This window comes from Sorghum bicolor, chromosome 2 (genome assembly GCF_000003195.3).
Source record: "Sorghum bicolor cultivar BTx623 chromosome 2, Sorghum_bicolor_NCBIv3, whole genome shotgun sequence".
Taxonomy (NCBI): Eukaryota; Viridiplantae; Streptophyta; class Magnoliopsida; order Poales; family Poaceae; genus Sorghum; species Sorghum bicolor.
The window spans coordinates 6348085-6418730 of record NC_012871.2 but is presented as its reverse complement, the minus strand read 5'-3'; the positions used below and the strand labels follow the sequence as shown (position 1 = coordinate 6418730).

The 70646-nt window shown below is 44.4% G+C and overlaps 3 protein-coding genes and 1 long non-coding RNA gene across 6 annotated transcripts; 3 read left to right on the top strand and 1 right to left on the bottom strand.

The window, feature by feature from the left end:
* Window positions 12483–20504, top strand: LOC8075064. Of its 2 annotated transcripts, XM_021452082.1 has the most exons (8): window positions 12485–12759; window positions 13772–13844; window positions 14979–16787; window positions 16869–16926; window positions 17070–17218; window positions 17759–17845; window positions 18333–18461; window positions 19447–20504. In XM_021452082.1, exons 3-8 carry the CDS (start codon window positions 15111–15113, stop codon window positions 19567–19569), a joined length of 2223 nt encoding a protein of 740 aa, XP_021307757.1. In that variant the 5' UTR covers window positions 12485–12759; window positions 13772–13844; window positions 14979–15110; the 3' UTR covers window positions 19570–20504. The 2 variants fall into 2 exon arrangements, with proteins under 2 accessions (XP_021307756.1, XP_021307757.1); XM_021452081.1 differs by lacking the exon at window positions 13772–13844 and having other exon boundaries at window positions 12483–12759.
* Window positions 22159–24182, top strand: LOC8063655 (protein NRT1/ PTR FAMILY 2.11). The gene is made up of 2 exons (XM_002461567.2): window positions 22159–22410; window positions 22478–24182. The coding sequence occupies exons 1-2, from the start codon at window positions 22177–22179 to the stop codon at window positions 24044–24046; spliced, it is 1803 nt and encodes a 600-aa protein (XP_002461612.2). The 5' UTR covers window positions 22159–22176; the 3' UTR covers window positions 24047–24182.
* Window positions 27166–29583, top strand: LOC110432287. Of its 2 annotated transcripts, none has more exons than XR_002449700.1 (4): window positions 27166–27594; window positions 27692–27810; window positions 28510–28617; window positions 28721–29583. It is a non-coding gene; the product is annotated as an uncharacterized LOC110432287 (long non-coding RNA). The 2 variants fall into 2 exon arrangements; XR_002449699.1 differs by having other exon boundaries at window positions 27692–27815.
* LOC8063654 (probable 1-deoxy-D-xylulose-5-phosphate synthase 2, chloroplastic) lies at window positions 38405–40505 on the bottom strand. Its single transcript, XM_002459443.2, has 2 exons — window positions 39084–40505; window positions 38405–38890 (listed from the first exon to the last, which is right to left on the bottom strand). The coding sequence occupies exons 1-2, from the start codon at window positions 40488–40490 to the stop codon at window positions 38744–38746; spliced, it is 1554 nt and encodes a 517-aa protein (XP_002459488.1). The 5' UTR covers window positions 40491–40505; the 3' UTR covers window positions 38405–38743.

Genomic DNA, 70646 nt, shown 5'->3' with positions numbered 1-70646 from the left:
CACCTTTCCCTCTTGCATCAGTACACATCCTAAACCTTGCTTGGAAGCATCACAATAGATAGAAAAACTTTTAGTTACATCAGGCAAAGTCAGAATTGGTGCAGTAGTCAACCTCTTCTTCAACTCCTCAAAACTAGCCTGACACTGTTCATTCCACTTGAATGGCTTACCCTTCTCTAACAAAGCAGTCATGGGCTTGGCAATACTGGAAAATCCATCAATGAATCTCCGATAGTAACCGGCCATTCCAAGAAAACTTCTGATCTCCCCAACAGTCTGAGGTGGACTCCACTTAAGAACATCTGCCACATTCTTCGGACTAACAGCAACTCCACCATTTGAAATGACATGACCAAGAAAAGACACTTCCTTCAACCAGAAGTCACATTTACTCAACTTGGCATAGAGCTGATGTTCCCTCAATTTCTGCAACACAAGTCTTAGGTGTTCCTCATGTTCTTCCTCATTCTTGGAGTAGATCAAGATATCATCAATAAAGACTACCACAAACTTATCCAAATACTCCATAAAAACTTTATTCATCAGATACATAAAATAAGCTGGGGCATTAGTCAACCCAAAAGACATAACTGTATACTCATAAAGTCCATATCTAGTGGTGAAAGCAGTCTTTGGAATATCACTGGGTTTAATCCTCAACTGGTGATAACCTGACCTCAGATCTATCTTGGAAAACACACAAGCTCCTTTCAGCTGGTCAAACAAGTCCTCTATTCTAGGCAAAGGGTATTTATTCTTAATTGTGACCTCATTCAAAGATCTATAGTCTACACACATCCTCTGTGTCCCATCCTTCTTCTCTACAAAGATAACTGGAGCTCCCCAAGGTGAGAAACTAGGACGGATATACCCCTTAGACTGTAACTCCCTTAGTTGTTTCTTAAGTTCTTCTAACTCATTAACAGCCATTCTATAAGGTCTCTTAGATATGGGTGCAGTCCCAGGTAATAAATCAATAACAAATTCAATCTCACGTTCAGGTGGCATACCTGGCAAATCCTCTGGGAACACATCAGGGAACTCTTTCACAACTCGAATGTCTTCTACTGACCCACTGCTCACATGGTAAACTGTTCCTTCACTGCTAGGTGACATAGAAACTCTGACCTCAATTCTGTTCCCACTAGGTGCTGTTAGAGCCACTGTCTTCTCAGCACACTGAATAGTACCCTTAAACTTGGACAACCATCTCATTCCCAATATCATATCTAAACCTTCTGAACCCAACACAATGGGATTGACAGGAAAATCTACCCCCCTTATTTTAATGCTCATTCCCGGACACAAGGTATTAGTATGCATCTTTCCCCCAGGTGATTTAACTAGCATGGTGTTTTGCATGGTACAGGTGGCTATACTATGTTTCTCAACAAACTGTGCACTTATAAAAGTATGTGATGCTCCAGTATCAAACAAAACAGTAGCTGGGCAAGAGTTGACAAGAAACATACCAACTACCACATCTGGAGCCTCCTCAGCAGTTTCCAGTTTCACATGATTCACCCTTCCATTGTTGTTGTTATTCTTCTGCCTTTGGGGGCACGCATTTGCGTAGTGTCCAAGCTGACCACACTTGAAGCAGGTATTTCCAGTGGGGGTGGGGTTGGGCTTCATTGGGACAGTGTTGGAGTTCTGGCGAGAGCCTGATGGTGCTGGGGCATTCTGGCGAGGTGCCTGACTAGCGGGGCGCTGCACTTGGTTGTTGTTGTAGCGCTGGCTCGTCTGCTGACTCTGGTTGCTGTACCTGACATTCTGTTGCTGTCCTTGGTTACCAGACTGATATGCAGGGCGAGACTGAGGGCCCTGCTGATTGTTGTAACGGGGACGACTGGCACCAGCCTGCTGCTGAGAGGAGTTATACTTCCTCTTCTTGTCCTCCATCTTACGGCGCTTGCTCTCAAGCACCAATGCCCTGTCCACCATCTCCTGGAAACTGGCATACTTGACATTCGACATCATGTAGGACAGACCATCATTCAAACCTTCCAGAAAGTGGTCTTGCTTGTCTTCATCATTCTCCACTTCATTGGGGCAATACCGCGACAACTGAGTGAACTTGTCACGGTACTCACAAACTGTCATGGAGCCCTGCTTCAGAGACAGAAACTCCTTCTTCTTCAGCTTCACCAATCCAGCAGGCACATGATGAGTCTTGAAGGCGACCTTGAACTCATCCCAAGTGATAGTATCCGGGTCCTGATGTGCAAAGCAATATGAATCCCACCAGTCCTGTGCGGCTCCCTGAAGCTGCCCAGAGCCATACAGAACCTTCTCCCTGTCATTGCACTGAGCAATGACCAGCTGCTTCTCCACTGCCTTAAGCCAATCCTCAGCTTGCATAGGATCAGCTGAGTGGGAGAAGAACGGTGGACGTCCCTTCATGAACTCTCCACGCTTGTCCCTAGGTGGGGCAAACGCGTTGTTACCTCCTTGATGTTGGTTCTGATTCTGGTTTTGGTTCTGCTGCATGTGGTTCATAATATGAGCCATCCCTTGCATCAGTTGAGTCTGCATAGTCATCAACTGCTCTATGGTCATGGGCTGATTCCCAGGAGGAGGAGGGTTGGCATTAGTCCCGCTCTGATCATTGTTGTTGTTGTTGGACTGCCCATTGTTTCCTCCATTGGTGTTGCTCCTGGTGTGGACAGGCATCTGATGTATAGAAATAATATAGTAAAATCAGATGCAGTTCATAGGTGTAAACCTGAGCTGTAATGTAAACTGCAATGTGAAAATCTTTCCTCACAGTATGAACCAGCTGATAGTCACTTTCCTTTCTCAGTTGATAAACATAGTACTCACAACAGATGTAATATATAGATACTGAACTGATCATGATAAAGTAAGACTGATAAGATAAAGCGATTATGAAATATGATAAAGCACAAATAAAGGAGACCGATGATAACCCAAACTAACTATCCCAAATCAACTTAATACTTAATTTTGTTCTTGATGCGTTGTGGACATAACCCACAACTCATCGCACTCATTACAAAGAACCAAATCACACCATTAACACAATAATAAATCAAGTTCTCACACAGACCAAGCAAAGCACACTAAGCAAACCACTAAGCAATAGACTCGCATAACTAAGATCGTGCTAACGTTCTAAGCGTGGCACTATTTATTACTAAGCTGGGAATAGCTCCTATTCTATAGTAGTACGAGCGCTGGCATCCCCATAGGCTGGATCTTCACGAGGCGGAGAGAAAGCAGGCCACTTAGGTGAAGGCGGTGGCACTCCAGTGATCTGAGCCTCCAGCTGCGCTATCCTCTTCCTGGCGTCGTTCAGCTCCTTCCTGACTTGCTTCAGCTCCACTAATGAACTGTTGAGCTCGGTGTTAGTGACCGCCACCAGCTTGACAGTCCTGTGCACGCGGGGGTCTTGCTCATCAGTGGTGGAAGCAATAGTCATCGCCAACTCTCCACGGCGACGGCGAGGGTAGTAGCGACGCTCATCCTGGCTGATCTCCTCGAAGAAGTGATCACGGTATGCGTAGAAAGCCTGGCGAGCAGCATCATTAATGCCCGCCATCTGGGTAGACCTCTCAGCCACAGCTTCATGTATGGACATGATCCTCAGTGCCCTCAACGTCGGGTTAGGCCTGCCGACGTGTGCCCAGACCTTCCAATACGCCGGGTAGTCTGGGTGACTCCAGTGCTCACTGCGGTACTCCACTGAGAACATGCCATGTCCCAGCTGCTGGTCAAGGAGACGCTTCAGCTCGCTGTGGAAGAAACACTCTCCACCATCCCTTGTGCAGACTGTCACAATCCACCCATCATCAGCAGCAAAAAGTCCATCTTGACCTCCAGGTCCTCCAAATCCACCGGGTGCTCCGGGTCCTCCAGGTCCTCCAGGTGCATCCTCATCATCATCCATGTCATCATCACCGAAGGGATCATCTCCTCCAGGTGCCCAGCAAGGCGCCCTTCCATGCACCACCAGAGCTTGAGGTGGTTGCTGTCCTTCATAGGGTTCCGCGTCTTGGAGGTTAGCACCGTCATCAAGATGCTGGTTAGGCTGGAACACGATGTTATCCACGCGACCAGTCAACGAGAACTCCACAGCTTGAACGGGGCGGAAACGAATAACGCTCTTGCGGCAGGTCAGATGGCGAGTCATCTACTTATGCATAAGATCATAGACATGCAGGAAACGGTTAATAGATCATGACAATGATAGGTAAATGAATAACATAAATGAAGGTAAAAGTGTATGTGTAATGAAGATGAACCAAGATTATACAATGGATGGGCAATATGAACTTTGGTGGTATTTATGGTAAGATATAAAAGCAAGTAATGAAGGTATAAAGTAAAAACAAGGTATTGAAATTTATTGTCAAGGCAGAAATAAAACATAACTCAAGTAATCAATGAAAAACAAGGAACTAGAAGGTAATATGAGTAGAATGATAATAAATGACAAGGTATAAAAGAAAGGTTCAAATAACAAGTAGTGAAAGTTGAAACAAGAATATAAATGCAATATGAGAAATAGAAAGCAATAAATGATAACAAGGTAATAAATGCAGGAAGTAAGTGAATAAACTGAACTGTTAGTAAAAGTAAGTAGATAAGGCTAATAGATAAAGTCTAATGAGACAAGTTAGTAAGGTAGTTAATAGATCCAATGGTGTATTCCACCCAAAAGGGACAATCTAAACGGCTGTTTCTAGCTAGGCTGCGTGATCCTACGGTCAACACGGCTTTGGTACCACTTCTGTCACACCCGGATGTAAGAGAGCATTCGGGTGCCAAATCACATGTGCGCCAGGATCTCAAATTCACACACATGGACCGACATCATCAATGGTACAAAACACAGAGTTCAAACGAATTACATAAATGAGAGTAAAAGTACCATTATTACAAGCCAAATGTTTATCAAAGTGCGGAGGGGAAACATTAACTAAACTGTTCCATAAATAAAGGGAAAACTAAACGCCGACGTAGCAGGACCACCTTGCCACAGGAAGGTCGACGGTAGAACCACACGAGCCTAACAACCGGGAGACTCAGGGTAATCCTCAGGGAAATCGCAATTGTACTCCTGATCGTCCGAGCAACCTTTAATGATTATAGCAAGGGTGAGCTCATGTCGAACTCAGCAAGCACAGACGGAAAGTAATGACATGCAAGGCTTAAAACAAGGTAAAGCTGATTTGGTTTGACTGCGGTAGCATTTTAGTTGAACACTTTTAGTTATGACTATTATTAGAACAACCTATTATACTAAATATGAGTAGCATAAACCCAACCCTTAATTAGTGTAGGTAGCAATTAGCATGTTTTAAAAGACTATCCTAATTATTATAGTAATCCAGGGATTAACCCCAATTATTAACACAGGACAGCAATCCTGCCAACACGGAATAGCCATTCCGCCAAAACACGAGGTAGCAACCTCGCCAAGTTCCATCTCCAAGTAACCAGTGAATCCAATTTGCTCATCAAGTGAGGGTCTGGGCCGCTCGTGACCGTGAGCACGGCTGATATATCAGTTTTACACTCTGCAGAGGTGTGCACTTTCACTCCAAGTCGTGATTCCCATTTGCCCGGGGTCGCGACTCCCCAAAACACTTCCAAGGTGAGCAGGCAGGGTCTCACTACGAGACCTTTCACAGGGTCCAACTAATAGGATGCCACTCGCAAGTTTTTGCCGGGGCGCTCGGCAGTCGATACCCATAGCCATGGCGTACCGATCAACCGATAACTTAATATTCATTACCCAAGTTACTTCCTCACGCCTACCCGGAAAGTAACACCCTACTAGTGGAGGTCCTGCTAATTAGTCAAGCCAGAGCCATATAGCTTGGAGCTGCACTGTAAGTCCCAGGGGGCCGCTCCCTGACTAAGTCCTTACGGAGAGCAGAGACGGGTACGCCCGGCAAACCGGACCACCAACGGTACCCGCTCCCCCTGTCACCACCATCATCACGATGCTCATAAGCACCCAACATCGCCATCACCGCAGTGACCAAAGATTCAGCACAATTTAAGCATCAAGTTGAGTAGAGACTAATACTTGTTTAGGCATGTGTATAAGATGAGTAGAGCAGCTAAGCAAACCTAGTATAGTCTAGTCTACCCAAATACATAACCCCAGGTGAGCAAGGAATAATAAGTAAAGCTAGTCATGTCCTTAGGGTTTGCATTCATTGGACACATGCATATAAAGTAAATGACATTAATGAGTAGGTTCAAAATGATCAAACGGTGTCTGCACTTGCCTTGATCGAAGTCGGGTTGCTCGAACTCAGCGGGATCCTGAACCTCTTCCTTCACGAACGTCTCGTTGGCTATACGCGACAATCATCAATCATAGGAACAATACATGCAAGCAAACAAACTTAATCAGAAACAGTACACCAAAGCATGCGAAAACAGAAAGCAACTGCACTACTATATTCTACTCGACGAAACGAAACCATAGCGACTAGAATCACCTAAATCGGAGTTACGATGCAAAAGTTATGGCTAAAACAAGTTGAATGGCATTTCTACAGATAATCTGAACTATTTTTCGTAATTAAAACTAATTAAAACTGAATTAAAACGCATTTTAGATTAAATATATAAATACCAACGGGTGCAGGGGTTAAACTGTAAAAGCAGGGGCATATTTTAAATAAAACTATAACTGAGTTGGATCGCGGGTTAATTTTTAAGAAACGCGAGGGCCTTTTCGCAAAAAGGCCAGGGGCGCGCGGGCTGGCCAGCTTGGCTGGCCACGTGGCGGCCGGTGAGTGGCCGGTCCACAGCACTATGCTGTAGACCGGGGCGCGGGGCAGGGGGAGGCCGCGGTCCATGGTGGACCGCGCCTGCGGAGCGGCAGTGGCGGCCTCCTGGACCCGGTCCAGTGGACCGGCCGCACGGGGGCGCAGGGCCGCGGTCCACGGTGGACCGCGCGCCGGTGCAGGGGCGGGTGCGTGCGCAGGGGCGCCGGCGGGCGGCGGTGGCGCCATGGGCGCCGCCCGGAGCTTCGGCGGCGGTGCTGCAGGGCACGGGGGAGCGTGCCGAGGGCACGGGCGGGGTCGGCGCGACACGACGAGCGCGATGGCGAGCTCACCTCCGCGAAACGACGAAGTCAAAGAGAAACTCGACGGCGGCGGTTTCGACGGCGGCGGCGCGAGCTTGGCGAGAACGGCGGCGGCGCGGATTTCGAAGCTAGGGTTCTAGGGGGGTTCGCGAGCGGCGGCTGGGGGGGCTATTTAAAGGCACGACGATCCTTGGGGCGCGTGCGGCTCGGATTGGGGGCGCCGCGCGCGGAAACCGGGGCGTCGGTTGCGCCCCGAGTCCGTCCCGGCCGGAGGTGGAAGAAGGCGGTGGGTCCCACTCGTGGGGCCCACGCGTCAGCGACTGCGGGCGGGGGTAGCGGGGGTGAGTGCGGGGCCGGCTGCTGCCGTGCGGCTTGGGCCGCGGGTGGGCCGCGCGGGGAGAGGGGCGCGGGGAGCGGCTGGGCCGCTGCCGGCCCAGGTGAGGGCTCTCCCTTGTATTTATTTTTTTTTTTTTTTAACTTTCTTGCTCCAAGACTAAACAAAACAAGCACCAGCAAAAATAAATAAAATCAAGCAAAAATTATGCTGCAGCATGAATGCAAACTCAAACATGTTTCTACCTTATATTTAATTTTATTTAATTTTGTAAATTATTCAATAATTCCCAAAAATTCAAACTGAGCCAAAATTAAATCAAATTTAAACTAAATTTGAAATTCAAAAATTTGGAGTGTTATAAAACGCAGACAGCACAAGCTAGTAGGCCGGGCCTAGTAGCACATGAATCACTCCACTAAAGATTACCCAGAAAATAAAAAACAAAAACAAAAAAAAAATGGGCTTTCAGAAAGAGAGAACATGAAAAAGAAGGAAAAGAAGCAGTTCACTTTCATTCAATCAATCAAAAGAATAAAGGCAGGAGATATTTATATATATGTACGGCGCCCAACATGCTAAGAAATGGTACTGGAAATAGGCTTTTGATTTGATATCTCTCTCTGCCTGAAAAGCTGTGGTGGTGTCCATGCCAAACTCCAAAGACAAAAGGAAGCAGATGAGATATGGCCAGACCAGATCAGACCAGACAGGCAAAGTTTGGTGGGAAATCTCGCGTGCACCGGCCTTTCATTTGTACGGAGAATCTTATCTGCTCCACCATCGTCTCTGCTGGCCGTGCTTGGCTGATCGTTTATACGGCTGACACTGATTTATTTCGAGAGAAAAAAAAATAATGTTCTATAACCGGTAAGTTCAAGTAAATATAGCTTTGTTTTCATGTGACATTAGCCTTTGATTAATAAATTAAAAGTTTGGCCGTGTTTGGCTTTGTTTTACTCTCACAAAAAAAAATGTAACTGTGAATGTTCATTAGCGTCGCCAGCAGGTGTGCATGTGGTGACGTGCGACCCTACCCTGCTGTTTATTACCGTTACTAGTTTCGTTTCGCTTTGGACGGGCCAAGTTTTGCGTGGGCCTAAGAAGAGGCTTGTGGCAGTTGGGGGCCGGTTCACGGGCTTCCAACTTTTCTCCGGCCCGGGAAAAAGAACCGGCTGCTCTTTTTTTTCTTTTAAGTTTCCCTCACATCTCTTCTCTTCGTCAATAATAATGCGACAGGCAGCAGCAACTCAGGCCGCCTGGTTTAGTTCAAAATTTTTTTTTGCAATTTTCTTTTAGATTTTTCATCACTTCGAATCTTGTGGCACATGTATGGAGCATTAAATATAGATAAAAAATAACTAATTGCACAATTTATCTGTACTTTGCAAGATAAATGTTTTGAGCTTAGTTTATGATTAGATAATATTTGTCAATTACAAACGAAAGTACTACAGTTTTCATTTTACAAAAGTTTTTGAAACTAAACAAGGCCTCAGCAGCACCGTATCCTTTTCTACCTCTGCGCGCTGCCTCTGTTGTTGGATCGACTTGGTGGTGCCTTGCTTCGCTAGTTTGTTTAGTTTAGGAAACGTTGCCTTTCATGTTGCACGTTTTTTTTTTCTTTCAATATGCAAAACCGGAAAGTACCATACATTCTTTCTTATAGCACATTTTTGTTGTTGTTGTTGTTGTTGTTGTTGTTGTTGTTGTTGTTGTTGTATCTTTCAATTTCAAAAAACAAAAATAAAAACAAATTAAAGCAAAACATGGGCCACGAAAAGAACAACGGAAGATAGCCAGGCCCACGAACATGTACCTAGGCTAGTCAGTCAGCCTGGCCTAGTTTCCGTTTTCACACCTGGTAGGCTTGGGCCTAGATGGGCTGGACCAGATTTGCTCGTGTTTACTCATCCCCCTATCAACACAGTAATAAACTAGTGATTATCGCTTTTGCTAAAAAAAACTAGTAATTATCGCAAAGAACCATATGTTCAAGCCATGGTCCGTTTCTCATCTAAGTGTTACTGGAATGGGCTTCCAGAACGCTTGGAAATTGTCTTTGCTGAGTGTAAAAAAAACATTTAGCAAAGAGGGTTCTTTGCCGAGTGTAAAAAAAAAACACTCGGCAAAAACCTTCTTTGTCGAGTGTTTTTTTTACACTCGACAAAGAATTTTCTTTGTCGAGTGTTTTTTTGCCGATTATTTCTTTTTGCTCTCAGCAAAGAGATTTTTCATCGAGTGTTGAAAAAACACACTCGGCAAAAAGCTAGATTCCTATAGTGCAAGCCGAAACTTTGTTAAACAACAAACGTGACCACATATCATTCTGTTTCACCCTCATGCGACTCTGCTCATCCTCTATCTCCCAATGCACTCTCTAAATTCTAATCGATTTCTCACTAGCAGGTACTCTCTCCTTTCTTAAATATAAGATATTGAATGTTCAAAATTTGTCCTCAATTATAAGGATATTTTGATTTGCTCAACCCTGTCCACGTGTGCATGCCTTTTAAACCCAATGCATGTGTGCCCTTTAAACATCTTGTCAGAAATGACTCCTATAATTGGTAGCTGAAATCAATGATATGCATTTTTTAAATTGTGTTACTAGAAAATTAAGCATGTTGATAACCAAACTCACTAATTAATGAGGAACGAGTTAGGATTTTGCCAAACTCCTTATTTGGTCTTAAAATTGCTTGGATTCATGATGAAGGGAGTAATGATTAGTCGTCTAAGGCCTTGTTTAGTTCTCTGAGTGAAAAGTTTTTGGGTACTGTAGCACTTTTCGTTTGTATTTGACAATTATTGTCCAACAATAGATTAACTAGGCTCAAAAGATTCGTCTCGTAAATTATAGACAAATTATGCAATTATTTATTTTTTATCTATATTAAATGCTTCATGCATATGCCACAAGATTCAATGTGATGGGGAATCTTGAAAAGTTTTTAGATTTTAGGAGGAACTAAACAAGGTCTAATAGTTCATAATTAATATTTGGTAGCTACGTACCTATTAGCTTTGTCATGTTTGGATCCACTAGCTAAAGGATGAATGCATTGATAGTGTTGTCTACAATGTTTTTTCTATGTGCTATTAGTATGATACGTGCAGAAGTAGCCGGGAGGGAAAAATTGCAATTTTGCATTCTATTAGTGAATGTTAGCTGGTTTGAGGTTGCTTATAAGATAATTATTAGCTATTAGTTGATTTATTAGTTGTGGCCTTAACCTAACTCTAGCTGATAGCAACTACTCCCTCCGTCACCCATTTATGTGTCATTCTAGCCATGTTTCTAGTAGTCTAGATTCTCTAAGCATCTTCTATGCATCTAAATGTCATGTATGTCTAAATTAAGAGAATCTTTCATGTATCTGGTAGAAGGCCAAAACGATAGAAAAGTGGGGATGAAGGGAGTAACATACTATTAGCTGGATGGATTCAAACAATGTCTTTTTGTTTAAGAAATGTAATACAAACACTATACAAAAACTAACTATTAGCTGGATGGATTCAAATAACAGTCTGAATGCACAATTATCAAGAGTGCTACATTTTATAAGTAAATAGTTCCTCGATGGTTTTACCGTAATTATTTGGATGTCTCTTCATTCTTTGTTGGTATTTGGTGGGAGTGCAATTTATAACTGAGCTTAGTGATTTGGTAGGGTCTTGAGATGATGTGTGCCTTTTAAACAACATCTTGGGACGCAAAAATTACTCCTATAATTGGTATCAGAAATCAATGACATGCACATGTGTCTTTTTTAAACTACGGGTTACAAAAAAAAGCAAGCTGACAACCAAACTCATGAAATTAATGAGGAGTGGGTTAGTCTTTTGCCAAACTCCTTATTTGATCTTAAAATTGCTTGGATACTAACTTGTATTTCATGATGAAGGGAGTAATGATTAGTCGCCTAATAGTTCATAATTAATATTTGCTGGCTACCTATTAGCTTTGTTAGGTTTGGATCCACTAGCTAAAGGGCAAATGTATTGATAGTGTTGTCCACAATTTTTTTCTATTTGCTATTAGTATGATATGTGGACAGAGAGTAGGTGGGAGGGCAAAATTGCAATTTTGCATTCTATTAGCGAATATTAGCTGGTTTAGGGTTGCTTACAAGATAACTGTTAGCTAAGATCTCATGGCCTTTTGGACCTACTCTAGCTAATAGCAACAACTCCATCTGTCCCTATTTATGTGTCGTTCCAGCCATGCTTCTGTTAGTCTAGATTCGAAGCATCTTCTATGTATCTAGATGTCATGTATGTCTAAATTCAGAGAATCTTTCATGTATTGGTAGAAAGCCCAAAGGACAAATAAGTGGAAATAGAGGAAGTAACATACTATTAGCTAGATGGATTCAAACAATGTCCTTTTGTTTGAGAAATCTAATAGAGACAACATACAAAAACTAACTATTAGCCAGATGGATCCAAACAACAGTCTCGATGCAGAGTTTTCAATACACAGTTACCAAAGAGTGCTCAATCAACTTTATACAAGTAAATGAAATGGACTATCTCATGGCACATTTTATAACACACTTTCTTAGGTTAGCCACATCATTTAATTGTTACACGGTGCTATAAATTAAATGTGACATATGAATGAAATATTATAGCCTTGCAATTGCATATATAATCCTTTGCTGACTGAAACAAACGGTGGATGTTATCATAAAGTTTTAAATTTTTATTGTGTTGGTAAACATGGATGGATGAGTTAATAAAACCCTGTTTTTTTTTCTCTCTTTTCTTATATAAATAAATAAATATTCTGCCAACTAAATAAATAAATAAATAAATTTGCTGATATATTTATATAATTTTAAACTGGAATGGAACCGAAGGAAACTGATCCAAATGTCTCATGTGTACGTGCGCTTGATGATGATGATGATATTTCTGGCTTGTTGCCTTCTTGGAACGGAAGCTTTTGCTCCGTTGCGCTGCCAGCAGCTGTAGCCCGTGGTGTGGCGTGCCTGGAGAGCGCTGAGCTGTCGCCTCCGCATCGCACCTCGCCCCCCCAATTCGCCGTTGGCAGAAGCGCACCACTGCACTGCACCAGCACACCGCCGCTCCCGTCTATTTCTTCGCTTCGCTTCCTGCTCCACCAGACCACGCTGCCCGCCTCGGCCTCCCTCCGTGCACCGGACGCAATCGCGGAATCGCCTCCTCATCGGCGCCGCTCCTCCGACCGCATTGCACGAAGCCAGCACTCCAGGCCCGCCCGCCCGCCCGCCGCCGGGGCAGCCGGCACGGCATGGCAGCAGCAGCCGCCTCGGCCGCGGCGGCATGGACCGTCGAGGACGACGTCCTCCTCAAGAGCGCCGTCGAGGTAAGTAATCTACTACTCCGCACTGACCCCCTCCCGCAAAAGTAAAGTACCCCGGCCCCGGGACGCTCCGCCCGGGCGCGCCCTTCTCGTTCCTGCCGGCGCGGAATTCCGGTGCTGCTCCATCCACTAACTAACTTAGGCCGCGTCGCTGGGCCTGCCTGGCGCTGGCGGCCCCCGTCCCGGGAGCCATCGTCGTCTCCATCGCGTTCGATTCGTGGTCCATCTTGTTTCTACTAGTATTGCTGAATTTCGGGTTCGCATTGTTGTCTCCCCGTCGCTTGTGTGGCTTTGGATTTGATTGCTCGGCGCAAGTTTCAGAATATCGATCGTCTCCTCCGCCCGAAACACTCTTCTATATATGTGATGAAGAGTTCCTGTAGATTGTTCGAGCCACTGTTTTACGCCCGGGGCACCTGGGTTGCTGAAACGCTGCTTATGCGGGTGTTCTGTTGGTTCACGTTACTCGTGCTCTGTAACTGATAAATTCTCCTTGTTGCAGTGTTGCTTGCTGCTAAATTTTGGGTGTGGTTCATGTTGCTCAGTGGCCTAGCTACCGGATTTAGTGGTTCGAGCATCCGTGCAGAGGATTTTAGATGCTTGTTAAACAATGTGGCAACATACCTGGATTCGTGTTTGCAGAAGTGAACACACCTTTAGTTCTCGGGTCTGCAGTGCAGGAAGAACCTGTTGATAACATTCGATTCAGTTCACTGCAATGTTCAACTTATCCTGATGTTATATGTCTGTCCCGTTCCCGCCACCATTTCATGCTATTGTTTTCTCGGCTTGTAACTTTCCAGAACGGGTTAGACGTCTAATGCACGGGGTTATTTGTGAAACCCTCCTGCAGTTGCATTTAATCATTAGATTAGTCAAAAGGTTGAGAAGTTATTGGTGTCTCTGTTTGATAGATAAGCGTCGTGGTATTGCGTGTTTGATTTAGTTTTGTCTATTCTTTACTACTTCCCATCTGGAATGGAGTATTAATGTATTACCATGTGCCCGGTTTCAGGTTTGGAGCCCATTGCTGAATTTTCACTAGCATCCAGTCAGCTGTTAACAATTCTTTTGAATGCACATTAGTGGTATGTAGGGATATTATTATAATCTACTTGCCAAAAATCTCACTAGTGTTTACTTGAGCCGTATTTTGTGCACCCGATTTCATGTTTATGTGTTACTCAAGAACTGCAATTCTAAATGAACTGCTTATCTTCATATGTGTAAATCAAATGATGATTTGAGTACTTCCAATTTCCCTCTGTATTCATGAATCATAATATAGTAAACTCTCACATAAAATTCTCAGAAACTAGAGTGCAATCTATTTAGCCCTCTTACCTATGGCAGTATCATGTCAACATCCTTGTGCCTACACTGATGCTACTCCTAGCTCCATGAACTGGCAGTATGATAAAGATTTGACTCGTGCTTTTTTACATCGTTTTGTTAATTTGTATTTTGATTGGTTATATGTTGTGTTAGGACTGCCACTGCAGTGACTCTGTGCCATATATATAAAGATTAGTTGTAAAACTTAGTGATTTATGCATGACCATGACCAGCACAAAACGGTGGTGGTATTTTGTTATGATTGTTTGAGCCAAAGCCAATTTTACAGTGACATGGTTTGAGTCCCATGTTCAAACATCGCTATCCGTGGGATTATTTTTATGATCCTAACTTTTCACACTGCATCCTAGATGCTTCATCTTGTCCCTAGCAGCCATGTTCCTGTCCCCGTTTCCAGAACGGGAACTTGGGCTATCATTTTATAACGTGGGAACAGGAACATTCACGTTTCCGGAAAGGGGAACATGGGTCATGCTCCCGTTCCCAGGCTACTTGTCTTTGAAAACAAGTTGACTTGATAATGTGTGCAAAGTAAATCCAAAAAAGCAAATCACTGTGATCACAACTAGAATGTATACCTTTTACTGTGGGTAAATGAAAACTTGGACTATAAATTCAAAAAACACACAATATACACTAATCAAGTTGACTGATCTGCACATTTGATATGTTAGGGCAAAAAAATAGTAACGGTGGTAATGATGTATGGCAGCTGCCAATCCTGCCATTGTATGATCGGTAGAAGTAACTGCATGTTAATTAAATGATCCAGATTTTGCAAATATTGTGAGGATTAAGTTTCTTTTACTATATGTGAGTAGTATCGTTTTTTGTACCCTGTTAATTTATCTGTCTTATTCTTGTAGGCTGGTGCTTCATTGGAATCATTGGCTAAAGGAGCTGTATGCTTCTCCCATAAATTCACCCTTCCAGAACTGCAGGATCGCTGGTATTCATTGCTATATGACTCAGAGATATCAGCTCAAGCATCCGCTCGCATGGCCAAGTTTGAGATGGAGCTTTCAGCCTCCAATCCTGCTAAAGCATCTAAGCTTTTCAACCCAAAGGCAAAATGCTTTTCCCTGTACAAGCGGAAGATAGACAGTGTAAAGAGTCACTACTATGCAATGAGAAAGAGAATTCGCCATGAACCATGTTTGTCTGCTGATTTTTCTTATAGTATTGCACCCTGCTCATGTAATCCTGTTGATGGTGGTGGTTGTGCATGTGGAGACCATCATTTGTTACACAAAGTTGATCCACCAGGAGCTGTTGTAGGTGGATGTGGCTCTAAGAGAAAACATGTACATTCCAATGGTAGTGGACAATACTCATTTCATGCAGAGCATTCTAACTCTGATGGCAGCATGGTGATAGATGGAAATACCAACTATGAAAGCCCACATGGCTACTCAGATGTAGACAAATTATATGGCTGTGACAACATGCAGAAGAATTCTCAGACCAGTGGAAGTAATGCAATCTCTGCAAATAATAGGTCAGATCTGACTGATCAGTTTGACTATGGAGATAAGGGTTCCAAGGCTCCACTGGGCATTCATCAAGATGGTGTAAAGCTTGACCGATCTTCTGGGAATACAACAGAAGGATTTCTTGAGCCAGGTGCATTCAAAGCAATTAATCAAAAGTGGTGTCTTCGGGAACCTAGCGTTCTGACTTGGAGTAAGGTCCTGGGTGTTAAGTCATCTGATATGCTGACAGATATGCATAAAATTGGAGAAACTCTTACACTTTCTGATGACAAGAAAATGGAAACAAATAGCATTGATGCACTTGAATTTCAGGCAAATTTGGATAGTGTAGTATGTGATTCTCGTTTAGGCAGTGCAATGGCACCAGAAGGTGGATTCATGCATTCCTACTTAAAGGGTCTCAGTCAGAAAGAAGACCTTGAGCTTCTCAGCAGTGATTTTTCTAAGACAGATAAGGAAGATTTAGGGCCTCACCCCCCTGATGCAATCAACTGTGATGACCATATAGATCCTATCCAAAAGAAGCCAAATGTAGCAGATGTTTCTGGAGTAGACAGTATACCTGCTTCGTCAGAAGTGCTTTATCCTGAACATAATGTCAAATGCGTGTTGAACAAAGAAGATTCTGAAATCCCTGTCAATGACTATATACCTATACCTGGTCAGGATGCTCAGCATGATGCGCGTTCGGTTGCCAAACTGCTAAATATGGAAAATGGCCAACCTTCGTCGCCGCCACCATCAGTTAATCTGGAATCAGCCATCCTAAAGCAAAATGCAAATATGGTGCCTCTTAAGGAAGGTTGTGCTGTAGGAAGTGAGCTGCCACCTGGCTTGCAGGGTAACTTTGGTGATAACAATGCAAACATGTGTATTTCAGCACTGCATTCTGTTGATGGAGGTGAAGAAACAACTTGTGGTTTCACTAAACATGAGAGTTGTTATGATGTACAGAATTTGACTTTGGATAAGTCAATTCAAGTGTCCAATCAAATGAATTGCAAGTGTCTTGCTCATAAGCCCGGAATAGGCTGTGAAACTGCTATCCAAAGCTGTAACTTGGCTTCTGCATTGCCAGATACAGAATTTCATGACCCTGTTGCAACCATTTCAACTACGGGCCAAGCAGAAGGATCTGACAGTGAGATTATTGTTCCAAACTATTTTGACCTAGAAGCACTGGTACATATAGTTCTTTTGTTCAATGAGTTTACATGGCTTTACATGCCTTGGTGCTTCTGACTTCTCAAAAAATTATTGCAGATACTTGATCTGGACCTGATTCCTTGGGATCAAGAATCTGACTTCGTCCAACCTGAAGGTAAATGCATATAAACACAGAACACCTGATATTCCAATGTTCATCTTTGTTAAATATTTTTTAATTGGTCCTGTTGTTATCTTTTATGCTCTTAGTGAACCCTAACACTACTTTTTTCTGTTTTTTGCTATTTGTATGATCAGTTTCAAGGTTTCAGTATCCTGAAAGCAGGAAGGATTTGATAAGATTAGAGAAAGGTGCCTGCTCTTATATGAACAGATCTATCATGTCTAAGGGTGCTTTCGCAATTCTTTATGGCCAACGCATGAAATACTACATGAGAGAGCCTGAGGTAATATTAAGCAATGATATTGTAAATATTCATTGCATTATACTCCCAAAATTTTTTTAAATACACATTCTTTTAGACTGGTCACATGATAATAGTGTCATTAGATTTGTTATGCGGACTTTCCAAAAGTTAATAGTTTATACTTGTTACCAACATTATAATACTAATTATAGTCAAACTTGTTTATTCATATCATAAATATGTCATGTCCAAAGAGGCAAAGAATATACACTCGTAAATAGTGGGAATAACTAATGATTAATTAATCCCATGGGTGTATTCCCTGTTGTGTAAATTGAAGTGCTTAAGCATTTCTATTTACATCAAGTGTTGACACATCGCTTAATTGTTGGTTGTCAAACTCACCTCTTTTATTATTTTATTGCCTGATGAATTCTCAAATAGAGTCTTTAACTAGCAAAACAGAATGTCACCCTGCAGGTTAAAACCTTTCTCTACCGCTGATATGCTTTTAAAATACACTTCTGTATCATTTTTATGCCATTTTGTAAAACTTTGCTTGGTCCTATTCTAATGCAGGTAAGTCTTGGGAGAGAAACAGAAGAAGTACATGTTGATATCGATTTGAGTAAAGAAGGGAAGGCAAACAAAATATCCCGTCGACAGGTACTTGCTTGCCTTTTTTATGAGTTAAAAGGTGCAAAACAACCCGGTTTGTTGGAAGCATTAATGCAATAACTGTAAGGAGGTTCTTATTATGTTTTTCAGGAGAATTTTCCCTTTGTGTTAATAAGCTTGGGCTGACTGCTAAGGATTTCATTTTTATTTTCTTGCTTAAGCATGCAGCATGACCCTTTCTTAACCATTTATCTGCTTCTGTACCTTCTGCTGTACTGTCTTTTTTCTTGACATGGCTATACCCACTTGCCGATTTGGTTCTGCTTGGTGACATGGCTATAGACACATGATGATATAGTTCTGCTTGGTACTCACAAATCCCAAAGGAACAGGAGGGCACATACTGCATGCATTCTAGTCTGTTCGCTGCCGCCAAATTATGATGTTCAGTTGTTAATGTGCTTAGATTTTCCAAAAAAAGTTGTTAATGTGCTAGCTTACCTTCTACTTGCAATTCTGTATTTTCAATGTGCAGGCAGTTATTAAGATGGACGATGATGGATCTTTCTACATAAGCAATACCGGGAAGTATTCAATTTTCGTGAATGGCAACGAAGTACCCTGTAGTAAACGTATCAACTTAATGTCAGACTCATTAATTGAGGTATGGCCTTCCAATCCTTTCCTTTTTCTTATACTAGGAGTCCCAAATGACTGCGCTGTACTAAATATCCATGCCCTGTTTAATTCTATGTACCAGTTCCCTTTTTTTTAATCTAACTTCGAACTGGTAAGCTGTAGAGCTATTAACTGTGCATATTTGTATGAAAAATGTGCTTTCAATTGTACTATAAGATTGAAGTAATCAAGCATTCATAGTCATTTCAGATATACTGGATGAGAGTATGGTTACTTCACTAACTACTGTTTCATTTGTGGTTCCTTAGTTCACACCACACATGATATGAGTGCACCTATCTTTGTAACTGCATAAGGCGCTTAGGAAAACGCTAATCAGGAAAGTGAGTTGTACCTGGAAAGATACAGCATGCTTTCCTTTTGCAACTTATTGAATATTTGATGCCACTCAGCTTTTGTGAATTAGTCTGGAGTTAAATCAGGATTTGGCATTTGCGATGTCTGTTGGCTCATATTTGAAATGAAATGTCAGTGGAACCAGAGAGAAACTTTCATTTGGGGTTCATAGATAATACTGCCTCCGTCTCAAAATATAAGCATTTCTAGTTTTGTTTATGTCAAACTATTCTAAGTTTGACCGAGTTTATAAAGAAGAGTAATTACATCTATGATCTATGATATCAAAGAAGTAAACTACGCAAATATGTCATTGAAGCTTATGATGCCCATTTGATATCGTAAAAAAATATTGTTTTTTTTTCTATCAACTTGGTCAAATTTAGTATAGTTTGACTTAACAATCCCAGAAATGCTTATGTTGGGATGGGAGAAGTAACGTATAGCATTTGGATCTAGGTAATGTAATAATAATGGCTACTGGTTATGGTTCATTTGGTTAGTTTTGAACTAATGCTTCTACCCTACTTATTTCACTGATAAAGTGAACAATTCATGTAGCATTTTGAACTCTTACGAAGCTTTTTTTTTATTTTTTTTTGTGTTACCTACAGATAAGGAACCTGAAATTCATTTTTCATGTGAACCACGAGGCTGCAAGGAAGTACATAGTTGGAAAAAGGAGAGGAAGCTCCCAAGGCGAGAACACAGCATTTGATTGGAGTCAGAACCCTTGAGTTAATGTTATGATCAAGGATATTTATAATCTGCGATATCTATATCTCTCTTCCAGAAAGCATTGGATTGGATGAGAGCAAAGTTATTTATAATCCCCGGTAGCTAATATCTCTCTCTCTCTTCCAGTTAGCATTTTATCCATTTACCTTAGCTCCACCCACCATATGTAAATCCATGTATATTCCTGGTTCGTGTCTGGGTCCCCTCCCTTGTTTTATGTTAGCAGTGTCACAACGTCCAGTAGTGTCTTCAACCCCAGGATGTCCCTGGAATAATGATGTCACCCAGGCTGTGTCTGGTCTGTGTTGTCTGTATGGCGTTGGACACCTTCCTAATGAGTAGATCCTACTCTGTTTGTAACTGGAATGTTAAGAGGCTTGGGTGATCCTGAGGAATGCAGTCATGTTCTTGCTGAACTTCTCTCTTCAAATCCAATTCTGGTTCTTTTGCAAGAAACTAAACTTGCTGACATGTCCCGCTCTAAGCTCCTTCCTTTTTCTTCCGTGGTGTCTCCCGTTTCGAAAATTACTGGATTCAGGCCCCAGGATTCTGCGACAACGTGGCAGCTGCTTGGAATTGCCGGACCAGCCACAGTGGTCCCGCTGCAGTGGCTGCTGCTAAGTTTAAGAGTACCTGCTCAGCCCTCATGTCATGGAGGAAGCGCAACCTCAACATGTCCCAACAAGAAATTGACTGAAAATTAGTCATCAACATCCTCTTATCACATCGAAGAAAATTGCCCTTTGTCAGCCCGGGAGTTTTTGCTTTGCGTCATCATCGTTATCATTTGGACGATAAGCCATAGAAGAAAGTACTATTGGTTGATTTGTTGTGAGAGAAAAACACTGCTACGAAATTATCTATTCTAAATCCAATTACACTTTATATGGTGTGTTGATTGGCGAAACAAATAAAATGGTCCTATATATATCAACTATACCTTTGCCTTGAGTCTTATTTTTATTTTTCTCTTTCTTCTTTTCCAAACTGGAGCACTTATCCATCTTTTAACTACCTCCATCACCATGATTGGCATCTTGTTCCACCGCTTGGACTTAGACCATCCTATCTTATCCATTCACTTAGACAAAGAATTAGTTCAATTGGTTTTATCAATTATCCAAAACCAAACTAGCGGGAACTAACAATGGTGGGAGGAGGAGTGGAACACGGATGAATACTAGGGAAGGAGCTCCCTGTGAGGGGAGGTGGTGATGGCAACAACCAATGTGTAGGCTACCAAAGATCTAGATCCAGGTGAGTACCCAATGATGGTGGCTCTAGTATCTCCAATATCTATCACCGCCGCGAACGTAGCGACAAAAATGGTATATGCCTAGAGTTAGATCTGGATCTAGAGGGTCACCTAGTGGTGGTATCACCATCTACTCCATGTTCTTGGTGATGATGGAAAACTAGGATAGTTGGATCTAGAGAAGGGCGAACTGAAGATGAAAGCTACCAAGGATTCACACCGTCGAGAGGGACGAGAGACAAGGGTTGAGTGTAGGGGTGGGGGCTAGCAAGGTGAGAAATAAGGCATTGGAGATTGCCTAAGTGCAAGAGTTGTTTTAGCTCAGTTGGTTCATTGGTGGTGACTACGGCGACGATAAGGACATGGTAAGTGGAAACCCCAAAAGTGTTTGTTGTATCACCATCTCATAGGCCTTGTTTAGTTCGTAATTTTTTTTTTGGCTTTGCCTACTGTAGCATTTTCGTTTGTATTTGACAATTATTGTCCAATCATAGACTAATTAGGCTCAAAAGATTCGTCTCGCAAATTACATCTTTACAATTAGTTTAGTTTTTGTTTATATTTAATACTCCATGCATACGTCCAAAGATTCGATGTGATGGAGAATATTAAATTTTTTTTGAAAACTAAACAAGGCTATAGCTAAGGTCCTCCATCCCGGAGTTTATCCTAAGTGAAACTATCATAGGTTTGACGAAGTCTTAAGAGAAGAGTATTAACATCTACTGTTGTATGGTGGATTCAATGAAAGTAGTTTGGTATTGTAGATGTTGGTACATATTTATCTAGACTCGGTGAAAATTAGATGAGTTTAACTTAAAAACAAAACACAAAACCACACTGGGCGTGTTATATATAGTAATGTACCATTTTTTCTCGACTATTATTGTTGTCCTGAAAACTACTTTTGTTGAAGTGTGTTGAGAAAAAGGAAATCTCCCAACAGAATTTTACAGAAAAAGAGTGTTAAACAGAAATCTTGTTGAACGAGTTGGCAGCAACGCCCACTCAGCACAAACCCTCCACTTTTTTGTTGGTCCCACCTGTCAGTATTTTTGTATAATAAGTGCCGAAACGCTGACTTCCAGGTCCCGTCCACAGCGACACGACAGGATTCCTCTGGCGCGCTGTCCTCGGACGGTCCCAATTGAACACCGCCTCCGGTCGCCACGTGTGTCGCGCCGCAGCAACTGCGGCGATGGCGCGCCCCTCCGTCCCCGGCACCGGTGAACACCCCGCGGCGCCCGCCGGCGGCGACACCATTCTCGCGGTCGTCCACGATGACGGCACAGGCCATCACGACTCGTTGGACGCCGCCGGGCGGGAGGTCCGGTACCGGGGGTGGAAGGCGATGCCGTTCGTGATCGGGAACGAGACGTTCGAGAAGCTTGGCAGCATCGGCACCGCGGCGAACCTGATGGTGTACCTCACCTCCGTCTTCCACATGACCAACCTCCGCGCCGCCGTGGCGCTCAACGTCTTCGGCGGCACCACCAACCTCGCCACCGTCTTCGGCGCCTTCGCCTCCGACCTCTGCCTCGGCCGCTACGCCACCGTTGGCTTCGGCTGCGTCGCGACACTCATCGTACGTAATAAGAAAGAAACCGGCGTCGCTGGTGTGGGAAACTCTTTCTGATCTCCATGGCATGCAGGGCATGATCATCCTGACGCTGACGGCCGGCGTGCCGGCGCTGCACCCGCCGCCGTGCAGCGCCGTCGCGGGCGGGCAGCAGTGCGCGGGCGCGACCAAGGGACAGCTCGCGGTGCTGGCGCTGTCCTTCTTGTTCATCGTGGTGGGCGCCGGCGGCATCCGGCCGTGCAGCCTGCCGTTCGGCGCCGACCAGTTCGACCCGAACACGGAGTCCGGCCGCCGCGGGATCAACAGCTTCTTCAACTGGTACTACTTCACCCTGACCATCGCCGTCGTGGGCTCGTCGACGGGGATCATCTACGTGCAGAGCAACGTGAGCTGGTGCATCGGGTTCGCCATCCCCACCGCGCTCATGTTCGCCTCCTGCGTGCTCTTCTTCGCCGGCGCCGGGCTCTACGTCCGCGTGCGCCCCGAGGGGGGGATCCCCTTGGCCAGCGTCTTCCGCGTCGCCGTCGCGGCGGCCCGCAAGCGCCGCGCCCCGGCTCCTCAGGACCCCGCGGCGTCCCTCTTCCGGACGCGCCACGCGAGCTCGCTCGTGTCGAGGCTCCCCTACACCGACCAGTTCAGGTTCCTCGACAAGGCCGCCGTGGTGGAGTCCGACAGCGAGGTCGTCGACGACTCCAGCGGCGGCGGCGGCGGCAAGCCCAGGGACCCGTGGCGGCTGTGCAGCCTGCAGCAGGTGGAGGAGGCCAAGTGCGTCCTCCGCATCATGCCGGTGTGGGCCACCTGCATCGTCTACTACGTGGCGTTCGCGCAGACCAACACCTACGTCGTCCTGCAGGCGGCGCAGTCCGACCGCCGCCTCGGCCCCGGCGGCTTCGAGGCTCCGCCGGCGTCGTTCACCATCTTCCCTATGCTGGCGCTCGCGGTGTGGATCCCGTTCTACGACCGGCTCGTGGTGCCGTGGCTGCGCGGGCTCACCGGCGTCGAGGGCGGCATGACGCTGCTCCAGCGCATGGGCGTGGGCATGGCGCTCTCCGTCGTGGCCATGATCGTCGCCGGCGTCGTGGAGCAGCGCAGGCGCGAGCTCGCCGTGCTCCACCAGGCGGAGGCGAACCGCGACCTGCTCTCGGTGACCCTCGTCTCGCCGGCGTCGGCGTTCTGGCTGGTGCCGCAGCTGGCGGCGCTGGGCCTCTCGGAGGCGTTCAACCAGGTGAGCCAGATGGAGTTCTACTACAAGCAGTTCCCGGAGAACATGCGCAGCGTCGCCGGGTCGCTGATCTTCACCGGCCTGGCGATGTCCATGTACCTCAGCGGGCTGCTGGTCGTCGTGGTGCACCGCGCGACGGCCGACCCCGTGCTCGGCGACGACGGGTGGCTCGCCGAGAACCTCAACAGGGGGAAGCTGGACTGGTTCTACTTCCTCATCGCCTTCATCGGTGCCGTCAACTTCTTCGTGTTCCTCGCATGCGCGAAATGGTACAGGTACAAGGGACTGGATGATGGTGGACGAGGAGGTGCAGACGACGACGGGGTCCATGTCCATGTCCATCAATGGCAGCCAACAACAGTGCAAGTAGTGGACGACTGTCCTGAGGAAGGAAGAGTAGTACGTAGACGTAGTTTCTGATTAGGAGATCTACCTGCTGTCATTTAGTACTCATCTTTTCTCTCTAGTAGAGTAGTGGTGGTACATACTACTTAGAGCAGAGATAGAGGGCCCTAATTTGTGTGATGATGATCAATAATAAACCGGCCTGTATGCTTTTCAGAGATTGTGGTGGCATTGGTAGTTTTAGGTCATGATTGCGTGGCATACGAGCTGGCATGGTGCGTCCTGATTTTTTTGAAGTCCCGGTCATCTTGGCTAGACTACTAAAACAGTTTAGCAAATGACTTTTCTTCCATAATTTTTAGCAAAATGAGAAAAAACACTCTCCAACAATTTGACATCTCAATTCCACATCTTTTCCAACTTGGCATACTCTATCTAGCGCACAAATATACACAGGCGGTTTCCTAAGAGAGCCGCCTGTGTAAAAGGTTTATACTGGCGGCTGTGAAGTGACCGCCTGTGGAAATGGACGATTTGTACTAGCCTCCAGCGCAGGGGGATCCGGAAAACGCCTGTAGAAATATGTTAACCGCCTGTATAGTGTGCCAATGTACTAGTGTGACATCGGTTTTTCTCCTCATGCTTAGCGGGGCTCTTCGTTTTAGCTGGGCTCTTCGTTCGCTTAGCGGGGTTTTTCATTTTGTTAGCGGTTTTTGGGTTTTTGGAAACGAAATTTGCCAAACTATTGGAGATGAGATCTTTTTTCCCACCCTATATTATTTTGGAAGTTGGCAAACAATTGCTAAACAGTTGGAGATGCTCTAATAACCTAAGTCTTGTGCACACATTACACTGTAATCCTAACTATCCTGCTATCCTCTACCCCTACGTCGTCGACTCCTACTCCCATATTATTTTGGGAGTTAGCACGCTTTCCTCCCGTGACTCTTTCCCTCGGTCCCTCACGCCGCCTTCCCGTACGACGACTCAGCAGCCAGCGCATGCTGCTCCTTCTTCCTTGTTCCCTCTGGCCTAGGACGCCGCGTGGTGCTACCTCCTCGATCGTAGCACTATCGCCGATGGCCCACAGCCGAGCGTGGACGTTAATTCCCCCTCCCTCCCCTCTAGCGATGCTGCTGGGAACCAGCCTCGGTTGCCGTAGGAACGAGCGCGCCGGCCCTGAGCTCTGCCCCGATGCCAGATCCGGTGTCAACGGCCCCAAGGGAAAGTTCGCCAGCGGACACTGCCCACTACCATCTTTGGCTGCTCGAGCTTACTCCCTTTCTCCCTCTCTCTGGCTGCTCGCGCTTCCTCATGGGCTGCGGGCTAGCCCCACACATTGAACTTGTCATGCTTCTTGGGCCAGCCCTATCCAAAAAACGGCACAACAGGTTGTGCCTAGGCTGTAGGTCAAGCACAGTGCTCGCCTCAGTACGTGCCATGCCGGCCCAAACCCCATCTCGAGCCATGGTTGGCACGGGCCCATGTCGGGCTAGGCTGGGCTAGCCCATTGGACATCTATAGATGGTAAGACATGTGGAATTTTTGTTTTCCACATCTCCTATACTTGCATGTGATTTTGTTGTTGTTCAGGTAACATGTAATTTGTCATTGTTCCTCACAAAAATAGTGTCTTGACTATGGGAAAAAATTAAAATGTCTCTTGTAGTTGTCCTTTTATTTGTACTAGTTATTTGTCTATGATTGTTTTTTAAAATTTAGGCACCTGAAATATAGCAACTTACAATGATAAGATATGTTGATGCATGATGTTGAAGTTTATTTAATCTTTATGGTCCTTAAGAGGTACCATACCAAGAGCCAGGGATGGGTCCACATTTCGAACAATTACCAAAGGACGGACCAGATACACACTAGAGATAAACTTAGCAGTCATGTTCCTTGAAGGGAATGGGAACATGAAGTGATACTTTGTAATATTTTTGCACTATAGGTGCGTGAATGTTCCCAAAACGAGGAATGCGTTCTATGCTACTTAGTTTGCACTCTTCTCATTTGTTTGTTTCATATCCCATATCCATAGCCTTTATTTGCTTATTGGCACAAGAAATATAATAGGTTGTTCCAGTACGAGTGATCTGTGGCTATATCTGATTTTTATCTACCACCATGACTTTATATGCTATATGTAGGCCCAAACATGATATGATGGCTCATATCCTATTACACAATTCACTTCCTCAGATTTTGCATATTACTGGCTTCGTTGACGTTTCTTTTCATCACCATATGTGAAAGTTTTTACAATTAACTTTGCAGATTAGTTGCCTAGCTAGTTGACATTGTCGGCATGCACTTACATTTTTTATCTTATTTATATGCGCTTGTCATATTTTGTAAACTTTTCACAGAACTATTATGACTTTTATATTATATTTGATATAGATATAATTTGAACAGCAACTTCAAATCTTCTTTGGTTCCAAGACAATGATTAATTAAATCACTTACCTAAACATATGGAGGTCATTTTTTAATAATGACATGGTATATGTGTATTTTGGGTAAGTTTTTACGTAATGTGATATTTTTTTCTCGAATATACAAAACTTGCAATTTTTGTATTTTAGGTAGAAGGGTTTGGAACAGTTACATATACACTACAGCATGTATGTTAATAGAAGGCATTTTGTTAAAGGCATTTTCTCACAACGCCTTAGTTTCCTAATACATAAAGGCATTTTTGTAAAAATGCCACTAGAAAGCACATTTTCAAAGGCGATAAAAAAACGCCTTCTTAGCTAAACCAATCGGCGGCGTTTTGCCAAAACGCCTTCTTAGGCCTTGTTTAGTTCCTAAAATATTTTGCAAAATTTTTCAGATTCCCCATCACATCAAATCTTTAGACGCATGCATGAAGTATTAAATATAGACGAAAATAAAAACTAATTGCACAGTTTGGTCGAAATTGACGAGACGAATCTTTTGAGTCTAGTTAGTACATGATTGGATAATATTTGTCAAATACAAACGAAAGTGGTACTATTCATATTTTGCAAAATTTTTGAAACTAAACAAGGCCTTAGCTAAACCAATCGGCAGCGTTTTGCCAAATGCCTTCGTAGTCCTGTGACATACGTACAGAAGAATCGGTCAGTTTACATGTGGGTCCCATGCTTCAGCCAAATCAACTACCCTTATCCTCTTCTTCCTCCGTAAACAACTGACCACAGACGACCCTTCTCAGCCCGCCCCCGGCCACCCCCACCCGCTCCTCCATGGCCGCCCCTGCCTGCGCGCCGCCCCGGCCGCCCTGCCCGCACCTCCCCAGCTGTATCCGATTGCCTCCGCGACCAAGTGTCCGGCCGTCTCTGACCACCCTAGGCTCGCCCTTCTCCAATCACCAGATCTAGCCAGGCCGCGCATGGATAAACCCGCCCTAGCATAAGGTCGGACGGTGCTACGCCTGACCATGGTCACGAATCCACACGTTTCGGCTTCGAGTCCGGGGATACAACTGTAGATCTACTCCCCATATCACCTGGAGGCACACTGCACCCTCCGCTATCCCAGTGCACCGTCCGTCGTCTCAGTGCGCTGTCATGTGGCTCGTAACGCCTGGAGCAGCACCGCCCCGACACCCCCTTTGATCCATCCAGTCGGTGAGTTGATACCCGCCTCCCCACCTCACTCTATTTTGACTCCATTGTTTTTGCTTTTTTTCGTCTCAAACTCTGCTCTGTTGATTCCGTACTGCAGCTCTGCAGTTTACATTCAGGAAGAATTTGCTTGTCATTCAGACTTTGGCCCAACCCCTCCATGTCTCTACCATCAACCGGCTAGCCAACTGATATACTCGTCCCCCATCTATCGAGTCGGTGAGGTGATACCCCTTTTCTCTTGTGTCCTTGAATCACCTGCTGAAGAATTTAGTCTTCTAATTAGTCCACATATACATCCAAGCTAGGTCGACAAACACTGCAAGGGCTAATCCTTTTAGTTTATATTGAGCAGGTTCACAACCTTAACATTACAAATTTAAACTGTAGTATATTCAGATTGCTATAACACATTTGACAGTAGTATACACATTTGACAGCATAGCTTTACATTACAAATTTTACAGTAGTATAACACATTTGACAGAGCATAGGCATGCTTCAACTTGAGTGGCCTCACCTCTGGTGCCGTGCAGTAAGGGCTCCCTTTGATGGATTTCATAGATGTATATGCTCGTATCTGTATAAATAACTAGTTTAGTGATTAAAAGTATAACATAAGAAAGGTAGGCCGCCAACTATAAAATTATGATATGCTTGACAGAGTTTAGAAGTTACATGCTTGGCCATACCAAAATCAGCAAGCTTGATGTCACCATTAGTATCGACAAGTATGTTTTCCCCTTTCATATCCCTGTTAGGAAAGTAAACTTTCATTAATAATTAATGACACTACGAATGACATGCAGTTCTGCAAACAGTAAAAGGAAAATGCATTATACATTGATTCTTTGCTTCTCCCAAAGTGAACATATTATCTAAAGGCTAAATTCTTCCTTTTCATGTCAAAATTTTTAGGTTATTATGAATACCAATGGTAACAGGTGTTCAATAGACATTTGAGGTCTTCGCTGCACCATTCTTGAGATGGCACCAACAAAGCATCCTTGGAGTCAGTATGAAGGGGTGAGTTATTAACTGAATGGATGCAATTAGTTTTACATGCTTATCAATTACATGATGCAAATTCTTCCATTGGTTAGCGGGTAATCTTGGATGGATTTCACAGGTGGCTGCAATATCCAATGTTGGGAACAACAAAGACATATCCCGGATAATCTTGCTTTTGAGGCAAACAACTTTCTGAGACGTACACCCCCCTCATCCTCTCTGCATCTATTCTTTTCTGTGCGTGTTGTCAGCTTCAAATTTATTTTGAATTTTGAAAGGATCATGTTTGTCAAATGCATGTCGTGCATCACGCCATTTCGTTTGTTTCGGAAGCAAAAAAATACTATTGTTTATATATGACGTGCATGTGTACAGGACAGGTGGAAACACAAGGCCCCCTGATACACAATTCAGCAATATTTTGTTAGGTGCATATTATTTCTCCCTATTTCACATATCTTACGACCTACCTAACTTAAAATTTTATGAAAAATAAGACTTCCATCACTTACCTGCTAGATTAGTTTGCCTCAGCCGTGTTTTCTTATGCATGCTATGTGTCTGGCTTTTCTCATGTACCCTTTCAATATTTCTTACAATATTTATATACTCGAAGCATCATGGTTCTATGATACCCCTTCTGTCTTGGATGCCGTAGATCTGTAAGCTACATCATGAAATTCAGTTTGGTTTCAGTTTCTGGTTTTTGAAGTCATTTCTGAAAATACATTCACTCATTGAGACATGTTTGGTTTAAGCAGGAGCAATTGCCAAGTGAGGACAATAGGAACTAGGAAGGCTGGTAGTGAGGCAACATATATTCAGTTATATTTACACTTGTGATGTGAACATGTTAGGCTTTTTATCTCTCTTAAAGGGAGCAATGCAATCTGGTTACAAATGTAACTATGTATGTCTGCAAGATTAAAATAAAAATTTTTGGAGTATACAGTGTTAATTTGTGCTGTTAATTGGTTCATTCTCGAATAGTACTCATTGGGACATGTTGGGCTTTTTATCTCTCTTAGTGTTAATGCAATCTGGTTAAGAATGGATTGTGTTGATTTTATATTGCTAGTAGTTTCATATAAATAGCTTGATTTTGGAGGCATTTCTAATAATGCCTCCATTAATGTTTGAAGGTGTTGTATAGAATGCCTCTAAATAGTATTTTAGGCAGTCAAAAAATGCCTTTAAATGTTGATATTAAAAGGCATTTTTAAAAAATGCCTTAAAAGACCTTTTACGTCCATGTTTTAGATGGCATTTTAATAAATGCCTCAAAAGGTCTTTGAGGGCGTTTTGACCGTTTTTGGAGGCATTTTGTAAATGCCTCCTATGATGGGACATGCTGTAGTTACATGTCGGTGGTTAAGAGCTATCGCTCTTCATCACAGCACAAACATGTAGAGAGGCATTTTAAGTCTATTTCCTTTGATCAACATGGTTTTTTAGCCCAAGAAATTAATGTGAGGGTTTATTTTACATTGATCAAATATTACATGTCGATGGTTAAGAGCTATCGCTCTTCATCACAGCATTGATCAAATATTATATAACATGCATGGAACTTTGCAATATCGTGCAGGTTTCGTTGATGACGCTTTTTAAGCACATGCTCCATGACCCTAGCTCTACAACACAATCTCTAATCATTAATTACTCGAGTATTTTTCTCAACTTATCAGTCGATTTTTTCCCGTCACTTGTCGCAATTTGGGAATGGAGAGCCGCGTGATTATTTGTCCTTTTTTTTTTCTGTGTGTGCCCGATGTTGTTCGTGGGCTTTTTTTTTTTTTTACTTTCCGTTCTGCTCTGGAATTTAGTTCGGTCCAATGGGTAATTTGTCGCGCAACCACCTAACGTGTTGGAGCCATTTGATCGATGGCTAAAGGCTTAAAGCCCAACAAAATAAGCCCATCTTATGCTACTATCCTTGCAGGCCCAAACCTAATCAATGCCCTGCAGAAGGTGATGATCCACTTGTGTAAATTAAGAAGACCCATCCACTTATGTATTTTCTTATCGAATTTACCTTAGCTTCTGGTTGTACATGCCTTTTTTTATGAGAAACTTACATGGCATCTTCTTGTTATTAGATCCCGTGTTCGAACAAGGTGTGCCTTCTTTATGTCTATAGTACGGCGTACTCCAATTGCTGTTTTATTTATTTATTAGAGCAACTCCAACAGGTACCTACTTGGCTCTAGTCAAAAAACGCACTCCAACAGGGCCCCAACTTAAACCTCAAATTTGGGGTGGACACCCAAATCCACCTTCTAGACCCCATTCCCATGGGAGAATGGGGTCTCATCCCTTAGCCCCCATCTACTCATTTTCTCCTAGTGCTATGTATGGACTGCAGCATCTTCTTGCTCGGGTCGCACCCCCTCCCCTCCGGCGAGTGCACCCTCTCTCCTCCACCTTGAGCGGCCCTGTTGGCAAGCTCGAGAGCAGTCCCTGCCATGGTCGTTGTGGGAGCAACCTCTGCTGGCCACGCCTCCCTCTGTCGCGTCGTAGCAGCACGACCTTACCTTCCTCCATAGCAACACCTCCCTCCACCGCGCGGCGCACTTTCCTAGCCACTGCCATGTCTATGCGCCTCCCTTGCCATGGAAGGTGTGAATCAATGATGTGTGGGTCCGTTGTGTCATTGTGTGTTGATATGTAATTGGGATCCTTAGTTTGGGTGCTGCTGCTGGAGTGAAACGAATTTGTTGGGCCAACAAAAATAGGGGAGAGCACCCAAATCCAAAGTAGGGGCCTGATTTGGGTGTCCCCTGCTGGAGTTGCTCTTATACTGGCAAATATGCCCGTGTGTTGCAACGAGAGAAAACATCAAATAGATGTTATATATCTATCTATATTTATTCTTTTTATAAAATTTAAAGTCTATAATTTATTTTACTGATAACCATGACATCTATGGTATTAGATAGTTAATGTTTACAATAATAAATATATTTATTTAATAATAAAAATAAAAATTAGTCAAATCTTATCTTACTCTAATATTATCTCTTAATATACCTTAGTATATATTAAAACATAAGAAGTTTGTTGCTAGCTTTATTTTTTTATTTAGATTAGAATTCCTATGAAATATGATGTATTAGTTAAATTTATGTATATTATGAACACATAGGCTTATGAAGGATTATGATTCCTATGAAATATGATATATCAGTTAAATGTATATAGATTATGAACACATGGGCTTATGAAGTGTTTATATAACATAACGACACATCGTGCAAAGGTAGTGGAAGCATCCTCAAGCATAAATTTAGGTAAATTAGTAATCAGTAAGATATGTAGGAAAGGTGTTAAAACATTTTACCACGAATCAAGCATCACATTAAATAGGCTACCATAAAATTTTTATAATAATTGGAGCAGATAACTACAATTTCAATTTTGACACTAAAAAGCATAGACAAGCATCTCCAACAAAAAAATATACTAAAATTTATGATATTTTTTGTTTACTGCATGGATCTACATATGTGGAGCTGAACAAAATTTATTTTGTCATTTTTAGATTTTTGTATGAATTACTACGCATTTATCAATTTTCAACCGATCAATTTTACACTAAAAAGCATAGACAAGCATCTTCAGCAAAAAAATATACTAAAATTTGTGATATTTTTTATTTACTGCATGGATCTACATATGTGGAGCTGAACAAATTTTGTTTTATAATTTTTAGATTTTTTTATGAATTACTACGTATTTATCAATTTTGAACCGATTTAAAGAATAAAAGAAAAATAAACTAATAGGATAAACACTTTGCACTTGGGCCCCTATATTTCTTATTTGACGTGTATAGAAGATTTTGTATTAGGAATTCTAGAAATTTTTTTATTTTATTTTCCTCTTCTACCTAAGCCGGACACTGTGGAGGCTTTGTACTTAGGTCACTATACTTTTCTACTGAAGATTTTGCATCGGGAATTTTAGGAAAAAAAATATTTTGTTTTTCTCTTCTACCGGTTTAGGATGGAGGCATCGGGAATTTTTCCCTAAAAAATGACCCTTTAATTTGCCTTTTTCCCTCAAAATTACTACCGTATCTCACTATATATTATACAATGACAATTTGTACAGCATGTGCATAGAATGATGGAAAACACTATACAGAAGAAAAGTATTTGCCAGCTCAGCTCAGATTTGTCACTACCACTGAAGAAATGCATACAATTCAGCTGTTCTTAGTGAGCAGTTCTGACGACTAACTGATGATCATCGAACGGTTAGAGCCTAGCTTGGCATAGTGTGCATGTGTCTGTCACTCTGTCAAATTCAAGTCATGGCGCCTAAGAAAAAAGACCCTTATAACTTTGCATTACGTACACATAGCCAGCAGTTTCCCACATGAAAAACAGAAAATAATGGTCATCGATCTGTGCTTCATCATTCAGAATCTTGGGCGCAGCCTGTCCTGTCCCTCAACGAATGGATATAGGCAACACGCACGGGCATGCTATGTAACTGTCAAAGGTTTCCTTTCCTGCCATGTTTTTCAGAATGTGTACATGGGTTCAAACACATGTGAGAGTTGAGTCACCGCTAGCTCGCTGTCGCAGGACTTGAAAAGCAACTAGCTAGTATAGTCTGGTCACTTGCATTGGTCAGTACGTTTCAAACTCTGATCCCTGTCCCAGGTCTGGCCACTACGAACTCATGCTGTGGAAGGATGACTTCACAAGTTCACATGTTTTGATTTTACAAGAACACATGGCAACTGGAATTACAAAAAAAAAAAAAGATGGCAATTTTTGGCTCTTCGGCTTTTTTCTGTTTCATTTTGGAGGAATTGAAATCTACATAATGGATTAGTTTATTTGGCTTGGAATTTGATATATCATAACTTTTCCAAGCTACAAATAAGCCTATCTCAAATTCGTAGGATGAGAGATGGAAATGGATTCTATAAAAATCATTATATACTATAATTCTATTCTCCAACTTATAGCACACTTTTTAACTAACTTCCATACAGTAAAAATACAACTTATACGTATATTCGTTGTATGCCTAACAATAAATATATAAATATATTCCATATATTAATTCCAAGGACCCAAACAGGCCAGAATTTTGGCATATTACCACAAAGTTTATGCATGTCTACATAATGTGAAATTTCTAGTTGTTTTTCCTTTTTCCTTATCTTCATTTTGCTGCTAACTATATATTAACATCATGTTTTGAGTAATTTAATTATGAAACAACAATCGGGCTATATATTCAGAAGACAATAATATATAATTAATTGAAAGAAAAAAAGCTGAACATCATCGAGGTAGTATATATAGTTAAGGGGCCGTTTGGATAGGAGAAACGTCTCGGATTCTTGTCTGAAACCCAAGAATCCATACCAAACGGTGAGATGGTGAAACATTTCAGGCTAGAAACGTTTCTCAAACGTTTCTCGTTCTTGCCTAAAAACTAGAATCGGCTGCATACTGGTTTCGTATAACTACTACAGAATGAGGCATTGGTTGATGCCTAAAATGGCCAAAAACCTCGGCCATTTTGCGGCCCAGGGTTAAAGACCCCTTTAACACCGGTTCGTAACACGAACCGGTGCTAAAGGGTCCTGCCCAACGGCTACTGACAGGTGCTGTCGGGGCAGAGACCCTTTAGCACCGGTTCGTATTACAAACCGGTGCTAAAGGGGTCCCTTTAGCACCGGCCAGAGCCCCGGGCCGAGGCAAACCCTTTAGCACCGGTTTGTGTTACAAACCGGTGCTAAAAGGTAACCCTTTAGCACCGGTTTTTGCTCTGAACCGGTGCTAAAGGTCCGGTTTATAGGCCAGCTCCCTCCTCCCCTCTGCCCATTTGAAACCGAGAGCACCATTGTTGTTCTTGGAGCTTCTTCTTGCTTGTTCTTCATTTGTTCTTCATCTCCAACGCCCATCGTTGATCTTCTTCGACTCCGTCATCGTCTCTTCGCGCTTAGAGGTGACTAACTTCAGCCTTTCTTGTCTTTTTCATGTTGTTTTTGGCTTGTGATGTTCCCATCATTTTTTAGCTCAAATCCACTTTGTTATTTTGAATCATTCACATGAATTAGTATCCATATATATATATCATATTTCATGGTTGACCTAGTTTTAATATATTTTGCAAGAATGAATTATAGTATATTTTTATGATCATAGAAAGTAGGATAGTTCAAATTAATTGGTTTGTTAATATCACTTGATTTATTTTTATTACTACATATAATGTCCATTGTATCATACATGTTTACTAGTAAATGTGGAATTTATAATTGTTTTAAAATTGAGTATGGATAGTAGATGGCAACCGTGTCCATTGTATCATACAAGAGTACGTTACATGTCTCTTTTCATTATCTCCTGAATTATATTGAATAACTTAGATAACTAATACCTTTTTTATTTATTTCAAATTAAAGACGGAATGGCTGAGGGAAAAGGTCCTACAACAAGACCGAATCAAAGCTATCCAAGAGACGATAGCAGGATTTCTCCGCGACCAAGTGATCAATCCAAACGGCGAGTTTCACTTCAACGGCAACGAAACTCTTATACCAAACAACGATGATCATTTGTATCGTTTGTAGACATTGGGAGAACAAACTCTATGTATATATGTGTTAAGAATTTTGTACATATAAAACTATATATATATAAAGCTTTTTACATATCTATTTAATTTTTGATGTGGTCTATTCATTTTATTATAGGCAAAGCTTAACTATTAAGCTTAGCCTATAATTTTCATTTATATATGCTTAATATGCGTGTAATATAAATATATTATTGTATCAGCAAAACATGTATTGAAAAACCTATTATTATATATTATATATAAACAATAAACAGAACCGAAGAAGTGAACTAAAAAAAAAGAAAAAGAAACCCTTTAACACCGGTTGGTAACACCAACCGGTGTTAAAGGGTAATGCAACGTGGCAGCCCTGGCAGGACCCTTTAACACCGGTTGGTGTTACCAACCGGTGTTAAAGGGGGGGCCTTTAGCACCGGTTGGCCGAACCGGGACTAAAGGGTGGGCCTTTAGTCCCGGAAGGGCAGCACCGGCTCGGGAACCGGGGCAACAGGCCCTTCCCGACCGGTGCTAATGCCCGATCATGCAGCAGTATATGATTCTAGTACTATTTCTTTTGCCTCACTTCCCTTCTAACAACAGTATTTTATTTGTTTATCATTTTTTAAAAGTGAAACAAGTTAAAATGGGATGTATTTATGTTTTTCTCATCCACAATTTTTTTGAATCTTTTTAAGATTTTTTATTTATATGATTTTTATGAAAAAACAGTTTCTCTTTGTGAATTAGAATCTAGCGCCTACCAACCAAATAATTTCAAAAAAAAATCAGATTGATCATCACATTTCTTGAGAAAATCTGAATTCCTATCAAATGCACCCTAAGTCATCTTGTTTTTTCGAAAGCCACGCACGTGCTTAATAATGGACGCATGTGCAACGGTTTTTATCAACAAATTGATGTCGCATCTGGCGTTATTTTTTCTTTCTACAAAATTCATTCCACGTGGTATACCGGATGGATGACTCAGATTTTTGCAAATCGTTTGTTTTAAGTTTAGGAAATAATAATAAGTTTAGTAGTAACAGAAGATAGCAATTTGTTTAGACCTTTAAACAGAGTTAGGCGGTTTACATAACTTTTTACTGTATCACCAAAACTATTATATGCCTGTGTCCAATGAAGACATATATACAGACACACGTGTAACTCGTGTAGTTCAACCGTGTGTGGAATGCGCACGTTGCAAACCAAAAAACCTACAAAAAACTATTATATACCTAATATAAAAAATTAACTATTCAAGTAAGTTTTTTTAAAAAAAACAGACATATTTATGCATGTATAGGGATCAAATATGTATATTTATGCAAGAAATCAAGTATAATTATGCATGCAAGACATATAGTGTACACATATTAATATATGTAAAAGTTCAAGTGGACTTGAGGAAGAGAGGAGAATGCTAGCTCACTGAGTCGCCAAGGAGACATTCCACCCTTTTCCCACGCGGGTGTGCCCCCACAGTTGAGGAGCTGCTCGTAGCACTCTTTACAACTATCTGTGAAAACAGCATGGATATTTTCTGACCGTATTCGAGATCGGATCTGTTTAGAGAGGTTTATATCCGTTTGTATCCGAGTTTGGATATTCAACATCCGATACCATATCCGTATCTGAATACTCAAAATTGTATATTTATGACGTCGACATCTAATCTATCCTCCAGCATGGTTCACACTATCCGTATTCGAATCCGAATCTAAACAGAAATATGAAAACAAATATAAAATCAGTGATATCTGTTCGTATCCATCCGTTTTCATCCCTACCTACAACCACTTCTGTTCGTTTGGACTCTGCTTCCAGCTCCGGAGCCAGATAGCGCTCCCAAGCATTTGATTTCGATCGCCTAGGGTGGGATGCACATGCCTAGCAAGCACGCCCAGGCGAGAATAGGATGCAAAACAGCCCCTCCATGTGTAAGGATGTTTGGAGGAAAGAAGGGGGCAAGGGAATAGGTTGGTCAAAAGTGGAGTGTATGTGTTCTCGGTGGCCGGGGCAAACGGGTAGGCGACGCTCGGCAGGATCGGTTACTTGGCTCATCAGCTAGATTGGGTCCTAAATATAATCAAAGCCGAAGCCGATACCTAAAGATCTCAGACACTAAACTGAAGCCAAACCAAGAAACCAAAAAAATCATCATTTTTAGCTCGGCTCGGTTTTTTAGTTTACACTGTAGATGTCCTTGGTCCTATCTGTACCAGTGCAGTTCACCATAAAGGAAATAACTAGAAAAGCTTATATACATTTCAATACCATCACACACCATTGAGAAATGTGCAAACACTCATCTCAATGCGAATCCATATTAAAATGAGTGTTTGTACACTTCTCAATATGAATTCAATAATGAAAGAAGTCAGAGCACATGTGGCACGTTTAACTTTACCCCAAACAAAACTATTGTGTCTGCTTGCACATTTTTCTGAACCATCATGTTAGTAGTACTTGCTATATTTGCGCTCCTAGAGCGTGCCTTCCTTAGTACTTGTTTATTTGTTTATCTATGAACTTCATGTGTGGTACTAGTACCAACAAGCCATCTGACACATCAGCAATCCTATTTTCACATAAACTTTATCCGGATCGCAGCCCATGTCTTCATTAGCGTATGGAATCTCTGTGTACGACTACTTGGAACAAGTTAATACTTTATTTGCAATTGCTGGTAGAGTCCAGACAAGATCTTGTCCAAAAACAAGGCACCTAGGAATATCCTGGTCACTCAGCGTCACACACTCCCAGTCGTCGTCCCAGATGCTACCACCTCCAGTCACATGATTCCATGGGCTTCAAGATAGCACCAGGACAAAACCCCAACGGGAGGAGATCACAACTCCCCTGCCAATGACTCTTTCTCAGCAGACAACAAGCTACAACTACCATCCATGCATCTGTCTCAGCAGACAAAAACAACCCATTCTTCTTCTCTCTTTGTTTATACATACTCCCTCCGTCCCTTTTTAATTATCGCTTGCGCTTCCCGAAAAACAAGTGCCGGCAATTATATATTAAAAAATATTAATATTTATAATACATAATTAGTATTATTAGAAAGATCTTTTGAATCTAGTTTTTTAACAAATTTATTTGGAGATACAAATGTTACATGTATTTTCTATAAATCGAGTCAAATTTGTGGCACGTACACCAACGGCGACAATTAAAAAGGGACAGAGGAAGTACCAGTACATGGTTCTTTAATTTGTTATTATTTCTATGCAAATTGTCTCATGCATCCTAGCTATACATACCAAAAAAAGAAACTATAGCAAGTTCAGCCTGATGACATATGGGATCATGTATGCCTACGTCACTGGCATCCACCTGCAGATGCTTGAGGAATCAAGCAAGGACATGTCCCTCATTGCATTGTGCCACCCTTCATCCTCTTGCGTTTGGACGCATTTGCTACGACATGCCAAAAGCTAGGCCCAAGGATCGGATCACGTACACACACACATGGCCTTGGCTTCATCTCATCTCTCTTGCAATATTGTATTGTACTTGTACCCAAGATAGTCGTCGTTCATCACTTGAGCTGCATGGCCTCCAATGGCCTCCCCAGCAGGGACAGCACGGTGGCGGCGATGTGCCGCGGCGTCAGCCCTGCCTCCTCCATCTGGTCCTGCGGCGCGCCATGGTCGATGTACCTGTCCGGCAAGAACATGGATCTCAGCTGCAAATTACCAACACAAGAACACAAACACACATGGTTAGCATCAATAATATAATTCCATTTCAACTGAAAATGATGACTAAGCTTTTCGTAAGGACATGGATGATGCTCTAAATGGATACCCGCAGTTCTTATTAAGTCTAACTAAATGAACTAAATAGACATTGACTAATAGACGTTGACTAGTACTTACTTTGAGTGGCCCGTCCAGGAGGCCTGTCAGGCTGAGGTAGTGTCCGACGTGGGAGCCGAAGCCACCAATGGACCCTTCCTCGGCGGTGATGAGCACCTCGTGCTCGGCGGCGAGCTCCCGGATGAGCCCCGTGTCGAGCGGCTTGCAGAACCGGGCGTCGGCCACGGTCACGTACACGTCGTGCTCCTTGAGCGCCTCGGCGGCCTTGAGGCACGCCTGCACCATGGTACCATACCCGAGCAGCGCCACCCGATTGCCGCCGACGAGAACCCTTCCCCTTCCCACCTCCAGCGGCGTCCCCTTGTTCCCCGCCGGCAGGACGGCGCCGACGCCGTTCCCGCGCGGGAACCGGAAGCAGCTCGGCCTGTCGTCGATGGCGGCCGCCGTGGCCACCATGTGCATCAGCTCCGCCTCGTCGGCCGGCGCCATCACCACCATGTTCGGCAGGCACGCCATGTACGTCACGTCGAAGGCGCCGCAGTGCGTGGGGCCGTCGGCGCCGACGAGCCCCGCGTGGTCCAGCGCGAACCGCACGGGGAGCCGCTGCAGGTCGACGTCGTGCACCACCTGGTCGTACCCTCGCTGTAGGAACGATGAGTAGATGGCGCAGAAGGGCTTCAGCCCTTCCGCGGCGAGCCCTGCGGCGAACGTGACGGCGTGCTGCTCCGTGATGCCCACGTCGAAGCACCGCTCCGGGAACCTCTTCTGGAAGTAGTTGAGCCCCGTGCCGCCGCCCATCGCCGCGTGGATCGCCACCACCTTGTCACCGCCCATCAGTGACTCGGCGAAGTACTGCGTGTACGACAGCGTCGAGGACTTGGACTTGAGCTGCTTCCCCGTCGACGGCTCGAACTTGACGACGCCGTGCATCCGGTCCGCCGCCGCCTCCGCCGGCAGGTAACCCTTGCCTTTCTCCGTCACGATGTGGATCAGCACGGGCCCCGGCGCCGGCATCGCCTTCACCTTCTCGAAGATGGTGACGAGATCCTCCACGCTGTGCCCGTCCACGGGGCCGATGTAGTAGAGCCCGAGCTCCTCGAACAGCGACGAGCCCCACGCGCTGATCATGCCGCGCGCGTACTCATCCACCTTGGCGGCGACCTCGTGCGTCGGCCCTCCGATCTGCTTCGTCACCGACTTGGCCGCCTCCCGGAGGCGGCGGAACTTGGTGCTGGACTGGAGCTTGGTGAGCGCGCGGCTGAGCGCGCCGACGGGCTTGGACGGGCCGTCGAGCGTGGCGGTCGGCAGCGACACCTGCTTGTTGTCGTTGAGCACCACGATCATGTTGGCGTCGAGGAAGCCGGAGTTGTTCATGGCCTCGTACGCTTGACCGGCGGTCATGGCGCCGTCGCCGATGACAGAGATGACGTGGTTCTTGCGGCCGAGGAGGTCCCTCGCGACGGCCATGCCCAGCGCCGCCGAGATGCTGGTGGAGCTGTGGCCGACGCCTTGGACACGGTGTGCACGATCTCCGCGCGGAGCTCCGCCGCCAGCTGCTCCAGCTCCGAGGTCGAGAGGTTCTTCATGTGGATCGGGTAGTTCACCGTGTCCAGCAGCGGCGTCGCCGGCTTCTCGCCGGAGGTGAAGTCGATCTTCCACGGGCCCGAGGAGCCCGACGATGTGGCTGCCGCCGCCGGCTCCGCCTTGGAAACCATCATCTTCCCGGAGCCGTCGGCTCCGACGCTGCTGCTGCCGCCGGCCACCTGAGCGCGCACCTGGAACTGCAGACACGAATCCAGCAGCATTAACCATGAGCACCGCATGCAAGTAGGTGGTGGCAAGAAACAAACGGAGGAGCATCGTTCTTGTGGAATCTAGGATCGAGATCACGGTGTGATTTCAGTGGAAACACAAAGAAAACGCGAAATCAATGGATGAACACGCTCAAGAACACAGTGTGTACCCCGAACCTGGCAACTGTCGACAGGGAGACAGTGCCCTTTTTCACTCAGAATAGTTCACGATACAACACACGATTACATATGACGAAGCAACCGCTAAGTAGTGCTACACCTTGGCTTTATATCCCAGCCAATACATTGCATACACACACATGAAAAAACCACACAAACATGGATACAAGACGCCTACTTTGCAACTGCTGTTGACCAGCGACGTCGTGGGCGCGCTCACCGCGCACCCTTGAACTTCCATCCAAATTCTGAATCTCCCGCCTAGCTCTGCTGACCGGGCACTTCCAGCTGGGCCACATGCCACCTGCGCACACGCTGGATTAGCCCAACATTCTCCCCCCTAAGCCTGCTGTGCACTCAAATCTCGAACACCAATCAGGTGCTTCATCACATCAAGCTTCCCAGCTGCTAGAGGCTTTGTCAGCAGATCAGCTTTCTGTTCGTCAGTAGTCACCCTCTTTACCACAATCTGCCCTCTTTCAATACATTCTCTGATGAAGTGATACTTAGTATCAATGTGCTTACTGCGCCCGTGAAACACTGGATTTTTCATCAGAGCTATGGCTGAATTGTTGTCAACAAACATAGTGACTGCTTTGCATGGTGTTGAGGTCAGTTCCGACAGTAAACTCCTAAGCCAGAGTGCCTGCATTGCTGCCATTGTAGCTGCCATGAACTCAGCTTCACAAGAAGACAGTGCTACAGTTTTCTGCTTTTGGGATCCCCAAGTTATCAAACAACCATTGAGATAGAATGCCATGCCTGCTGTACTCCTTCTTCCAACAGTATCTGCAGCATGATCACTGTCTGAGTAGGCAACTAACACTTCTGGATTTCCTCCTTTGGTGTAAACCAGCCCATGATCAATACTTCCTTGAACATACCTAAGAATTTGTTTTACTGCATTCTGATGCATAACAGTTGGCTTCTCCATATGTCTGCTAGCAATGCCCACTGAGTATGCTAAATCAGGTCTGGTATGTAAAAGATATCTCAGACAGCCTATGACACTTCTGTATCCAGTAGCATCAATCCTTTTTCCTTTCTTATCTTCATCCAGTTTAACCCCTGGATTCATAGGAACCTTTGTTGCATTGCATTCTTCCATCCCAAACTTGGCTAACACTTTCTTGGCATATCCTGCCTGCTTGAGAGTAATAAAATCCTCATGTTGCTCTACTTCTATTCCCAGATAGTAGGACAGCAAACCCAAATCACTCATCTCAAACTCACCTGCCATTTGTTGTTTGAATTTTTCAATTCCCCTTGGTTCATCTCCAGTGATCAACAGATCATCTACATAGACTCCCAAAATGATGGTAGCTTGACCAGCTTCCCTTTTGTACACTGTAGACTCACTTGGGCATTTCACAAAACCCAACTTCCTCAAACTTTTATCCAGTTTGATATTCCAGGCTCTGGGGGCCTGTTTGAGCCCATACAGTGACTTACTCAATTTCAGAACATCTTGTTCTTTTCCCTTAACAGCAAATCCCTCTGGTTGTGCAACATAGACCTCCTCTTCTAGTTCACCATTTAGGAATGCTGTTTTCACATCAAGGTGGTGTACTTTCCATCCTCTATTTGCTGCAAGTGCCAAGATCAATTTCACTGTATCAATTCTGGCAACTGGAGCAAACACTTCTTCATAGTCAACCCCATACTTCTGCACATAGCCCTTGGCAACAAGTCTAGCTTTGTGCTTCACCACTTCTCCCTCAGCATTTCTCTTTAGTTTAAATACCCACTTTAACCCTATAGCTTTGTGACCAGCAGGTAGCTTGGTTAGTGTCCAGGTCTTATTCTTCTCAATTGATCTAATCTCACTATTCATTGCTTCCACCCATTCTGGGTCTCCTGCTGCTTCACTGAAATTTGCAGGTTCATCTGACTCAGCTAGCAGTGCTTCAGTTTCGTCTGAATCTGCAAGTTCCACTTCTGTATTTTCATAAATTTCATTTAAACTCCTGAAATGCTGTGGTTCTTCATCTGATAAGTCATCCATTATCAGTTCAGGGTTTGACTGCTCTCCCTCATTCTGCAGTGAGTGATCAGCATTGGCACCAACACTAGACTGTGTTCCTGGTGACTGTAGTTCATCTGGCACACTGCCTGAATCATTTGCTGACTGAACATCATCATTCACTGGAATCGGCTGTTCTGCATTGTCATCAACATTAACTGTTTCCCAGTTACTGTTGTCAAACATTTCATTCTCAACCTGAAACTCCACTCTTTCATCTGTTGAATCTTCAGACCAATTCCAACTCACTGCTTCTTCAAAGATTACATCCCTGCTAACCATAATTTTCTTGTTCTCAGGATCATATAGCCTATGAGCCTTACTTCCTTCTGCTACCCCAAAGTACATCATCTTGTGACTCCTATCAGCAAGTTTCTTTGGATGTGGTGTTGTATTCTTCACATGACTCAAACAACCAAACACTTTTAAATGACCAAGGTGTGGTTTCCTGCCGAAAATAGCCTCAAATGGAGTTTGCTCCCCCATAGGCTTGGTTGGTAGTCTGTTGAGCAAATACACAGCATGCCTGACAGCCTCTCCCCAAAATCTTCCTGGAACTTTCATACTCTTCAGCATAGATCTAGCCATCTCCATGATTGACCTGTTCCTCCTTTCAACCACTCCGTTTTGCTGTGGAGAATAGGGTGCTGTCAGTTGCCTTTTGATTCCTCTCTCTTCACATACACCTTCAAAGAGGTTTGACAGAAATTCTCCACCTCTGTCAGATCTCAACATCTTGACTTTGCTACCTGTCTGATTCTGCATTTCTGCTATGTATTTTACAAAGACATCAACAGCTTGATCTTTGCTCCTGATCACAGACACATGCATCCATCTACTAAAATCATCAACTAGAAGCATGAAATATTTATTTCCAGCTGGTGTGCAAGGTGTGATGGGACCACAGAGGTCAACATATACAAGTTGAAGTGGCTTCTCAGCTCTGAAACTTGTTGCTTTTGGAAAAGATACCCTGACCTGCTTCCCAGCCAAACACCCATGACAGAGTTGTTCAGGGTGATCAACAATGGGCACTCCTGCTGCCATACTCTTCTCCCCCAACAATTTCAATGCCTTGAAATTAACATGACCCAGCCTGGCATGCCACAACCATGCTGGTTCCTCCAAACTTCCCATCAAACACATTGGATCAGCTAACTCAAGTTCAACTTTATACAATCTGTTAACTGATCTCACAATTTTCATCACCAACTTCCCTGAAACTTTATCAACTACTTCTAGAAAATCATCATCTAGCAAGATTCTGTGTCCTACCTCTGTAAGCTGGCCTAAACTCACCAGATTACTTTTCAATTTTGGTATATAATACACTTCATGGAGCAACCACTGACTACCATCTTTGCATTTAAACAGCACAGAACCTTTCCCAACAATCTCTACTGCAGAACCATCACCAAATCTAACTTTGCCAGTTACATTTCTATTCAGTTCCTTAACTTTTGCAGGATCACCAGTCATATGATTACTAGCACCGTTATCTAAATACCAGAAATTGCCAGTGCTAACACCACCACCAATGAGATGTAATTCTGGATATACCTTGCTTTCATTCAGGAATACTGCATACTGCCTTCCTGAAGCTTGAACTGGGCTTTGCATTTCTTCGAATACCTTCGGCTCCTCCACAACAGAGAGCATCAATGCCGGCTCAACATCCTCCACCCGAGCATGATGAGCTTCCTCGCCCTTCTCCTTCTTCTCCTTCAGACAACGGTTTGCATAATGGCCGTAGTCCTTACAGTTGAAGCACTGAATGTGCTCCTTCCCCTTCTTGACAGCGCCATCGCGGCCTGACGCCTCCCCGCGCCCACCACCACGGCCACGGCCTCTCCCACGGCCCCAGCCTCGGCCTCGTCCGCCACTGCCATCAGGAGATCTCCCTCTCCCTGAAGAAGCTTCCCCGCCTCCTTTCTTCTGCCGTGCTTCCCACTCGGCTTGGGTAAGCAGCAGTTGGCCACTGCTATCTGTTCTGGCGCCTGACCTCCCAGCTCCCCGTTGGACCCTCTCTTCAAACGCCTTTAGCCTCCCAATTGCGTCCTCGAACAGCAAGGTCTTCAGGTCATAAAATTGCTCAATTCCGGCTACCACACTAAGAAATCTCTCTGGTACCGTGTCAAACAACTTCTTGACCATGGCAGCATCATCAAGAGTGCCACCCAAGTTGCTGTACTTAACTGACATGGCAGTCAGCTTCCCAGCATACTCCTCGATGGGCTCGTCCTCCTTCATCCTCAGCGCGTCAAATTCCGCCTTGAGCGTTTGCAGACGCGCATCACGAACACGATCGGCGCCCACAAATCTCGCCTTCAGGCAATCCCAAATCTCCTTCCCCGTCTTCTTCTTTGCCACCAACATCAAAAGGTCGTCAGATAGGCACTGCAATAGATGCATCCGTGCCTTCTTGTCCTTCGCCGTCTTCGCCGCCGTCATCACACCCGGCGCCTCCTCCATCGGCTCAACAACCTCCCACACGCCCTGGTCCTCCATGATGGCTTGAACACGGATGCTCCAACTAACATAGTTGGTCGCCGTGAGTTGAGGATAAACCACCCTCCCCCCTTCTCCTGCACCGCCGGTTCCCCCGCCGCCGCTTTGAGAAGTTTCACTCATCTCTGATGAACACAGCTATGTGGACAGCGTGATCGTAGCTCTGATACCAGAATGTGGAATCTAGGATTGAGACCACGGTGTGATTTCAGTGGAAACACAAAGAAAACGCGAAATCAATGGATGAACACGCTCAAGAACACAGTGTGTACCCCGAACCTGGCAACTGTCGACAGGGATACAGTGCCCTTTTTCACTCAGAATAGTTCACGATACAACACACGATTACATATGACGAAGCAACCGCTAAGTAGTGCTACACCTTGGCTTTATATCCCAGCCAATACATTGCATACACACACATGAAAAAACCACACAAACATGGATACAAGACGCCTACTTTGCAACTGCTGTTGACCAGCGATGTCGTGGGCGCGCTCACCGCGCACCCCTGAACTTCCATCCAAATTCTGAATCTCCCGCCTAGCTCTGCTGACCGGGCACTTCCAGCTGGGCCACATGCCACCTGCGCACACGCTGGATTAGCCCAACAGTTCTCCCCGCGTCACGGCCTCACGGGCCAGTGGGAGGCAAGTACCTGCCGGCGGCAGGAAGCGTTGGCGTTGGCCGGGGCCGCACGGAACACGGACGGCGACGATGCCTGGAGAGCCATTGGAGACATGCGCAGCGGCGAGTTACTCGACTAGCTTATCGATCTAGCCGGCGTGCAAGGTGCCGCTCGCTCGGTGCAGCTAGCTGTTGATCAATTAACTGCTCCGGCCAGTAGCTGGAACTGAAGCTCGACGTATGGCGATGCCGCGTGCGCTGGCCGGCGAGGAGATGGAGGGGGAGGAGGAGGAAGAAGGCGGGTGGAGTGAAGGGGAAGCACAGGGGGAGGCGGGTTTATATAGGCGCGGCACGGTGGTGGCGGTGCGGTGAAGTCAAGAGTGACCTGTATTACTGAAGTCTCTCAAGTAGGAGAAAAAGAGAAGTACACGTGGTGGGAACGAGAAAACGAGTAAAGTTTGGTTCAGGGGGAAGCTGATTCGTTCTCGCGCGATTAATCGCCACTTGCATGATGCCAAAGCAGTGCTATTACTTGAATTTTAAAAGACTATGAGCCTGCTCGCTTGAGCTTATCTGCCGAATCTGCTAGTCATTTATGAGTGTTCTCTTCTCATAATAAATCAGCAAATAGTACTTTGAATTATGACTTTTCAGACAAACGAACAGACTTTATATATCTTTCTAGACAACTTAAATTTTTTTGAAATGATGACGCATGCACCCATGGACTAAACCTAACTAAGGAATTGCTCCTCAAATTTTGGTTTCCTTTTTAACAACTTTTGACAATTTGAAACCTAGGATCCACATAGAACACCTTATATTTTAGTGCAACATTTAAAAGTCATACTTGCCATTTATAAACTAATCATCGTTAATCATGTTGATGATAGTGTATGATTAGAAAATAAATTAAAGACACATGCATCTTTTGTGTTGTATCTTAATCTGTCCTATAATAAAATCTCTAGAATACTACATTGTATTTAGAGGACAAATGGAGTGCAATTTAAGCTCAAGAAAACAAAGCAAGCTCATTCCAAATTCAAGCCCTCTCGACAATGACTAACTCGAATTGCAGTAGGATATACCATCTCAAAACAAACAAGTTCTATGATCAAATTTTACTTTTAGTTTGACTTCATCATTAGTTATAAACATGAAAAGTGGTCAAGCAGCTGCCTAGGTCCAAGTTGATGAATTCGGCCCGAACCACTCGGGGAAACACTGCCTATGTCAAAATTTAATTTCATGCCATATTGGTTTTCTGCTATACTATTTGTGAGGAAAAAAAACAAAAGGTAAAAAAGTCCTAACTTGAAAGACTGAGTTAAATAAAAATGCCTTTTGCTTTCAAAGAGTTACAGTTGATTAATCTCTTAGTAGTAGTAGTAGACAACGACTAGTAACTAATCCTCTGTCCCTGAGTAAATATCGCTTCTGGTTTCCGTGTCATAGAGTTAAATAGATTTATAAAAAATACGTATAACATTTATATATTAATTTTGTATCGTAAATATTAATATTTTTTTAATATATTTAGTTAAAGTTGTTTTTCACAGTTACTGAAGAACCAAGAGATTACTTCATGTACTTTCAGGTTTCAACTTACTCCTAGGTACAAGGCGCGTGTCTTGAAAACTCGTTTATTTGGGTCAGTCCACTGAACCTCGTCACTCACTGACTTCCAAGCACATGTAGTGACTACTGACTTGAGACCTTCCCAACAAACGTGCACAGATCGCGTAGGACCCAGCATCCAGCAAGCTTGTGGTGTGTTGTGAAGATGCTTTCGGTCCCAGGCGTGTGTGATTCCTCCGTAGACGGGTCCAAGGACTCGGTTGCTGCTGTGCTATATGGTATGGGCTCGTTTTGGAAAGTTCCTGGGTTTTTCGATTCCCAATCTGTCCTGGATATATTCCGATGGATGATGAGAATGATCATCATTCTGCAGGCCATGTTCAGCGGGGACAGTGCTCTATACGCCACGGCCGGGAAACCCCTTTGTTTCATGCCTTTCCGGCCGGAGATCGACTTGCACAACTCCGGAGAACGTCTGATGACTACAACGTGTGTCTTTTATAGCGTCATGGTTTATCTGAATGTCGATCTGTTAGACAGCATTAGCTTGCACTAGTCTAGCAAGCTGTACTCCTGCACGGGCTAGGATATATTTTTTTTCTTGATCGGGTGATCAATCCGTTTTTCATTAAGAGGAGTATAAGCACGGGCTAGGATATTAGATAAGAGAAATATGTTAGCTATAACTAATCCAAATTACTTATCTTTTGCGCATTCTCTCGTTATCCATTTCTAACACTGTATCAGTATAAAACTATAGATATCTCACATCTTTATTAAAACACAGGGAAAATTATGAAATGCCAAAAAAAAAGTACAAAACTCCGAGAGGGGGAATCTACCAATATATAAAGGATTGCTCATGGTCCTAAGCAAACTCATGTGCTCCTAATTACAAATATGATTTTAAAGGTGTCTCGATTTTATTATAAACATGGTTATCCTGTGTGAACTACCTCTAGAAATAGAAGAAGTGCAGCCCACCTTATCAATGCAGCAGGTCGCATCTCTAGGAATGGATTCGTTTTTAGAGACGGGCAACATTTCCAGCTGTCCCTAGAATTAGATGAAACAAATTTCCAATTGCTGTTGGTGAGATTTGTGTAGAGAAGAGTAAATTTTGAAAAAGCATACGACTGCTCTAACTTTGAAGCCCTAGTTGGCAAATCTATAACAACTGTGACACTAAATTGTGCTACCTCTATCAAGAAAAGAATCAAATTCTTGACCTGTTCTTAGTCAAACTATCTATAATTTGATCAAGTATGTAGAAAGATTACCAGTAGTTACAGTATCAAATAGGCGTACTATATATGCAAATGTATATGTATTTCATAATGAACCTACAATTATTTACTATAATAAATATTGATATTCACTACTATAAAATGATTTTAGAATACACCTAGTTCATTTTATTTTTAGAGACGGTCATAGGAAAATACCTTTGTAAATGTATTTACAGAGACGGAGGGTTGAAGAAGTCCACTTCTGGCCTCATTATCCCACTGCCACCGTAAATAGTTTCAAGGCTTGTTAAATATAATCCGGTCCACTCAGCAGCCCAAAGGTTTCCACCGTCCTCCCAATCCTCAACCTCCCACAGGCTTCTCTTTCTCTCCCACTTCTCTCCATAGACTTCTCTCTTTGGATCTCCTTTTCCCCCACCACCACCAGCACTGTGCCTCCTTCTTCCCATGTGTAGTGGTCTCACTCCTTTGACTTTAAGTGGCTAGGATCCTCGGGCACATGGTCGACTGACTACACAAGCACATATATATATGCCACCAGATTTGTGAGTGGGCAAGGTCCACGGCTCAAGAGGTGGGGCATGGTGGCCTCCTTGCACTTTTAGTGGCTGGCAAGCGATTTGATCGGTGATGAGGAAATTGTCCTATTGGATACACACTACACTCCTCAAGTTAGGTCATTTCAATACCGATTTAGTACGAGTCACGTAGTTTCCTAACCAAACTGTTTGCTTATATTTTAGATATGTTGGTTTGTCGATGCATGAACACTATGTAGTTCCCCTCATTGATATTTTAGATAGGTTGGTTTGTCACGTAGATAGGCTGATGATGATTCCATGGCTACTCAAGGTGCATCCAAGAACACCACTACCGACATCACATAACTCCTCACCATGCTTCCCTATGCTGTGACATTGGAGGGCTTTGAGGCCTTATCCCATGGTGATAGCGCAGAACCAGATGTTTTCTGACCTCGCATTGGTGGCGCTGGACTCCAACTTTGTGACATGTGTGGTGGCAACCAACTTAGCATGTAGGGATGCTATCAGGGAGGCGGCTAACAATAGTCCTGATGAGATAGTGCACGTGGTGATGTAGTCCGTGAGGGGCTATGATGCTAGTGACTGCCTCCACTCCTTGCGGCCGTCAGTGCACCAGGTCACAGCTAGCCACAGTGGTGACTAGTCTAGCTAGGTCGAGGGTGGTCATATGCCAGGTATGGCTGCACTTGAGGATGAGCTATGACCATCGATGTCGCGACACCAGTTGGTTTGGCTGGTCACAATAGAGATGTAGAGCTCACTTAGTGAGGCCTGAACTTTAGTCAAACAAATCACTATGTCTTCTTTGTTTGTTTGGCTCACTTTATATTTACATTGCATCAAATTCATTCATTTGAGTTTCCACTTGTGTCTTCTTAGTTGTGCATGTTCGTGGGTGTAGGGATACTTTGAATAAGTTACAAGACACCAAAAGACATCACCAAGCACCTTGGATTGAAGTGGGGGAAGAAAAAGAGCAAATACTAACTTTTAAGGCTCTAGAAAAAAATAACTTAGGGTGGGTTGTGCCATGTGATCTATGAAAGATGGCCTAGGCTAGTTTGGCAAACCTGCGTCAGTTTTGGCAAACTACGTCCATATGTGTTGTCTTAAGTTGTTAATTCGTTCATTTAAGTTTGTTGAGCCTATTCACCTCCCTCTAGGCATCGTTCAGGTCCTTTTAGTCTAGAGGTCCTTGGCTGCCCCTAATCCTTTATAGATAGCCATCGCCTAAGTTAAGGATTAGAGTTTTTCTTAAATTAATCTCTATCATCAAACCATTTCGCCATTCATCGGTTTGTGGAACTTCAACTTCCGGTCTTAGTCTATATTAGTAATAATTCAGATTGCATTCTTCCTTGTTCTTGTTTGTGTTCTTTGTGGTGAGGTCAATCGAGCAGTGCACAATTGATAACCTTAGGAGATGTGGTTCTACGATTGTAGGGTTAGGGTTTTTGTGATCCGAAGCTAGATCATGTGTGTCAATTCTCTAGCAAATCAAGAGTTATCGCCATCTGGTGGAAGATTGGACACCCCATTCCCATCAATCGACGAGCATGGGGACAGGTTGCTTCTTTAGTCGCAAGGCTCTGGATCTAAAGTGTCCTTTGATTCGCGACCTATGACCTTCGATTCGTAGGTTCCCCATCTCAACTTCACATGAGATCGCACCTCACAACTTGGCCAACGCATGGAGATGGAGGACAATACATGGAGAAATTTTTATTTGGTTTAAAGGCCCAAATATAAGTTTTAAGTTCTCATATTTCTAAATTCTACTTTTCAAATTTCCCGAGGACCTTACATGCTCTATACCAAAGTATTATTCGATTGATACCAAAACTTTGTAGTTGAAATTCTTTTCTGTCTGAAATCATTTAAATGTACATAGGTATTCAATTAAATATCTATAGAAATTAATACAAAAGAATATGATCCAATGCTTGGCCACGAGTGGCCGTGTGTGGCATGGTGATAAGGATGGGCTCGTGTGAGACAAGAGGCCACGGGTCTGAATACTAGAATGCACCCATATTTTGATCAAAAAATCATGTGACTCGTGATGTTTTTGCTGTTTGAAACTTTAAAATGGTTTTAAAGGAATGGGTCACATTTTCAATCGTCTCTTAAAATAGATTTGTCGGTATGGTTGCGTACCTGAGTCTAAAATGCTTACTTTTTAGTGGCGTTGGATGAGTCGAGCGCTGGATAGAGTTGGATCGGTTGCGAAAATCAATTCTGACCGCTTATTCCGTTGGTGACAGAGACCTGACTCGACCAGGATTGTCACTCCCACACAATATACATGCATGGTTTGAAGGGTAGACTACTACCCACTACCGTATCAAAGTCCGTGATGGCTTGTGTAGTTTGCACTAACTTGGCTCAATCTATCACAAAGTTGATCAGCTAACAAACCTCGATAGATAATCAAGACAAAAAGGTCACTCGAAAGGTAAATCAAGTACAGTACTACGTGCAGTTAGAAAATGCTTTTCAGAGACGCAATGTGTCTCTAAAATACATGATTTTCAGATACGGGTGTCAACACTCAACAATACTGTTCACTGTTCAGTTTAAAAATCACGCGCATTACGTGGTGCCAATGAGCATCACCACCCATCCATCTCGTTCATGTGGGTAGCCAGCCAGACGTGTCACGTTATCTGGACTGATCAACGCGCGTGAATCACGTGCGTGAGTGTGACATAGACCTCAGAACAACTTCTATATGTATCTCAAATTAATTATCGTTTTTAGTTTCCGTATTACAAGTTTAACTTGATTTTTAGAAAATATGTACAATATTTGTATCTTTAAATAAATTTGTTAAAAAACTAAATTTAAAGATCTTTCCAGTGATACTAATTATGTAACATAAATATTAATATTTTTTAATATATATTTAATTAAAATTATTTATTGGAAAGTGAAAACGATAGTTATTTTGGCACCGAGGGAGTATATAATATTTGGTTGATCGATGTAACGTGCTCACATGGTGTAGTGACAGCAGGCACTGCATTCAGTATCCATCGCTGCAAATGATAGTGCCGACAGTTTTGCAGTATGAGCGTACGTGTCACGTGTGATGCTCATCGATCGATGCTAGTATATATTTACATATACAAACGCAAGATCGCTGCCGCACAGGGAGGCTATACACGTCACCTGAATTTTTTTTATTGGTCCAGCTCGGCGCCACATCACCTCCTCCCCCTCCCATTGGTCCACCTCAGCCACCTCAGCTTGGTCACCGAAGCCGTCCTCTCCGCTTCGTCCCTCGTCGTCTCCTCATCCACATGCTCAGCCAAAATATCTCCTCCCTCCCTATCCTCTCTCTCTCCCTCGGTCTCTCTCGAGGCGAAAGCGAGCGCGGCGACGGCGCCTTCCGCCGCCGGAGCACCGCGCGCCCTCCTCCTCTTCTTCTCCCTCTCGCTCCTTCCATCTCCCCCGACGTGGGCAGGGCACTGCGGCCGCCGCAGCCCCCTTCCGGTGCATCAGCACGGGTGCGCCACGTTGCGGTGCCGGCGGCGCAGCACGTGGTCGTCTCGGCGGCGAGGGGCGACCACCTCTGACGCTGCGGGGCGGTGCCGACGCATCCTCCCTTTCTCTCTCCCCTTCCTCTCTCTCCCTCCTTCCATCCCGAGGTGGCGACGGGCACGAGGCGGTCGCGCCTCGCGGCGTGCCAGCGCGGACAGCCCCCTTTCCTTTCCCCACCGGTCGTCCCCCCTCCCCCCGGCGTGACCTCAGGCGGTCACCGTGCCTCTGCTCTCCCTCGGTCCATCCGCTCGCAGGTTTGTTTCCCCCTCTCTGTCTCTCTCCTTACTCTATGCAGTGAATCTGCCAGGTACACGGGCAGGGAGGCTATACACGTCACCTGAATTTTTTTTATTGGTCCAGCTCGGCGCCACGTCACCTCCTCCCCCTCCCATTGGTCCACCTCAGCCACCTCAGCTTGGTTACCGAAGCCGTCCTCTCCGCTTCGTCCCTACGCTTCTCGTCGTCTCCTCATCCACATGCTCAGCCAAAATATCTCCTCCCTCCCTATCCTCTCTCTCTCCCTTGGTCTCTCTCGAGGCAAAAGCGAGCGCGGCGACGGCGCCCTCCGCCGCCGGAGCACCGCGCGCCCTCCTCCTCTTCTTCTCCCTCTCGCTCCTTCCATCTCCCCCGACGTGGGCAGGGCACGGCGGCCGCCGCAGCCCCCTTCCGGTGCATCAGCACGGGTGCGCCACGTTGCGGTGCCGGCGGCGCAGCACGTGGTCGTCTCGGCGGCAAGGGGCGACCACCTCTGACGCTGCGGGGCGGTGCTGACGCATCCTCCCTTTCTCTCTCCCCTTCCTCTCTCTCCCTCCTTCCATCCCGAGGTGGCGACGGGCACGAGGCGGTCGCACCTCGCGGCATGCCAGCGTGGACAGCCCCCTTTCCTTCCCCCACCGGTCGTTCCCCCTCCCCCCGGCGTGACCTCAGGCGGTCACCGTGCCTCTGCTCTCCCTCGGTCCATCCGCTCGCAGGTTTGTTCCCCCTCTCTGTCTCTCTCCTTACTCTATGCAGTGAATCTGCCAGGTACACGTTTTATCCATTCGATGGGCGATTTGGAGGGGGGGGGGGGGTGAATCCTTGTTAATTAAGGCAATCCGGTAAGGCAACATTGATTTTACCCTATATTTATTGTCCTCCCCCCTTTTCTCCACGTAGCTTCCCTGATCTTGGTGCCGGGTCCATCATCTCCTGCAGTTCTCTTGTTTTTATAATTGTGCAGATCATATGCACACTGACTGATATCCTTCCTGCTTATACAGTGATTATTGATTAGTTCATTCATGTTGTCTACTGAGGTTTGGGGTTGTGCAATGATGAACTTTTTGTAGATTGAGACAACAGAATTGTGCAATGATGACTATATAATTACTTCGTTGTTGTGTAAATCCAGCTATTTTCATTGGCTTTGTGATGACAGTATCATTCTATTAGCTGCTACATTTTTGTCCATTTGCTTATCAAAGCGGGAGTCGGTATTTTTACCCTAACAAACTGTCAGCACTCCCGGGGCAGTCATAGGGGCCACATCGCCCGAAATTTTTTTGCTGGTCCACCTCGGTGACAGGTCAACTTCGGCTTTCCTTATTGGTCCACCTCTACACAGGTCATTGGCTTGGCCGTGGTTTTTCCATGTCGTCTAAAAAAACTCCGTTCACATGCTTCTCATGCTGCTGCTACATTTTGCCCATTTGTTGATGAGCACAAGTCCATTGTCTATGACATCTTTGCTTCACACAGTTTATTGGTTGTCCTATTATTGAGCACATCTCATTTCCAAAGATGTATTTGCAGTTGTTCCTTGCTACCAAGGTGATTTATTATTTGGTGGACTGCTGGGTCGGTTTTTCCTTTAGGTTTCTAAACTAAAGCTATGCATTGCCTTTCCTTATTTGATTCCCATTCTATAGTTCTTACAATGGATGTGCCTTTCCTATCTAAAATATATATGCATTGCCTTTCCTTATTTGATTCCCATTCTATAGTTCTTACAATGGATATGCCTTTCCTATCTAAAATATTATTTTGCTTTTAGCTATGCCACTGGAATCTGGAGTATAACTTTGCAACCGTGTATATAGCTTTTCGATATGGATATTCGTATTCTTTTACCCTTGCAAGAAGTTGGATTCATGTTTCTCCACCAAGAGGCATACAATCACAAGGTTCTAATTTCTATAAGCTACATAAGCTAATTTGGGCAGTTAGTTCTGTAAAAGAACAGACCTCAACTGGATGCTAGGTCTGGTTGGGTTATTGAATTTGCTTATAAAATGTCAAACTCCAAGATTTGAACTTGGTTTGGCCATGTAAAATTTTGATTTGTTTGTTTTCATCATGTGGCAGTGGACTAAGGTTCCAAAGTACAACTAATTTTTATGCAGTTACATTGCTGAGACCAACTTTTGGTTGCAGGGTTCAGAAAATCTATTTGTGCCGTGGCATACACTCAACATATAACATCACCATGCCCTCTTCTCCATGTTCTCAAGATACAAACAGGGTTTATGTTTACTTAAATATATGCATTGATTCCTTAATGTATTTTCTCTGTATAGGGACATCCCTCTTGCCTCAGTGTGGTATCTTGCTACTGACTGCAGTCTTCCAGCCTTCCAGGAGGATATCTATCTATAGTACGAATTGAAATGCATAGGTATGAATCAGGATATCTATCTATAGTATGAATCAGGGTATCTATCAATAATAGCATGACCATTATTTAATTTAGACTACCAAATATTTATGCTGGCAATTTGTGAGATTTGATGCTTTCGAATTGGCTTGTGATAAATACACCTGTATGTTGAATTGAAACGAGATGAGTTTCATGTTCATTAGTTCTATTATACTGTAGGCTCTAACTGTCTAAAGAAAACCTCAGTACTAAACAACAATTATTTTTTTGGCATGTTAATTCATTGAACAAGAATTATGTACTTTATCATGTTTTTACAGCTTAGGAGACAAAACTGTATGGGTTTCTATTTTTTTTAAATCCAGGAAACCTATGTTGGTTAATCCAATACCCATTTGTTTCATAGTGCTTGATGTATTGGTTTCCTTGTTTGGTCCTTAGATTTACATAACCATGGAAAGTTCCTTTTCTCCGGTATTCAGCGACCTCGGTGCCATCTCTTAGGTACTCTCATTTCTATATTGGTCTTCCTGGTAAGATATATGTCTCCTAATAATTATGGAAGAAAGTTTGTGTTGCAAGGTTCAGGTACCATCTGTCGTTGCCTATAGCCTTCCATGTTCTTATGTTTCACAGTTCCCGAATTTTGTGCCTCCTGCCTACACCATCATTAATAGTTACTAATTCATATTCTCCTTCACAGATACGTGTTTCCGGCTATGGGTTTGCTTCATTGGGACAACGTTGCATGTTGTGCGACTTACTTTGCATTTCCTGTTGCCTATAACATACTTTCTGTTTCCTGTTGCCTGTACCCTTAAGCGTTCTACTCTTTAATTTCTGCCAGTGCTTATTATTTTCTAAATCCCAATTAGCTATTTCTTTCCTATGTTGTATGCAGGTCTTAAACATATGGGATTGAGATTTGGGTGGAGTCCTCCAAGATTTGGTTAGTTCATTCATGCCTTCTCTCATACTTATTTTTTTACTCTTGTGTGTGCTATTTCAGCTTACATACCTTCCTTTTCAGATGGTTTCTTTTTCGTTATACTAACTCCTAACTGATAATGAAACAGAAAGAAATACCTCCTATGCTCCCTTCTCTTCCGATGTATTTATATGATATATTCATGGTTCACATAGCAGCCTTCCAATTGCTAATTATTTGTAAAGGATGATATCTTCTGTTTATATGCCGAAGCTACCTATCTGCAATTTTTCCCCACACATGTGCCTACTCTTTGTGTTCTTAGTGAAAAATATTGCCATGTCAGCACATTTAGGCCTCTCAATTTTACCTTCGATATGTTAATCTTGTTTATTTTCTAATGTGTTAGTCTTCTTGCTTGGTGGTTCCATAATTTACAAAACCATGGAAAGTTCCTCTTCCCTGGTGATATGCTTATACATTCTTTGAAATTGGGTTTTGTCAAATATCATTTCCTAAAAGTAAAAATGTCATAGCAATTTCGATGTACTATAACTCGCATGTTTCCTAATTAACTGTTTGAGGTATTGCCATTTAGTGTTTAAGATATGTCAAAGTAGCTTCAGCCATGGCTAATAGTGTTCTCTACTCTTAACTGTACACAGCTTGATTTCCTTCGCTTGGCCATCGCTGGGCGACATCGCCAAAAAAAACCCAACCATATCTCTCCACTTAAATATCTCGCAGCTCCCCCTCCTTGCAAAAAAAAAAAACATTCACTTTCTCGCCCTCGGTCTCTCCCGAGGCGGCAGCGAGCGTAGTGACGCCGTCCTCCGTGGGCGGTGCGCCGGCAGGCTTGCCGCCTCCTCGACACAACACCGCGGATCAGCAACCAGGCTTCAATCTGGACACCATCACGGCATCACTACTCCAAGAGTACAATTATCATTCTGACGTGCATTCAGAAGTACAATTGTTATTCCGGTGTGCATTTTGTTACATAAGTTTGTTCTTACCTACTTGGTATAGCTTCTAGATTGCAGGGATACTGAGTTTAATATCGGTATAGCTTATACAGAAGAAGCATAGTACACTCCATAACAAAATAATACATAGGTGCTGCTCCAAATTCAGTTTATCAAGCTCCTTATCTAAAAAGAAATTTTAAGATTAAATCATTCATACAGAGTATATATCTCAAGTTTGTTCATGAGGTCATGGCTTAGGCTGCTAAACTGGGATGGTAAAAAAATATAGATATTAGACTCCTGAAGTTTGTTTAATTTTGCTTCTAATATAATCCATTTTGTTCCTTCATGTAGTTCCATTGTAATTGCAGGGACTATGATATATCATGTATTACAATGCGACTACATGAAGGAACATATGCAGACTAAAAAAATTGCTTTTAACTAGCCAACTACAGTAGAACATACATCAACCAACTTTTTGGGTTCAGTTTTATTTTCAGTTGTCTCAGATGTCAAGACGATGCCGGATTCATAAATGAATATGGTGTTTTCTTCATGACACAGACTGTTCTGATTTGCTGGGTTCTGAATTGTTCCAGCAACTGTGTCATGAAGGTTCAAGTAGATATACGATGCATGTCAATTAGAAAATAGAAATATACTATATGCATTCATTAGTGTCGATTCCTTTGCCACTTTATATTTATGGTTGATGTATGAAGCTAATACTTTCCAGGTTCTTTCAGTGGATCAAACGATTTTGTATCAGTGTTCAAGCTATAAAATTTCATCGTGTTTGTGCTAATTTGCTGAGGTAATCAGATCCATACCTATGCTTTTAGTGTGGCATATGTGTGCTTTTATTTTAGATTTCTATCAAGTGAATTTCATCATTGTTTTTTCTAATGGTCCACCCAGTAGATTTATTTATTTCTTATCAAAGCCACGAGGCTCAGCATTTGACTACATGGTGTCGATCTATCCATTTCAGTTCACAGTGATCTAAGTTGTTCTGTTTTGCATATTTGAGATGGCATATTGCTTCTAACTTTCTATTCTTAAAATGATGGGTGTCTTCAAATGCCTTCAGGAAATACATTTTCTTTGTCCTCTCATGTTCTCATTCGTGTCATGCCTACACATGCGGTCTCCGCATCAGATTGGTTCAGCAAGCTGTCCTTTATAATGTCATCTTTCGGTAAGTACATGCCTATGCTGCCATCTTATTTTTCTTTGTACTGAATTTTAGCATACCTGTACCCACATGACCTTCCATACACATGACGAAAGATGAACACCCCACGGGTACTATATTTAACATGAATACTCCTTATCTGCCTCAAAATATAATGTATTATAGTGGAATGTAAACACTCAATATCAGTTTTGCCATGTATACATGACATAAATAAGGAAAGTTAAAAACATGTAGTATTAGCAGCTTGTATGTGCACAACTATATTCATGCTGCCTATGTCCCTATGCTCCTTCTGCTTGCATAGATCTGTGCCTATAGATATGTTATTTTCATTAAATCCACTATTTCTATCTCAGATATTTTTTGTTTTCTTTTTCCTTTCCCTTTGGAAACACGCGAAACTTTGGTTCTTTGCCTTTTTTCCTGCCTTAATTTGCTTTTACTCCCTATGACACTAACCCTTTTCTTCATACTGCAACATATTTGACATGTACCTTGCATACTCATTAGGCTGCTAACCCTTTTCCTACTGCTATAGAATGGAGCAGCAAGATCGGTCCTGCATTTGCAACATGAACAGGGTCATACTCAGTGCATAGAACAACTTGCGGTTCAACTTGATAGGTTGAACCTGTGTATGTGACGATGCCTTCTGAACTAGACATGGCAGCCCGCTTATGAAATTTCAAATGCTATTGTCCCAGTGTATATTATGTGAAGCGCCTATACTCAACTATGTATACCTACCTTTGCACATGTGCCATGTATAGGAACTGCTATAGGTCCTTCCACAGTGATCTAAAATCACATATGTTAACTTCTTTGTAACAAGAGTTTATCCAGTATTATATAATATACTACTTACTGTTTTGATTCCCAATCGGCGCGCAGGGCGCGCCATTTCTACTAGTATACATATAACGCGCGGCAACGAGCCAGCTGATGCTTTTCATTTGTTAGTATGCATGTTGCACACAGACCAATTAATAGGTACCGTTGCCACTTGATGAATATTAGTACATAAGAAAAACAAGAAGTAGCGCACTACTGCAGAAAGAATAACCGTGGCGGACGTTTTCCTTTTTCCACAGCGGGCAAACGCGTCCGCCACGGTCATAAGGCCACGGTAAATCATGGCCACTACCGTGGCGGGCGCCCGCTGCGGTTAATAGATTAACCGCAGCGGGCGCATTATGTTGCCCGCTGCGGGTATTGCTATTAACCGCAGCGGGCCGTTTATGTTGCCCGCCACGGTTAAGTGTTTTTAATAAAAAAATAATTCTTTGCAGAACCATTGCTGCATTTGAATTTAAACAATTTATAAATTCCAGATTTCATTTCAGAAACAAAGAGAAGATATATATATATATATATATATATATATATATGCCTAGAAGTTCAATACATAAGACACGACATAATATATAAATCCACTAGGTTGTTCTCATCATCCACATATACACATATGAAACCGACGAATCCGCTACACATCACAATTCTACTACGTGGGCGTAATCCGTCGGCCGTAACATGGTGTTCCATCTCCTAAGCTTCTCGAACTCAGGTCGAACCGTCAATTCACCTTCATTGTCGAAGAATGGTTCGCCTTCGAGCACGCATTTCTCTAGTATGAACTTACAGATGTCCGCCTTGATTTGCTTGAAAGCGTGTCGTTCATTCTTCATCGTCTCTCCACGATCCTTCACTGCTTCCTTGAGCTTCTTCCAGCTGTTGGTGTACTCCCTGCTTTCCCTTAGGTTCTCGTAGGTGTACAAGCCACATGCCTTTTATCCCAAGGGTTGTTTGGCGCACTGCATGATCGATATAGAAGCATTAGAACACATATGTACCAAAAGTATGATTGAACTACCTTTGAAACATACTTACGGGGAAATCACGTCGGATTTTGAGGTGGTGATTATGCCTCTTCTTAAATTTCTCCGTTCTTTGATCCCAGCATTGTGGATCCTTGAGATACGCACTATAAGCACCGTACAAAGTGCATTAGTGTTAGCGTCAATTTGATTATGATAACCGTAAAGGATCAAGAAGCTCGGTGGCTTACTTTTTCAAGCAGTCTTCGAAGGCCTTGTACCCCTTTTTGTTTGGTTCCTGTAACGAGTCAAATATGACAGCCCGGCCATCTTGAGGATAGATGAGGAAGGCAACCCAGTGGCCGCCGGCTAAGTCATTTCTACACCATTAAAACAAAGTACAGGTTACGTCGACGAGAAGGCATGACCCTAGCCACTTTTGCTCTACATGGATGTTTTCGACTTACCCAAAGTGGTAGGCAGCCATAATACAATGCGGCCCATCCGGGTTGAGCTTCTTCATTACTTCAAAGATGTACTTTGACAATTTCTTCTTCTCCTCTTTCATGTTGTCTTCATACTTCTTTTCCCTCTGCCGCACGGTCAACTCTGGGTCCGTTATCTAGAAACCCTTGATCACTCTCTCAGCAATATGCATTGGAGAGAGGTATAGGATAGGATGGTGCCTTTTGTCGCTAATAGTGACCATCAACCTGCATGGACAAGTCATCGTGTCCTAAAAATCATATAGTTCTCCAATACAAATGCAGAGATCGGTATATGAAGGTCGCAATCATCACTTACAGAGAGAATAAGGTGATTTGGACGATGTCAAGGTCTTCTTCCCGCAATAGATTGTACATGTCCTGGAAGTCCACAGGCAGCTGAATATCGCCACCGGGCAAGTGGAAGAACTCCGGGGGAATCTTGACGGTGAAACCTGTCATCCCGGCTTTTGCCGCTTCCATATACCACAGGTGTAACTTTCTTGTATCCCACTTTTCATCGTCGATGAGCTGGGCCTTAGGTAGCATGAACTTTCCAAGCTCATAGTGGCCAGGACAGTCTTTCGCCTCAGGAAATAGACTGATCTGGAGAGTATTTGTAGGCCTGGCAAAACATGGATACAAATGTTATTACCATTTCATGTGTTAGAAAGGTTAAGAGAATATTATGCTTGTTTGTCTCATACCTTTCGGACGTAGTAGTGTACGGGAGCGGTGTGGCGGTCATGCCTGCATCCTTGCTCGGTGGAGGAGGGGCCTCAAGCGTAGCAGTAGCTGTTGGCAGAGGTGTCTTAGTCCCCGTTGCCTCCTCTGTGCCTCCTTCTTGTTGTCTGCTTGGGCTCCGAGGTGGACTGTTTGGAGGAGGGGCACAGGTTGCGCCCATGTCTTTGTCCCCCTCATCTCCTTGTGCCTTCTCCTTATCCCCGCCATCGTCCTCGTCTTGTGCCTTCTCCTTGTCCTGGCCATGGCCATGGCGATCGCCTTGTCCCTTGCCATTGTCCTTGCCCTTGTCCTCGCCATTGCCTTCGGCATCATTGCCACTGCCATCAGGATCATCTGGGGGACAAGATCCGGCTACTGATCGTTGTGATCCGGCAGTTGATGGCTGCGATCCTGGTGTCGGCGTCGGACTTGGTGTCGGTGCAATGATCTCAATGTCTTCCTTGTTCCACAGGACTTCATGACCAATGGCCTGCCCAAGAAATGTGACGTGTTGTATATTTGGAAGGTCCAATTCATACTCTTCTTGCTCTGGCACATTCTAGAGTGGGGTCACGACGCATAGCCTTCTAGGATTGGCGGCCTGGACGAGAGCCTTCTCCAACTCCTCGTACTGCGGCTCGTTGAACTTGGTCACGCCTGGCTTTAGCCTCTTCAGAACACGGGCATACATGAACTCCTTAGCTCTGACATCGACGTCGCCATACGGATCGGGAATCCCAGTAGCCTGTCTAGCCTGTTCTTCTGCCCGCCACCGAGCCCTATGTCCGACATAGTCAATCATGCCCAAGTGTTGGGGATGCTTGTTCTGTTTCGCCAGCGCACTGAACTTGGCGCTCTGTGCCTCTGCTTCATCTTTGTAGCCGGTACGTTTGAGGTTCACGTTGGTTAGCCCATAGTTGTCCACCACAACCGCTTTTGGGTTAACCCAGTGGCACTGGAAGAACGATTACGCGAAACGTGTTGCTCTTTAAGCCAGGATAGGAAAGTGCTCTTGTGCTCTTTCTGGACCCATTCCTCCGTGTGTTGTCCATCATGCGCGGCGTGGATCTCTTCTAGGTGCCTGTCAACATACTTCTTCATGCTCACTAACTGATGAAGGATACTGTAATAAGCTTGTTCCACATCTTTGTATGGTATATCGGTGCGTACTTTACGTCCAGTACACCCTAACCCCGCGGTTCTGCCCTCGTGCTGATGGATAGGCATCCCAATCGCTCTCCCATCTCTTATGTACCTCATGCACCAGTTCACGGACTCCTCAGTTGTGTATGCCTCGATCATGGAGCCTTCTGGGTAAGCACGGTTATGGACGTATCTGTTGAGGGTGGACATGAACCGCTCGTACGTCCACATCTGGTGTAGGTACACGGGGCCAAGTTGCTCGATCTGATCAACCATGTGCATCATCAGGTGTGGCATAATATCAAAGTAAGACGGGGGAAAGCACATCTCGAGCTGGCAGAGGGTCTCTGCAATGAACTCCTTCAGGGCAGGCAGGTCAGCCTTACCGATGACCTTCTGGGTGATACAGTTAAAGAAGTATGACATCCGAGTGACCACCATCTTCACGTACTCTGGACCGATAGCCCTAATCACGATTGGAAGGAACACCGTCAGCATGATGTGACAGTCATGTGAGTTGTAGCCGGCCAGTGTGAGGTCTTTCATGGACACCAGACTCTTGATGTTGGAAGAGAAACCGGTCAGCACCTTGATACCCCTCAACAACTTGAGCATAGCAATCTTCTTATCATGCCTTAGGTTGTAGGACGCACCTGGTAGATCGACTTTGCCGTTATGAGTTGGACCCGGGTGAAGGTCCTTCCTGATGCCCTGGTTCACAAGATCCAACCGTGACTTGAGGCCATCCTTCGTCTTGCTCTTGATGTCCAGTAGGACACCGATGGTGCTATCGAAGACGTTCTTCTCGAGGTGCATGCAGTCAATGGCATGGGGTGTTTTTAGGGTTTTCCAGTATGATAGGTACTTGAAGAAAATCGACTTCTTCTTGAAAGGGACAGCGGGGACCACAGGCGGTGCGTCCTCCTTCGTGTCCCGCTTTTGCTTCCTTGTCTATTTTGTCCCCTTTTCTTCTGGTACCTTCTTCTTCTTCTTGCCAAACTCAATGTGATCCATATCCTTCACCATCTCATACACCTTTGGCCCCTAGCTAGTCTGCGTCGGTGCTTCACCCTGCGGCTCTTCCTGATCAGTGAAGAACTGATTCATAACACTTCTTCTGTACCTGTGCTTCTTGACAAGGAACCGTCTATGCCTCATGTACACCATCTTGTGAGATCCCTGGAGGTAAGTGTAGCAGGTCCCGTCGATGCACACTACGCAGCCGGTCTTCCCTTTGATCTGCCCTGATAGTGAGAAGAGACCGGGGTAATCGGTGATGGTGACAATGATGATGGCTTTTAGGGTGAACTTCTCTTTGCGGGATGCATCAATCATCTTAACCCAACATCAAATAACTCCTGCATTTTCTCCATCAATGGCTCTAGGAAGACATCGATATCGTTACCGGGCTGCTTCAGTCCTGAGATAAGCATGGTCAGCATAAGATACCTGTGCCTCTGACACAGATGGGAAGGTAGGTTGTAGACGGTGAGTACGACCGGCCAGGTGCTGTGCGAGCTGCTAAGCTCACCGAAAGGGTTCATCCCGTCAGTACTCAACGCGAGCCGAACGTTCCTAGGATCCTTGCCAAATTCCAGGTACGCCTTGTCAAAATCTTTCCACTGTTGGCCATCGGATGGGTGCCGCAGCATGCCATCATCCTTCTTGCGGTTAGCTGATGCATGCCAGGACATGAGCTTGGCATCCTCTGGGTTCCCGAATAGTGCACGCAAGCGGTCGGTCACAGGCAGGTACCACAACGACAGCGCCGGACTTTTCCTCCGCGTGTAACCCTCTTCTTCCTCATCCTGCTGAGACGAGATGCGATTGGCTGTGGCACTGCTCTTCTTGGCCCACTTCTTCCTCTTCGGACCACCCCGCAAGGCCACATCGTCGTCTTCGTCCACACGACAGCCAGCATTCCTCTTGTAGCGTCTGGCGCCGCAGTGCGGACAGCTCGTCATATTCTCATACTCCTTGCCCCGATACAGGATACAGTGGTTAGGGCAGACATCAAACTTTCTAAGTTTCATCGCAACTGGCCGAATCAGCTTCTTCGCACGGTAGGTATTTGCGGGGACCTTGTTACCCGTCGGGAACGTGGTAGCAAGGTAACTTAACAGCTCATTGAAGCTAGTATCAGACCAGCCATGCCGGGCCTTCATCATCAACATGTGGAGGTTGAACCGGAGCAACGTGCAGTCCTTCGAACAATCACCACCGTCCTTATACAGAGAATCAAGTGCAGCCTGCTTCATCTCCCTGAAATTTTCCAACCACTTCGGGGAGCCATACACAATGTCATCTTCATCGATGTGGCTGACTAAACCCTCGATCACCTCGATATCCTTGGGTTCCTGCATGGTAGCCGCCTCGCCATCTGCAACACCATCTGCCATCTCCCCGTGTATATCCTCCACCATGATGTAATCACTAGCATTGTCATTGTCGCCGCAGGCTGGCCCTGCGGTCGTTGGAGATGAGATGGGCGCTCTAGGTTCTTGGTTCATCATCATCGACGCCGAGCTCAAACCAGATGCACCGCCACTAGGGTCCACTCTTTCGCCGTGATGAGTCCAGACTGTGTAACCCTCCACGAAACCAAACCGAATCAAGTGAGACTGCACCGTACCGTCGTTCGTGAAGGCTGTCAGGTTCTTGCAATGAGAACATGGACATATGGTTGTCGTCCGCTTCGATCAATCACGATGAGCTTTCGCCGCGGCAATAAACTTCCTCACTTCGACAAGGTACCGCGGATCAAGCACCCGATTCATCCCGTACATCCATTCCGACCTATCCATCTCATGCCTACGAACCATTACACATCGAACAAAGAAGGTTTCATATGCATCCATTAAGAATCTAGACAAAAAAACATAGCTTTCTCTCTCCTCCATGAAACTAGATCTAGATCTAGATATAGACCTAGAGGGAGGCTCAAAAGTGAGGGAAAGAGGGAGGGAAAGAGGGGAGGGAGCTCCTATGTACCTCTTATGTTGTTCTACTCCACCAAATCAAAGCTCTAAACCACAATTCAATTGTTTGGTCAAATTATAGGGTAAAACCACTCCCCCCCAGGATTTTGGAAGAGAGCAGCCGTGAGGAAGAAGAGGGTCGGCTGGCTACTATTTATACAGGCAACGAACTACCGAAGCGGGCAACATAACGTGCCCGCTGCGGTTAATACCATTAACCGAAGCGGGCACTTTTTGTTGCCCGCCGCGGTTAATCATTTACCGCAGCGGGCGTTCCTGTGGCAAGAAGCAATTGCGCACGGTTGAATAACCGTGGCGGGCAAAAACTGTGCCCACCACGGAGGTGGAAATGGCCTCATCGCGGTAGTTCAATCCTGTAGTAGTGAGCGGGAACTGAGCTATATACAGCAGAGAATGAACGTGTTCCATGCGTGTTTTTGTTGCAATAGCTCTCCAGCGCCACTCACTGCTACGGAAGGCATTTACAGAGTGGGAAGTGACATACTATATATATGTATATATCTATCTATAACCTATATAGACGGAACCCACTAAAAATCATTAATAGCTATTTCTCTGCTTTCACATTGTGCCACATCATCGACAAACTCTGTCCGTTCGATCATAAGCTCGGCTTCTATTCTCTCCATCCATTTAACACGCCTCTCACATTTGTTGGATGGAGACCTGACACTAGCAAGCAATCCCACACGTTCTTTAATTCATCCCATAGTGCTGAACACGGCTCCAAATATGCATGACTCCTTAGCGACCGAGTTAGCCTCGTGAAAAGCAAAACCCGCAAGGCGAATACTTAGCAACATAGAACAAGATCTTGCTAATAAAATCAATTTTATCAACATAGTGAGTCAAATTATGTCATCAACACCAATAGAACGCACCAGAGCGCAAGCTTACCCCAGTTTTCACAATCGACTTCAAGTACACCACCGGTGTTCACGCCTGGTGACGACGACTTGAAGAAGATGCATCTCAAGGAGAAGGATGGCGGCAAGACCACCAACATTGGTAAGAACCTAGGTCAAGCACAAGAGGATGTGCTCATCGACTTTCTCATCAAAAATCGGGATAACTTCGCATGGAACCCCTATGATATATAGCCGGGGACCCCGAGAGAAGTCACCAAACACTACGTACATTGGCGGAGCCAAGTGGAGCTAGTAGGGGCCATGGCCCCCCTAACAATGCAAACTTTTTTTTAAAAAATATATAGTGTTTAATATTCTATGTTTATATTAAATTAAAAGGGAGAGGTGGCCACAGTAGACAAGGGTATGTGAATCCTCAAGCTGACACATCGCGCGTCCTGCATGCAGTAGCTCCCCATAGCCTCCACTATGGGATTTCTTGGACTTATCGTCCTTGTTGCCCTAGTTCGTGCCACAGAGGTGCCCTCGGCGCCGATGGCGATGCTGCCGTTAGTGTTCACCTGCGCCTACGTGAGGCGGCACTAGTTTTCTACATATGTTCCCCGTGCCAGCCGTGCGATGACACAAAGGAGGAGAAGGCCAAACAGGTCTAGGGAGTCGACATCACCGTTATGATCTGGGCGTCCATGTTGGCATTCCTGTTGATAGTGTCGCACGGCGTGACGTTCACCACTATCATTACGTGGTGGCGCAATGGCCGTACTGGGGCGCCCGCCGGCCGTGGAGCTGCCTTAAACACAAAGGATGACAAAAAGTGAAAAAAATGAGAGAAAAGACAATCGACGAAATACGCTCAAACTGCTGCTGCATAAGGGCGAAGTTGCCTATAGTGTGGGGGTGAAAAGCAGGCTTGGCTTCAACGCAAAGCACGCGTGAAAAGCTACATCGTCATCGAGATCGAGCGCACTGGCAGAGCCAAGGGCGGGCGTAGGGGCCATGCCCCCCATGCAAACTTTTTTATAATATATAGTATTTAATAGTCTATGTTTATATTAAAGTAAAAGGGAGGGGTGACCGCAGCAGGCAAGGGTGTGTGAATCCTCCAACCGGCTGACACATCGCGCGTCCTGTGCGCAGTAGCTCCCCATAGCTTCCACTATGAGATTTCTCAGACTTATTGTTCTCGTTGTCCTTGTCCGTGCCACGGCGGTGCCGTCGACGCTGACGGAGATGCTGTCATTGGTGTTCACCTGCGCTTGCCTGGGGGCGGCACCGGTTTTCTACATGTGTTTCCCGTGCCAGCCGTGCGACGACACCAAGGAGGAGAAGGCCAAAAAGGTCTCGAATGTCGACATTGCCATCATGATTTGGGCATCCGTGTCGATGTTCCCGCTGATCCTCTCCCCCGGCATCAGCTTCGCGACTATAATTACGCGGTGGTGCAATGGCCGTAATGCGCCCACCGGTCATGGAGCTGTCTTAAACACAAAGGATGATGAAAAGTGAAAAAAATTAGAGAAAAGACAATCAACGAAATGCACTCAAACTACTGCTGCACAAGGGCAAAGCTGCCTATGGTGTGGGGGTGGAAGGCTGGCATGGCTTCAACACAGAGCAGGTGTGAAAAGCTACGTTATCATCGCGGTCGAACGTACCAATGGAGCCAAGGGAGCGCTAGCAGGGGCCATGCCTCCCCTAACAATGCAAACTTTTTTATAATGTATATTATTTAATAGTCTATGTTTATATTAAAAGATACAATAAATAAAATATTATTATATATGTCTACTAATATCCTCTAGACAACAAAATTAAATATAATACAATTACAATAAATATTTTGATTTATATAAATTTATTTATCTACCATATTCGGACGTATATATCTATTGAAATTTTTGGTTCTACTAAAATACTTATGTTTCATTATAGATGTAGATACTCACATACTTATTGATATTTTACTGAATGCATACTTGACTAGCGCTCATAATTTGATGATCATGTTTTTTTATTGTGAAATGCGTTATAGATGTAGACGTTCACATATATGCACGCGTATTCACTTCTACAAACAAACACACATCCTACTCCACTTTGAGCACTTTCAAAATACTAAGACGGTTGTTGACACCAGAAGTGGCAAACGGTTATACCGCAAGCGTACGGTAGTCAATGTAGCCTTCACCGGGACTATTCCAGATATTGTATTTTCCACAGGGAACGTGAAGTGATTCAACTAGGTTGAGATCATTAGGTGATGATCAAAGGCGTTTAGGATTAGGTACAGAGAGGTCTAACTAGCACTAATATCTGGTCGCGATACTCTACGTAAAGTGAGGTTTACCACCTCCGCCCTTACTGGGGGCAGTAACCGAAATGGTAGATCGAGTTAAAGAGGTTTTCCACCTCCTCCCCTACCGAGGCGGCCACCATACTCAGCCCAACTTTCACCGTTGTTAACTTTTCTAACACACTAACAAGGAACTTTCCGCGTAGAGAGGACTGTCACTCTCGCTCTAGGTGTCTTGCAGTGCGACAAGCAGCCCACACTGATAAGATGTAGTCCAGACACCACGTCTACACTAATCTTACTACTCTAAGCGTAGCTAACACTTTGAGTAATTTATCAAAGTAAAACAGTGTGCACAGTAAGAGGTTTATACGCAAAGAACTAGACTAGAATGTTAAATGCGTACCTTGGAGAAGACTCCCGATAGGCCGGGACTCCTCCTTGGAGACTCCACACTCTCTTCCCTCTATCATTGTACTAAAGCTACTAAAGTAGTCTTTCTCCTATGATGCACACTCTAAGTGAAGGCCTATGGGGGGTATTTATAGGGGGAGGTGGAGTAGAGGCTACTCCACCGCCACGTCAGCGATCCGTGTGCCTCTCCATCTCCACCTTTGGATAAACCGACCTTTCAACCACCTTTGGATGGACGCCTTAGATCAACCACCATGTGGGAAGCATGCAGGGATCAGTGGAGTGCCAACCGACTTGGATGGACACAGGGAGGGGGTCGGGCGACCCCATCCACTGACCTGTGGGACCAGCCTGCTCTTCTAGAAGATATCCTAAGTTGGTGGAGTGAAAGTGGGCCTGAGAGGTCACAGTAAGGGGGTCGGGTGACCCCCACTGATAGGTGGGGCCACCTCCCTTGCTTGTGGGCCCTCTCCTCTGTCTCTAGTGTGAGTATGAAGTGGTGGGACCCTTTGATCAGTTCGGATGATGGAAATGTTGGTCCATGGATCCATGTGACTATGTTGGGAGGAAACACCCTTGTGATCCAAGGGTAGCACTTGCTTGGGACTGTGTTGGAAGGATCCTATTGGTCTACCAGTGTCTGAGATGGTCTCATGAGGGTATCGACCGACCCCACTTTGGTGGAACCAAAGGTCCATCTTCTGCAGGTGGCTTCTTCATGCAATTCTAAGCACAATGGTGGTGCTGGGCCCACCTGGGTGGGGTCGGCCGACCCCACTTTTGTGCCATCTTTTGTACATTATCTCTAGAAGCTATGACATTGATGAATGTGAAGTTGGTTTCTCCATTGGCCATCTTGGTTGATTGCTCTACCTTTATATGGAGCTTTCGGACACTAAAAAGTACCTGTTCTGAGTGTCTGCAACCAAATAAGGACAAGTACATGTCGAACCAAGTTATTTGTACCTAAGTCACTATGTGTTTGGTGGTTTTCTTCCAGAAAGAATCTTTTGTTAACGGTTAAGATGGGGTAAAAACATGGTATAACTACCGTCAACAAGATCCCCCACACTTAGGTCTTTGCTCGTCCTCAAGCAAAGG

Bases quoted from the DNA above. Each gene is read 5' to 3' on its own strand.
- LOC8075064 (XM_021452081.1), top strand. From the start codon at position 12,685: ATGGCAGCAGCAGCCGCCTCGGCCGCGGCGGCATGGACCGTCGAGGAC. The intron at 16,788-16,868 runs GTACATATAGTT...AAATTATTGCAG, and splicing joins ATTTTGACCTAGAAGCACTG to ATACTTGATCTGGACCTGAT. The intron at 17,846-18,332 runs GTACTTGCTTGC...TTCAATGTGCAG, and splicing joins ACAAAATATCCCGTCGACAG to GCAGTTATTAAGATGGACGA.
- LOC8063655 (XM_002461567.2), top strand. From the start codon at position 22,177: ATGCCGTTCGTGATCGGGAACGAGACGTTCGAGAAGCTTGGCAGCATC. The intron at 22,411-22,477 runs GTACGTAATAAG...CATGGCATGCAG, and splicing joins GCTGCGTCGCGACACTCATC to GGCATGATCATCCTGACGCT.
- LOC8063654 (XM_002459443.2), bottom strand. From the start codon at position 40,490: ATGGCCGTCGCGAGGGACCTCCTCGGCCGCAAGAACCACGTCATCTCT. The intron at 38,891-39,083 runs GTAAGTACTAGT...GGTAATTTGCAG, and splicing joins TCCTGGACGGGCCACTCAAA to CTGAGATCCATGTTCTTGCC.